The 72,089-nt window shown below is 45.1% G+C and overlaps 1 protein-coding gene across 1 annotated transcript; it reads right to left on the bottom strand.

Annotated features, from left to right (window-relative positions):
• Nucleotides 1–34,714: 34,714 nt before the first annotated feature.
• On the bottom strand, nucleotides 34,715–65,873 carry DCAF12 (DDB1 and CUL4 associated factor 12; the record flags this gene model as incomplete). The annotated part of the gene is made up of 9 exons (XM_080708727.1): nucleotides 34,715–34,873; nucleotides 35,672–35,850; nucleotides 43,105–43,267; nucleotides 45,122–45,187; nucleotides 46,110–46,303; nucleotides 52,373–52,433; nucleotides 53,301–53,507; nucleotides 64,246–64,500; nucleotides 65,796–65,873. 9 exons carry the CDS (start codon nucleotides 65,871–65,873, stop codon nucleotides 34,715–34,717), a joined length of 1,362 nt encoding a protein of 453 aa, XP_080564853.1.
• Nucleotides 65,874–72,089: the final 6,216 nt, after the last annotated feature.

Genomic DNA, 72,089 nt, shown 5'->3' with positions numbered 1-72,089 from the left:
GAATGCTGGGATTACAAGTGTGCACCACCATGTCTGGCTCACTAATTCCTTTTTTGATGGAACCCAGGGACTTGAAATATTTCTAAAAACCTTTTTTTTTTTTTTTTTTTTTTTTTTTTTGCGGTACTGGGGATGGAACCCAGGGACATTCTACCTCCAAGCTATATCCCCAGCCCTAGTTTTTTTTGTTGTTGTTGTTATTTTTTTCTTTTTTGGTGGTACTGGAGATGGAACTTGGGGGCCTTCTATCTCTGGGCTACACTCCCAGACCTATTTTATATTTTTTATTTGGAAACAGGGTCTCTTAAGCCAGCTGAGGTTGGCTTCAAACCTCATGATCCTCCTGTCTCAGCCTCCCAAGTGTGGGGATTACAAGCATGTGCCACCACGCCTGGCTTCCAGCCCTAGTTTTTAGTTCTTTATTTTGAAACAGAGTCTCACTAAGTTGCAAAGGGCTTCACTAAGTAGCTGAGGCTGTCTGCAAACTGTGATGATCCTCCTGTCTCAGCCTCCCAATTACTGGGATTACAAGCATGCATCACTAAGCCCGAATTTATTTATTTTTTTTCTGCATAACTAGGGAATAAACCCAGGGCATTCTACCTCTTAGCTAAGCCTCCAAACCTTTTATGTATATAAGTTTTTCTTTTTCTCTTTTTTTCTTTTCCGTTTTTACAGAACTGGGATGGAACCCAGGGGTATTCTACTTCCAAGCTACAACCCCAGCCCTATTATTTATTCTTTCTTTTGAAACAGAGTCTCACTGAGTTGCAAAGGGCCTCACTAAGTAGCTGAGGCTGTCCATGAACCTTGATCCTCCTGTCTCAGCCTCCAAAATGCTGGGATTACAAGCATGCACCAGGCTTGTTCTTTATTTTGAAACAAGGTCTCACTAAATTTTGCCAGGCTTGTTCTTTATTTTGAAACAAGGTCTCACTAAGTTTCCTGGGCTTCACAAAGCAGCTGAAGCTGGCCATGAACCTCTGATCTTCCTATCTCTCACAAGTACTGGGATTATAAGTGTGTATGTACCACCACACCCAACCATCACACATTGTGTGTGTGTGTGTGTGTGTGTGTGTGTGGTACTGGGGATGGAACCTAGGGGCATTCTACCTCAGAGGTACACTCTCAGCCCTTTTTTTATTATCATTATTATTTATTTTGAAACAGGGTCTCACTGAGTTGCAACCGTGATCCTCCTGTCTCAGCCTCTCTCTTTTTTTTTTTTTTTTTTTTTTTTTTTTTGCTGTTCTGGGGATAGAAACCAGGGGCATTCAACTCTGAGTGACACCCCCAGCCTTATTTTTTACTCTTTATTTTGAAACAGGGTCTCACCGAGTTTCAAAGGGCCTCACTAAGTTGCTGAGGCTGTCCGTGAATAGTGATCCCCCTGTCTCAGCCTCCTAATAATATACACATGATAAGCTGGACCTGGTGGCTCATGCTTGTGATCCCGGTACTTGGGGGGCTGAGACAGGAAGACCGCAGGTTCCCAGCCAGCCTCAGCTACTGAGGCCCTCTGCAACTTAGTAAGACGCTGTTTCAAAATAAAGCATAAAAAATCAGGTTGGTGGTGTAGCTTGGAGGTTGAATGCCCCTGGGTTCCATCCCTAGCACCACACACACAAAAAAAAAGAAAAGAAAAGAAAAGATAAGGGACAGCTTAGGGTGTAGCTCTGCAATAGAGCACAAGAATATCATGTCTGAGACCTTGGGTTCAACCTCCAGTACCAAAAGAAAAAAAAATCTATCCCTCCAAAAAATAAGTAACAAATGGCCACATTTTCTGAGCCTGGTACTCTGTGCTCAGTGCTTTATTTATCACTGACCCAGAAGTCCTATCTAGGACCTAGAATCAGAGAAAATAAGTGCAACAAAGCTTTGAAATCTCATCCATTACAGTTATTTATCACAACATGGATACAACTAAAGTGTCCTCATAGAGTGTTGCCTGAAAAGGGATATATATCACTTTCCTTTTCCCTTTATCCCCCATGCTCACTCTAAAACTAATTTCACATCTTGTAACTGCAACACACATCATCATCCCTTTACAATTTTTTTGTAGTCGTGAGAATTGAACCCAGGGCATTTTACCTGAGCTACACCCCAACCTTTTTTTTTTTTTTTTTGCAGGTCTGGGGATGGAACCCAGGGGCTTTCGACCTCCAAGCTACACCCTCTGCCCTATTTTTATTCTTTATTTTGAAACTAGGGTCTCACTGAATTGCAAAGGGCCTCACTAAGTAGCTGAGTCTGGGAACCACGATCCTCCTCCTATCTCAACCTCCCAAATGCTGGGATAACAAGCGTGAACCACCATGCTGGGGTTCCCATTCCTATTTTTTATTTTTATTTTGAAACATAGTCTCATTAAGTTAAATAACCTTATTAAATTGCTGAGGCTGGTCATGAATCTGAAATCCTCTTGTCTCACCCTTCTGAGTTCTAGGAGTTAATACTGTGGGCCACCATAGCCAGCTCCTTTTACAACTTTTTTATTTACTTAAATAAAATGGACAGAAGCCGGGCGTGGTGGCGCACGCTTGTAATCCCAGCATTCGGGAGGCTGAGACCTGGAGGATCACGGTTCGCGGACAGCCTCAGCTACTTAGCGAGGCCCTCTGCAACTCAGTGAGACCCGGTTTCAAAATAAAGAATAAAAAATAGGGCAGGGGGTGTAGCTCAGAGGTCAAATGCCCCTGGGTTCCATCCCCAGACCCGCAAAAATAAATAAATAAATAAATAAATAAATAAATAAATAAAATGGACAGAAGTGAGAGTGTAATGTAATGGAAAATATACCAGATAAGCCAGATGTGGTAGCGCATCCAATCCCATATTTGGGAGGCTGAGACAGGAGGATCCCGGTTTGCAACAGCCTCAGCAACTTGTGAGGCCTTCTGAAATTTAGTGAGACCCCGTTTCAAAATAAAGAGTAAGAGCCAGGCATGGTGGTGCACACTTGTAATCCCAGCACTTGGGAGGCTGAGACAGGAGGATCACACAGGTTTGAAGCCAGCCGTGGCTACTTAGGCTCTCAGCAACTTAATGAGACCCTGTTTCCAAATAAAGTATAAAAAAAATAGGTCTGGGAGTATAGCCCAGAGGTAGAAAATCCCCTGGTTTCCAGACTCAGTACCACAAATAAATAAAATAAAATAAAATAAATAAAATAAAATAAAATATGTCTGGGAGTGTAGCGCAGAGGTAGAATGCCCCTGGATTCAATCCAAAGTACCACACACACACACACACACACACACACACACACACACACACACGGTAAATTCTCAGGAGCCTGGGTTCTGGAATCCGTACATGTGGAAGGGAATAACATAGTTAAATGGAACCATTCTGAGATGATGCTTATCGTCAGAAACAGCAGGAAAAATGGATAGGGTGGCACAAGCCTGTAATCCTAGTACTTCAGAGGCCAAGACACGTTCAAGGCCATCTTCAGCAATTTAGTGAGACCCTATTTCAAAATAAAAAAATAAAATAGGGCTGGGGATTACCTCGGAGGTCAAATGCCCCTGGGTTCAGTCCTTTGTTCCCCCCACAAAAAGAAAAGAAGGTGGGCATGGTGACACACACCTGTAATCCCAGTATGTGGGAGGCTGAGGCAGAATCCTGGGTTCCAGAACAGCCTCAGCAAGTAGCAAGATTCCCAGCAACCTAAGAGACCTTGTTTTAAAACAAAACTAAGCCGGGCGTGGTGGCGCTTGTAATCCCCGCGCTTGGGAGGCTGAGACAGGAGGCTCGCACAGGTTTGAAGCCAGCCTCAGCTACTGAGTGAGGCTCTCAGCAACTTAGTGAGACCCTGTTTCCAAATAAAATATAAAAAAGTCTGAAATTATAGCCCAAAGGTAGAAAGCCTCTGGGTTCCACCCCCAGTACCACAAAAAAAAAAAAAAAAACACCTTAAAAAAAAAATGGAGGGGGGATCTGGAGATATATCTCAGAAGTAGAATGCCTCTGGGTCCAATACCCATTAACACACACACACCTACTCAGAAAAAGAGGAGAGATATGGTGGTGCACACTTGTAATCCTACTACTTGAGAGGCTGAGACAGGAGGATTGCAGGTTTGAGGCTAGCCTCAGCAGTTTAGTGAGGATCTCAGTAACTTAGTGAAAGCCTGTTTCCAAATAAAATATAAAATAGGTCTGGGGTGTAGCCCAGAATTAGAAGGCCCCTGGGTTCCATCCCCGGTACCACACACACACACACACACAAAAAAAAAAAAAAAAAAAAAAGAAAAGAAAAGAAAAGAAAAGAAAAGAAAAGGAGAGATAGGCTAGGTAAATGTGGGGATTGGAAAATACTCCAGGCAGAGGAAATTGTGTGAACCACAGACAGCGAAGATATAAATTGATTTTGGGTGAAGGAAGGATTCTCTGGGAGTGAATGTAGTAATAAAGTTATAAAGATCAGTAGTCTAATTGTACTACATCTAACATGCCAGGCTAGAGAATTTATTTGTTTCTAATCCCTGCTAAAAGGCTTTATCCACAAGAATTTGAATATCACTAGGAGTCTCTAAAAGCAGAAAATCCTCCTTAAAGACTCCAGGAATTAAGTTTAATGGTGGCTTAACAGGTGCTGGGGTTGATATTTTAGACCAGAAAGCCCCCATCAGATCCCCTGCTACTGATATGGCACCAGTTCTGCCAGCCAGAGGGTGGGCCAGCTGTGCTCACTAAAGACGCACGCTTGTCAGCCCAGCCTCAGCTCCTCAGTGAGGTCCTACGCGACTCAGTGAGACCCTTTTCCAAATAAAGAGTAAAAATAGGGCACGGGGTGTGGCTCGGAGGTCAAATGCCCCTGGGTTCCATCTCCAGACCCGCAAAAAATAAAAATAAATAAAAGAAAGAAAGAATAATGTCCCTGAGCACTCCCTGCAGCCAACTTTATTTATTATTTATGTATTTAATTTATTTGTACTGGGGGTTGAACCCAGAGGCATTCTACCTTTGAGCTACACCCCTCAGTCCTATTTATTTATTTATTTATTTATTATGGTAGTGGGGATTAAACCCAGAGGCATTCTACCTCCTAGCCATAGCCCCCAGCCTTTTTTTGAGGGGGGGGGTACTGGGGATGGAACCCAGGGGCTCTACCTCTAAGCTACACCACCATCCTTATTTTTTATTTTGAAACAGGGTCTCACTAAGTTGCAGAGGGCCTAAGTAGCTAAGGCTGTCTGTCCTCTGAACTGCGATCTTCCTGTCTCAACCGCCTAAGTACTGGGATGACAAGCATGTGCCACCACGCCAGGCTTTTTTATTCTTTATTTTGAAACAGGGTCTCACTAAGTTTCAGAGCCCCTCACTAAGTAGCTGAGGCTGTCCTCAAACCTGCAATCCTCCTGTCCCAGCCTCCCAAGTACTAAGTATACAAGAGTATGTCACCACACCCAGATCGGCATACTACTTATTTACACCCCAAGGCCTATTTTATTTTTATTTTGAAACAGGGTCTTGAAGTGGTGGAGAGCCTTGTTAAGTTACTGAGTCTGGAAATTCTCCTATTACAGCCTCCGAAGTACTGTAATAAAATCCACGGGTATGGTGGCGCACGCTTATAATCCCAGCATTCGGGAGGCTGAGACTGGAGGATCGCAGTTCGCGGACAGCCTCAGTTACTTAGTGAGGCCCTCTGCTACTCAGTGAGACCCTGTTCCAAAATAAAGAATAAAAAATTGGGTAGGGGGTATAGCTCAGAGATCAAATGCCCCTGGGTTCCATCCCCAGACCCGCAAAAAAAAAAAAAAAAAAAAAATCCACGGGTGCCAGGCATGATGACACATGCCTGTAATCCCAGTACTTGGGAGGCTGAGACAAGAGGATCACAGGTTCAAGACCAGCCTCAGGAACTTGCTGAGGCCCTTGGCAATGTAGTGCAACCTTGTTTCAAACTGAAAAATAATAGGGCTGGGGATATAGCTCAGAGGTAGAATGCCCCTGGGTTCAATCCCCAGTACCACAAAGAAAATAAATAAATAAATATAAAATTAGAAAGATGGGTAAGTCATTAGGCGGTGGCACTTTGGAAGTTTAAACCAACAATGTACTGTTAGTAACAAACTACAAAATTATCCTGTGATTCCATTATAAACTTACAGTCCAGTACATTTTTTTGTCCTCATCTGAATATGTCATACCTGAGAGAAAATATGGGGTCTTAAATCAAAGTGGGTATTTTATTTTGCTAAAGATCCTTTTTTTTTTTTTTTTTTTGTGGTGCTGGGGATTGAACACAGGGAGATTCTACTGTCGCGCTACACCCTCAGCCCTATTTTTTTATTCTTTATCTTGAAACAGGGTCTCCCTGAGTTGCGGCTGTCCGGAAACCACAATCCTTCTGTCTCAGCCTCCCAAATGCTAGGATTGCAAGCATGCACCACGCCAGGCTTGAAGATTCTACTTATAATCAAAAAGTTAACCTACATAGGTAAAGAGAGAATTTTATTTTACTTTATGGGTTTTTTTTTTTTTTTTTTTTTTGAGGGTCTAGGGATGGAACCCAGGGGCATTCAACCTCTGAGCTATAGCCACTGCCCTTTTTTTTTTTTTTTTTTTTTTTTTTTGTGGTACTGGGGTTCCTAGAAACCCTTCTACCTCCGGGCTACACCCCCAGACCCATTTTCTATTTTATTTGGAAACAGGGTCTCACTAAGTTGCTGAAAGCCTCACTAAGTAGCTGAGGCTGGCTTCGAACCTACGCGATCCTCCTGTCTCAGCCTCCCAAGCGCGGGGATTACAAGCGTGCACCACCACGCCCAGCTTATTCTTTATTTTTGAACAGGATCTTACTGGATTGTAAAGGGCCTAAGTAGCTGAGGCTGACCTCAAATCACGATCCTCCTTTCTCAGCCTCCCAAATTCTGGGATTATAAACATGTGCCACCATGCTCAGACCCAGCCCTATTTTTTATTCTTTATTTTGGGTCTCACTGAGTTGCAAAGGGCCTCACTAAGTAGCGGAGGCTATCTGTGAACTGTGATCCTTCTCAGCCTCCCAAATGCTGGGATTACAAGCACCCGCCACCATGCCCAGCTTATATTTTTACTTTAAAACAGTCTCATTAAGTTGCTGAGGGTCTCAGTAAGTTGCTGTCACTGGCTTTAAACCTGGGATCTGGACTGCCAGGCATGGTGGTCCACACTTTTAATCCCAGCATTTCAGAGGCTGAAACGGGAGGATCGTGGTTCACAGACAGACTCAGCTACTTAGTAAGACCCTTTGCAACTCAGAGGGACCCTGTTTCAAAATAAAGAATAAAAAAAAAAAGAGCTGGGAGTGTATGTAGCTCAGAGGTAGAATGCCCCAGGGTTCCATCCCCAGTACTGGGGGGGGGGGGGATTGTTAAGTTTAAGAAGCCTTTTCTGAGCCGGGCGTGGTGGCGCACGCTTGTAATCCCCGCGCTTGGGAGGCGGAGACAGGAGGATCGCGCAGTTTCCAAGCCAGTTTCGCTGGTTTAAGAGACCCTGTTTCCAAATAAAAATATAAAAAAATAGAGCTAGGCGTGTGGCGCACGTTTGTAATCCCAGCATTTGGGAGGCAGAGACAGGAGGATCGCGCAGGTTGAAGCCAGCCACGCTGGTTTAAGAGACCCAGTTTCCAAATTTAAAAAAAAAGTATAAAATAGGCCAGGCGTGGTGGCGCACGCTTGTAATCCCCGCGCTTGGGAGGCGGAGACAGGAGAATTGCGCAGGTTCGAAGCCAGCCGCGCGCACTGGCTTAGGAGACCCTGTTTCCAAATAAAAATGTAAAAAAAAATAGGTCTGGGAGTGTAGCCCGGAGGTAGAAGGGCTTCCAGGAACCCCAGTACCACCAAATAAATAAATAAATAAATAATAAAATAAAATAAAAAATAGATGTCCAGGAGTATAGCCTGGAGGTAGAAGGATTTCCAGGAACCCCAGTACCACCAAAAAATAAAAAATAAAAAACTTTTCTGTAAGCAGGGCGTGGTGGCATATGCTTGTAATCCCAGCATTCAGGAAGCTGAGACAGGAGGATTGCGGGTTCATAGCCAGGCTCAGCTACTTAGACCCTCGGCAACTTAGTGAAATCCTGTTTCAAAGTAAAGAATAAAAAAATCAGGCCGGAGGTGTAGCTTGGAGGTAGAATGCCTCTAGGTTCCATCTCCAGCACCACAAAATACATACATACATACATACATACATACATACATACATGATAGTTACCAAGAGGAGTATACTCTGATGAGGACACGTTTAAGTCCCAGCCCAGCTGTGGAAGAACATGCTCCTCTCACAGCACTCTGGGCAGTGAGGCGGGGCTTCAGCCCGGATCTTGAGGACATTCATTCCCCTCAGCAAATTCTCCTAGCAGCTCCGGCCCCATATATGGTCCCCATATAGTTTGGTATAGTCTTTTGCAGGAACAGAATGGTTACATCTATTTTCTTTATAAAGCAAGGCCAAATGTCTTTTGGTTGAAGAATAAATCATAATACACTTCATTTGTCTGACACCAGGCTCTGCTCTAGAAAAAATTGTGAAGGAGGTCATAGATCTGGACATGATTCCTGATCTCATCTCCTGATTTCTGGCAAGAAAAGGAAATTTTTTTTTTATTTTTTTTTTTTTTTTTGGAGGGGGACAACTAGGGATTGAACCCAGGGCTATGATGGTGCCACACCGAAACTGTAGCTGTCTCCCTGTTGGGCGCCAGAACTGTAAGGGTGTGAGATGTAGCCGTGGGTTCTTGTTCTTAGCTATTTTTAGAAAAGAATAGCCATGCTGGGCGTGGTGGTACATACTTGTAATCCCCCTGCTTGGGAGGCTGAGACAGGAGGATCGGATCGCACGGGTTCAAAGCCAGCCTCAGCTGCTCAGTGAGGCTCTCAGCAACTTAGTGAGACCCTGTTTCCAAATAAAATATAAAAAAGGTCTGGGAGGCCGGGCGTGGTGGCGCACGCTTGTAATCCCCGCGCTTGGGAGGCGGAGACAGGAGGATCACGCAGGTTCAAAGCCAACCGCGCGTGCTGGCTTAGGAGACCCTGTTTCCAAATAAAAATGTAAAAATAGGTCTGGGAGTGTAGCCCAGAGGTAGAAGGGCTTCCAGGAACCCCAGTACCACAAAAAAAAAAAAAAAAAAAAAAAAGAAAAGAATAGCCAGAACTGTTTGCTGTGAGCTTAAGCAATTTTTATTACTACAAACGCAGAAAAAAAGGGACAGAAAAGCACTACATCAGAATGACATAGTGGAGTGACTTGAAAATAAGACACTGAGTTTTTGAATACCGAACAGTTTCTATAAAGATTATTACCTCTCATCTTTGCTTAACCAGTAGTCTTCCCGACCCATTCTCCCGCAAGCCTTTTGATATGATTATGAGGATTTACTATATCTCATATCCTGCTTAACCAAAAACTTTCTTCCTGCAAATGTGGGCCCACTCTGGTCCCCCATGCAAGACCAAACTGTGTCACTTGGTTATCAGAGTCAGGGATCTCATTGTGTCTGCCCTCTTTGAAGGCTGTACCATCCTCCGGGTCTTTGGGGAGTTTTAGCCTATCTGCTAGAAGTTATTTACTATGCAAATGTGTCTTTAAAATAAGAAGGGCAGGGCATGGTGGCACATGCTTATAATCCAAGCATTTGGAAGGCTGAGACCTGAGGGTTATGGTTCCCGGCAGCCTCAGCTACTTAGTGAGGCACTTTGCAACTCAGTGAGACCCTGTTTCAAAATAAAGAATAAAAAATAGCCAGGCTTGGTGGTGCACACTTGTAATCCCAGCATTCAGGAAGCTGAGACAGGAGGATCGCAGTTTGCAGACAGCCTCAGCTACTTAGGCCCTCTACAACTTAGGCCCTTTTTTTTTTTTTTTTTTTTTTTTTATTGTGGTACTAGGAATGGAGCCCAGGGGCATTCTACTGGGATTACAAGCATGTGCCACAACGCCTGGCTATAAATATATATGCCATATACTGAGGCATTCACCCTCTGAGCTACACCTCCACCCCTATTTTTTATTCTTTATTTTGAAACAGGGTCTCACTAAGTTACAGAAGGCCTCACTACGTAGCTGAGGTGTCTGCAAACCTACCATCCTCCTGATTTAGCCTCCCAAGTACTACAAATAATTTTTGTTCTCCTTCCAGCTCTAAAATCTTAGGACCAAGCCGGGCATGGTGGCGCATGTTTGTAATCCCAGCATTCAGGAGTCTGAGACAGGAGGATTGCAGTTTGCAGACAGCCTCAGTTACTTAGGATCTTTGCAACTCAGTGAGACCTTATTTCAAAATAAAGAATAGCCAGGCATGGTGGCACATGCTTGTAATCCCTGCATTTGTGACCCTGAGACATGAGAATTGTGGTTCACTGACAGCCTCAGCTACTTCTGAAGCCCTTTGCAATTCAGTAAAACCCTGTTTTGAAATAAAGAATAGCTGGGCGTGGTGGCACATGCGTGTAATCCCAGCATTCAGGAGGCTGAGACCAGGGGATCTCGGTTCGCAGACAGCCTCAGCTACATAATGAGGCACTCCGCAACTTAGTGAGACCCTGTTTCAAAATAAAGAGTAAAAAACAGGGCAGAGGGTGTAGCTCAGAGGTCAAATGTCCCTGGGTTCCATCCTCAAACCCGCAAAAAATAAAATGAGTAAAAGATAGGGCTGGGTGGGGGTGTAGCTCATAGTTAGAATGCCCCTGGATGTAATTCCCAGTTACCCCCACCCCAAGAAAAAAACAAACCCCAAAACTAACTAGGAGCCTTGGCCTCACTCAGTGTGGGAAAACTTCTCTGGGGCCAGAAGTTTCTAGCACATGGGACTCATGGGACTCTTCTCTAACTGACGGCTCCAGGTGCTGGTCAGTTCAGGCTACTTCATTTGCAAGGCTGCCAGATCCTTTGTTGAAGAACATAACTGATTCTGCCCTGCTGAGCGGGCTCTAGGGAGACACTGCATCTCTCTTTGCTTACTTGGTTTTCCTAGAGAGAAAAGAAATAGAAAGAAACAGCAATACACAAAGTAGAGGATGATTAATAAAAAAAAGGACTAAGAAGCCAGGCAAGATGGCACATGCCTGTAATCAATCACAAAGTGACACATACCCGTCATCCCAGTACTCAGGATGCTGAGACAAGAAGATTACGGGTATGAGGCCAACCTCAGCAATTTAGAGAGTCCCTATTTCAATAGAAAAAAACAAGCTGGGTGTGGTCTTGCATGCTTATAATTTGAGTACTTGGGAGGACAAATACTAACAGAGATGAATATAAAATAAAACCTGATTCCTACCTCAACTCTGGAAATTTTTTGGAAAGGGCCAAATTTAAAATTTGTAATCCTAAACCGTGCGTGGTGGCGCATGCTTGTAACCCCAGCGAGAGGCTGAGACAGGAGGATTGCAGTTCACGGACAGCCTCAGCTACTTAGTGAGGCCCTCTGCAACTCTGTGAGACCCGGCTTCAAAATAAAGAATGAAAAATAGGGCAGGGGGTGTAGCCCGGAGATCGAATGCCCCTGGGTTCCATCCCCAGACCCGAAAAAGAAAAAAAATTTATTAGCTGGGCGTGGTGGCACACGCTTGTAATCCCAGTACTTGGGAGGCTGAGACAGGAGGATTGCACAGGTTCGAAGCCAGCCTCGGCTACTTAGTGAGGCTCTCAGCAACTTAGTGAGACCCTGTTTCCAAATAAAATATAAAAAAGGTCTGGGAGTATAGTCAGGAGGTAGAAAGCCTCTGGGTTCCACCCCAGTACCACCATAAATAAATAAATAAATAAATAAATAAATAAATAAATAAATAAGGGTAGAGGTTATAGCTCGAAGGTTGAATGCCCCTCGGTTCCATTCCCAGACCCGTTAAAAAAAAAAGGTCTGGGAGTGTAGCCCCAGAGGTAGAAAAGCCCCTGGGTTCCACCCCCAGTACCACCAAAATAAATAATAAATAAGTAAATATAAAAATAAAAAAGGAATAAAATAGAGCTGAGGATATAGCTCAGAAATACGGTTCTATCCCAGTACCATACACACACACACACACACACACACACACACACACACACACACACATGAGTTGACAGTGGAAAAGGCAAAGCAAGAAATATCTGTGCTATGTTTGTATTTTTTTTAATTAAAAAAAATTTTTTTTGGTACCAGAGATTGAACCCAAGGGCATTCTACCTCTGAGCTACACCTCTAGCACTATTTTTTTTTTTTTTTTTTGGTGGTACTGGGGGTGGAACCCAGAGGCTTTCTACCTCCAGGCTATACTCCCAGACCTATTTTATATTTTATTTGGAAACAGGGTCTCACTAAGGCGCACGTTTGTAATCCCCACGCTTGGGAGGCTGAGACAGGAGGATAATGCAGGTTCAAAGCCAGCCTCAGCTATTTAGTGAGGCTCTCAGCCTCCCAAGCGCAGGGATTACAAGCGTGCGCCACCACGCCCGGCCTTATTCTTTATTTTTGAAATAGGGTCTCACTAAGTTGCGGAGGGCCTAAGTTGCTGAAGCTGTCCATAAGCCATGATCCTCCGGTCTCAGCCTCCCAAATGCTGGGATTACAAACATGCGCTACCACACCCAGCTTCCCAGACCTATTCCATACTTTATTTGAAAACAGGGTCTCACTAAGTTGCTGAGGCTGACTTTGAACCTGTGTGATCCTCCTGTCTCAGCCTCACAAGTGCTAGGATTATGAGCGTGCACCACCACACCCAGCCCTTTTTTATTTATTTGTTTGTTTGTTTGTTTGTTTGTTTTTGCAGCACCAGGGATTGAAGTCAGGAGCATTCTGCCTCTAAACTCCACCCCAGCCTGATTTTTTATTCTTTATTTTGAAATAGGGTCTCACTGAGTTGCGAAGGGCCTCACTAAATAGTTGAGGCTGTCCGGGAACCGTGATCCTCCTGTCTCAGCCTCCTAAATGCTGGGATTACAAACGTGCGCCACCACGCTTGGCTCTTATTATTTATTTTGAAACAGGGTCTCAGTGAGTTGCAAGGGGCCTCACTAAGTAGCTAAGGCTGTCCACTAACTGTGATCCTCCTGTCTCAGCCTCCCAAATGCTGGGATTACAAGCGTGGGCCACCACACCTGGCTTCTTTATATTTATTTATTTATTTATTTATTTATTTATTTTTGTGGTACTCAGAATTGAACCCAAGGACATTCTCCCTCTGCCTCTGAACTGCATCCCCAGTCCTTTTTTTTTTTTTTTTTTTTTTTTTTGTAGTACTGGGGATGGAATGCAGGGGCATTCCACCTCTGAGCTACATCCCCAGCCCTATTTTTTAGCCTTTTTTATTATTTATTTATTATTTATTTATTTATTTTTGGTGGTACTGGGCTCCGGGCTACACTCCCAAACCTATTTTTATACTTTTTTATTTGGAAACAAGGTCTCTTAAGCCAGCACGGCTGGCTTCGAACCTGCGCGATCCTCCTGTCTCTGCCTCCCAAGTGTGGGGATTACAAGCGTGCGCCACTACGCCCAGCAGCCTTTTTTAATTTTTGAAACAGTGTCTCACTGAGTTGCGAAGGGCCTCACTAAATAGCCGAGGCTGTCTGTGAACCACGATTCTCTGGTCTCTGCCTCTCGAATGCTGGGATTACAAGCATGTGCCACCATGCCCCACTATTCTTTATTTTGAAACAGGGTCTTACTAAATTCTGGAGGGTCTCATTAAGTAACTGAGGCTAGCTGCAAACCTGTGATCCTCCTGTCTCAGCCTCCCAAGTACTGGGATTACAAGTGTGCCCTACCATGCCCAGTTTATTTTTCTCCTTCTCCTCCTCCTCCTCCTCCTCCTCCTCCTCCTCCTCCTCCTCCTCCTCTTCCTCCTCCTCCTCCTTCTTCTTCTTCTTCTTCTTCTTCTTCTTATTATTATTATTATTATTATTATTATTATTATTATATATTTGGTGGTACTGGGGTTCCTGGAAACCCTTCTACTTCCGGGGCTACACTCCCAGACCTATTTTATATTTTTATTTGGAAACAGGGACTCTTAAACCAGCGTGACTGGCTTCGAACCTGCGCAATCCTCCTGTCTCCGCCTCCCAAGCGCTAGGATTACAAGTGTGCACCACCACACCCAGCGTTTATTTTTCATTTTGAAACAGGGTTTCGCTAAATTCCAGTGGGGGGGGGCTCAGTAAATTGCTAAGGCTGGCCTTGAATCTGCAATCTTTCCGCAAGCCTTTCAGATACCGGGATTACAGGCCTGCGCCACTGTGCCTGGCTGGTTCTTGTGCTCTCTCACAAAGAATTCAACAGAAGTGTTGGGAACAACACTGTTTGTTGGGGTTCTTGGGGTTTGTTTCTGGAGCTGGAGGAGGCAGTAACTGGTCCAGGAGAGTGCCTCCCATACCCAAAACAGCTCAGCAGGTAGGAATAAGGACTGGCATTTGCTGGGACCTGTGTGGAGACAGTTTGGCATGAGTTCAGGGAATCCTGGGGCACTCTGTATCCTGAAAGTAAAGTCACCTTTTCAGGGACTTTCTGAACTTGACAGATCTCTTTGGTTACATCCGGTCCTCTCTTCAAACTCTTGCACCTCCCTTCCCTGAAGCCAACAGAGTCTGGGGTGGAGTCCAGACTCTCTGAAGCAAGTTTAACCAGTTCCTACAGGCCTGGACACGCCCTGTGGAAGACGCACCTCTGCCAAAAACTCTCCTCCTCTCCTGTAGCCAGGGGTCCAGGAGACGGGAAGAAGAGCTCACTGGAAAACACCTGCTGCAAACATGGGTGCAGTCAACCTGGATCTTGGGTGCTGAGACTTTGCCTGAAAAGCCACGCTAAGGCTCCAGGCACACCTTTTGCTGGCCAGCAGGGCGGACACGTCTGCCTGGACAGGTGCCTCCTGGGAGTCCTGACACCCAGTTCTTGGGGGATCACTGCAACTGTGCCAGCTCAGCTCCTTACAAAGTTCCCAGTGTTCCCTGAGACGCTGCCTCCCAACGACCCAGCAACGACCCAGGGAGCCCAGCTCTCATCTCCCTCCAGCTTGCTCAGGTCCCCTGAGTCCTGGGAAAGGCCGCATGTGGCTTTACTTCCAGGATTGTTCCAACTGGCTGCCCTCTGTATCACTGTGGCTATTTTTTATTTTTTGGTGGTACTGGGGGTGGAACCCAGGGGCTTTTTACCTCCAGGCTATACTCCCAGACCTATTTTGTATTTTATTTGGAAACAGGGTCTCACTAAGTTGCTGAGAGCCTCACTCTGTAGCTGAGGCTGGCTTCAAACCTGTGCGATCCTCCTGTCTCAGCCTCCCAAGCGCGGGAATTACAAGTATGGGCCACCACACCCGGCTTTATTTTCTTATTTTTAGGGACAGAGGATTGAACCCAGAGATGTTCTACTGCTGAACCACACAGCTAGCCTTAGCCTTTTTTTTTTTTTTTTTTTTTTTGGTGGTACTGGGGATGGAACCCTTCTACCTCCGGGCTACATTCCCAGACCTATTATATATATTTTATTTGGAAACAGGGTCTCTTAAGCCAGTAAGGCTGGCTTCGAACCTGTGTGATCCTCCTGTCTCCGCCTCTCAAACACGGGGATTACAAGCGCCATCACGCCCGGCTTTGTGTGTGTGTGTGTGTGTGTGTGTGCTACAGGTAATAGAACCTAGGAGCCTTCTACCCACAGACTACACCCTTAGACCTATTTTTTTATTTGGAAACAGGGTCTCGCTAAGTTGCTGAGAGCTTCACTAAACTGAGGCCAGCTTCAAACCTGTGACCTACTGGTATTAAGCTGGGATTGATTACAAGGGTGTGCCACTATGCTCGGCTTTAACTATTTATTTTTCTTAATTTTTTTTTCAGTACTAGGGATAGAACCCAGGGGCATTCTACCTCTGAGCTACACCCTCAGTCCTATTTTTTATTCTTTATTTTGAAACAGGGTCTCACTGAGTTGCAAAAGACCTCACTAAGTAGCTGAGGCTGTATGAGAATCATGATCCTCCTGTCTCAGCCTCCCAAATGCTGGGATTACAAGCATGTGCCACCACTCCTGGCTTTAACTCTTTATTTTATTTTTATTTTCTTTTATTTTTTGTGGGTCTGGGGATGGAACCCTGAGGCATTCGACCTCCGAGCCACACCCCCTGCCCTATTTTTTATTCTTTATTTTGAAACAAGGTCTCACAAAGTTGCAAAGGCCCTCACTAAGTAGCTGAGGCTGTCCGCAAACCACTATCCTCCAGTCTAACCCCGGCGAGCTCTTGTCCAGTAGCTAGTCCAGTAGGTCTAGTCCAGTAGGTCCAGTCTAACCCCGGCGAGCTCTTGTCCAGTAGCTAGTCCAGTAGGTAGTTCAGGATCACTACCGGAGTGTCACCGGAGCCAAGTGCCCATCAGTTGCAAACTACTTTCTCCCAGAGTCCATGCGATCTGCCAGAAAAGAGGTACAGGTCACCCCTAGGGGCCTAGTCAGCCATGATGTCCAGCAGAGGCCTTCAGGTCACTACTTGAGAGTCACCCGAGCCATGTGCCCTCAGATACACTCTGCCTTCTCTCAGGGCCAACCTGTGAGAGAGAACAGCTCCCCAAAAGGGGAGGGCGTCCCAAGCGGGAAGTCCACTTTTGCCGTCTGACTGGCCGATGCCTGACCGCTTGCAAGTCCGTTTTTGGTTAGGGTGACTCCAAGGAGAATTTGCATAGGATATTTGCAAGTTCTTTGAAGGGTCTCCTTTCAGGAATGCCAGACTTGCTCGGTGGGTTTGTTGATTAGGAAACTCAGGATGGCTTTGTGAAGCTCTGGCCTTCTTATCTCCTGAGCCTTTGGAATTTCAGGCATTTGTCGCCCCTCAGGAAACTCAGGAAATTAGCTTTTTTCTACCAAGGCCTTTTCCCTATCTGCCTATTTCCTTTCTACCTCCTCAATGATAGGCTTCATCCATACAGCAAACACACTAGGCCCAAGTTTCAGTTTCCCAGGAATACAACTAACAGTTAAGTGCCAGTTTTGGCACCTGGGTCAGGATAAAAAAACTCCCAATCAACCCCAGGAGGCACGAACCAAATGGGAGGCACCAAGTATCCAATCCGTTGCTTGTGATAATAGCAGTAAAAATTCCTTTTGGTCTAAAGATAACTCCTTTGTAAATCACAGCCCGAGTGACTGAAATGTATAGAACTGCCTTGGAACAAAGACTCAGGGTCCTTGTCAAGACTCCACTGCGTTGGAGGGACTTGGACCCTCACTCGCGCTAGTTCCCCAATAAACTCCCCCCTTCCTGCCTTTGCATTATTGTGTGTGGTGGTGGTCTCTCTCCCCCAGGGGTCCCAGACTTTGAGTATAACAGCTTAACTCTTTATTTTGAAACAGGATCTCACTAAGTTCTAAGGGCCCCACTAAGTAGCTGAGGTTGTCCGAGAACTACAATCCTCCTATCTCAGCCTCCCAGTGCTGGGATTATAAGCATGTGCCACTGCACCCAGTCCCCGGCCCATTCATTCATTCATTCATTCATTTAGTGGTTCCAGGGATGGAACAACCCAGGGGCACTGTACCTCCATGTTAACTCTAGCCCGTTTTTTTTTTTTTTTTTTTTTTTTTTTTTTTTTGCGGGTCTGGGAATGGAACCCAGGGGCATTCGACCTCCGAGCTACACCCCCTGCCCTATTTTTTTAATTCTTTATTCTGAAACAGGGTCTCACTAAGTTGCAGAGAGCCTCACTAAGTAGCTGAGGCTGTCCATGAACCGCGATCCTCCAGTCTCAGCCTCCCAAATTCTGGGATTACAAGTGTGTGCCACCATGCCTGGCTCCCTATTTTTTTTTTTTTAATATTTATTTTTGTAGTACTATGGCTTATTCCCAGGGGTATTCTACCTCTGAGCTATACCCCGAACTCTTATTTTTTATTTTGAAACAGAGTCTCCCTATGTTTCAAAAGGCCTCACTGAGTATCTGAGGCTGGCTGCAAACCTGTGATTCTCCTAACTCAGCATCCCAAGTACTAGGATTACAGCCACCTGCCACCATGCCTGTTTTTTTTTTTTTTTTTTTTTTTTTCCTTTTTGTGATAGTGTGGACTGAACCCAGGGACATCACCCTCCCCAAGTTATACCCCCAGCTCTTTTTAATTTGAAACAGGGTCCCACTAAATTTCTGAGGCTGGCCTCAAATCCACAATCCTGTTTTAGCCTTGCATGTACTGAGATTACAAGTGTGTGCCACCACACCCAGACTTTTATTTATGTATTTTCTCTTTGGTACTAGGAATTGAACCCAGAGGCATTCTACTTCTGAACTACAGCCTCAATCCTTTTTCACTGTGAAACAGAGTCTCCTTAAGTTGCTAAGGCTGGCCTTTAGCCTGCGATCCTTCTGTCTCAGCCTCCCAAGTACTGGCATTACAGCCCTGGGCCACGACACCTGGCTGCCTATCTATCTCCCTGTGGTTATCCGGGGTAGGTTACAACCAGGAGGAGCCAAGAGGTCTCGCTGGGGGTTGGGCAAACACAGCCCTAGGTTTGAGGGCTTGAAGCTGTGTGTTGAGGGTATTCCAACCAGGCCCTAGGCTCCTGGCTGCTCCAGAGTCACAATTATTTAGGCTGAGTTAAAATAAAGAAATCTGTCCTCTCCCTGGGACTGTGTAATCTCAGCAAATTGGGAGCCCTAAGAATGCCTATTATAGGTGTCCAGAGCACTTTACAATGCATAGTTGCAGAGCACTTTCATACCCCTTAGCAAAGAAGCTCACAATCAGCCCAGAGAGACTTAATTTTTTTGTGATGCTGGGGATTGTTTCTGTTTTTTTGTTTTGTTTTTGTTTTTTTGCGGGTCTGGGGATGGAACCCAGGGGCATTTGACCTCCGAGCTACACTCCCTGCCCTATTTTTTATTCTTTATTTTAAAACCGGTCTCGGCCGGGCATGGTGGCGCAGGCTTGTAATCCCCGCGCTTGGGAGGCAGAGACAAGAGAATCGCGCAGGTTTGAAGCCAGCCAGGCGCACTGGTTTAGGAGACCCTGTTTCCAAATAAAAATGTAAAAATAGGTCTGGGAGTGTAGCCCGGAGGTAGAAGGGCTTCCAGGAACCCCAGTACCACCAAAAAAAAAAAAAAAAAAAAACCGGGTCTCACTGAGTTGCAGAGGGCCTAAGTAGCTGAGGCTGTCCACGAACCGCGATCCTTCAGGTCTCAGCCTCCCGAATGCTGGGAGTACAAGCGTGTGCCACCACGCCCAGCTCCTATTTTTTATTCTTTATTAATTTTTAAATTCTTTTTATCTTATTATTACTTTTATTTATTTATTTTGGTGGTACTGGGGGTAGAACCCAGGGGCTTTTCTATGTCCAGGCTATACTCCCAGACCTATTTTATACTTTATTTAGAAACAGGGTCTCACTGAGTTGCAAAGGGCCTTACTAAGTAACTGAGGCTGTCCTCGAACCTGGATCCTCCTGTCTCAGCCTTCCAAATGCTGGGATTACAAGTATGCACCACCACGCCTGGCTCTGGCTATTTTTTCCTCTTTTTTTTTTTTTTTTTTTTTCTGTGTGTGTGTGGCACTGGGGATGAAACCCAGGAACATTCTACCTCCAGTCTATACTCCCAGACCTATTTTATTTATTTATTTATTTATTATTTTTGCAGGTCTGGGGATGAGACCCAGGGGCATTCATTCAATCTCCAAGCTACACCCCCTGCCCTATTTTTTTTAATTCTTTATTTTGAAACAGGGTCTCACTACGTTGCAGAGGGCCTAAGTAGCTGAGGTTGTCCTCTAACCGCAATCCTCAGGTCTCAGCCTTCCAAATGCTGGGATTACAAGCGTGCACCACCACATCCGGCTTATATTTTATTTAGAAACAGGGTCTCACTAAGTTGCTGAGGGCCTCACTAAGTACCTGAGGTTGGCTTTGAACCTGTGTGATCCTCTTGTCTCAGCCTCCCAAGTACTGGGATTACAAACTCGCATCACCACACCTGGCTTTTGCTATTTTTGTTTGTTTGTTTGTTTGTTTGGTGGTACTCGGGTGGAACACAGAGGCTTTCCACCTCTGAGCTAAACTCCCAGACTTATATTTTATTTTGAAACAGGGTCTCACTAAGTTCTGAGAGCCTCACTAAGTACCTGAGGTTGGCTTCAAACCTGTGCAATCCTCCTCTCAGCCTACCAAGCGCTGGGATTACAAGCGTGCACCACCATGCCCATCTTTGGCTATTTTTTCTAAACAAATTAAGAGCAAGAATCCATGCCAGCATCTCAAACTGTTACAACCGGCCTGATTGATTTTTTTTTTTTTTTTTTGCAGGTCTGGGGATGGCACCCATTTTTTATTCCTTATTTTGAAACAGGGTCTCACTAAGTTGTGGAGGGCCTCACTAAGTAGCTGAGGTTGTCCGCGAACTGTGATCCTCCAGTCTCAGCCTCCCGAATGCTGGGATTACAAGCGTGTGCCACCACATCAGCCCAAATTTTTATTCTTAATTTTCTTTTTTTTTTTTTTTTGTGGTACCAGGGATGGAACCCAGGGACATTCTATCTCTGAGTGATACACCCAACTCCATTTTTTATTTTTTATTTTGAAATAGGGTCTCTCTAAGTTGCAAAGGGCTTCACTAAGTAGGAGCTGAGGCTGTCCCAGAACCAAGATCCTCCTGTCTCAGCCTCCCAAAGGCTGGGATTAAAAGCGTATGCCACCATGCCTGGCCCCATCTGGTTCCTTCCTTCCTTCCTTCCTTCCTTCCTTCCTTCCTTCCTTCCTTCCTTTCTTTCTTTCTTTCTTTCTTTCTTTCTTTCTTTCTTTTGTGGTACTGGGGTTCCTGGAAGCCCTTCTACCTCCGGGCTACACTCCCAGACACCTATTTTTTATATTTTTATTTAGAAACAGGGTCTCTTAAACCAGCACAGCTGGCTTCGAACCTGCGAGATCCTCCTGTCTCCGCCTCCCAAGCGCGGGGATTACAAGCATCCGCCACCATGCCTGGCTGCCCCATCTGTTTTTAAACAATACACACACAGCCAGGAGTGGTGGAGCATGCTTGTAATACCAGTATATGGAAGGCTGAGGCTGGAAGATCATAGGTTTGAGGCCAGTGTCATCAACTTAGTGAGATCCTCAACAATTTAGTGAGACCTTGTCTCCAAATATAAAATAAAAAGGGAGCCAGGTGCCGAGTACTGCCCCATCCCCAGTACCACAAAAACAAACAAAACAAAACAAAACAAAAACAAGGGAGCCAGGCGTGGTGGGGCATGCTGTAATCCCAGTGTTTGGAAGCTGAGACTGGAGGATCACAGTTCCCACAGCCTCAACTACTTAATGAGAGGCTTTGCAATTCAGTGAGACTCTTTCAAAATAAGGAGCAAAAAATGGGGCTGGGGGTATAACTTGGAGGTATTATGTCCTTGGGTTCCATCCCCAAAATAAAAAAAAAGGGTTGGGGATGTAGGCTGGAGGCAAAATGCCCCTGGGTTCAATCTCCAGTGCCAAAACAAAAACAAAAGCAAACACACACACACATATATATTTGTGCACATATGTATTTATAAACCAAATTTACACATAAATGCTTAGGGAAGCCACCTCAATAAATTAGTGAGGTTTTCAGCAACTTAATCCCTGCTTCAAAATAAAGAATAAAAAATAGAGCCGGGCAAAGTGGTGCACGCTTGTAATCCCAACTGGGGAGGCTGAGACAGGAGGATCTCAGTTCATGGAGAGCCTCAGCTACTTAGTGAGGCCCTCCGCAACTCAGTGAGACCCTGTTTCAAAATAAAGAATAAAAAACAGGGCTAGGGGTGTAGCTCAGAGGTAGAATGTACCACAAAAAATAAATTAATAAAAATAAAAAGAAAACAACAACAACAAAACATGCTTTGTGTGTCTTCATTGTCTCTCACTCCCCATGGAGCTTGTTGATGTAGCAGTACCTCCAGTTTGGAAACTAAGCTCTGGCTCCCCCTATTGGGTACATATGATAGATTAATTGACCCTGTTAGAAATAAATTTCCATAGCATTTAAAGAAAAAATATGTTGAAAAATGGCTCAAAAAAGCCGAGCGTGGTGGCGCACGCTTGTAATCCCCGCGCTTGGGAGGCTGAAACAAGAGGATCACACAGGTTCGAAGCCAGCCTCAGCTACTTAGTGAGGCTCTCAGCAACTTAGACCCTGTTTCCAAATAAAATATAAAATAGGTCTGGGAGTGTAGCCCAGAGGTAGAGAAGCCCCTGGGTTCCACCCTAGTACCTCAAAAAAACAAAAACAAGCCGGGCGTGGTGGCACAAGCTTGTAATCCCCGTGCTTGGGAGGCTGAGACAGGAGGATCGCGCAGGTTCGAAGCCAGCCTCAGCTATTTAGTGAGGCTTTCAGCAACTTAGTGAGACCCTGTTTCCAAATAAAATATAAAATAGGTCTGGGAGTATAGCCCGGAGGTAAAAAGCCTCTGGGTTCCACCCCCAGTACCACCAAAAACAAAACAAACAAACAAAAAAAACAAAAACTGGGCTATAGTGATCCTCCTGTCTTAGCCTCCCAAGCATAGGGATTACATACACGTGCCACCATGCCCGGTGAAAAAAATAATTTTAATAAAAAAATATTTTTTTTTGGTGCTGGGGGTGGAACCCAGAAGCATTTGACATTCGAGCTACACCCCAACCCTATTTTTTTTTTTTTTTTTTTTGCGGGGCTGGGGCTGGAACTCAGAGGCATTTGACCTTTGAGCTACACCCCCTACCCAGTTTTTTATTTATTTTTATCATTTTTATTTTTTGCAGGTCTGGGGATGGAACTCGGGGGCATTCGACCTTCAAGCTACACCTCCTGACCTATTTTTTATTTTTTATTTTGAAACCGGGTCTCACTGAGTTGCAGAGGCTGTCCGTGAACCGCGATACTCTGGTCTCAGCCTCCCAAATGCTAGGATTACAAGCATTCTCTGCCACGCCTGTCTTCTATTTTTTTATTTTGAAACAGGGTCTCACTATTTTGCAAAGGGCCTCACTAAGTTGCTGAGGCTAGCCATGAATGTGTGATCCTCCTGTCTCAGCCTCCCAAATGTTGGGATTACAAGCGTATACAACCATGCCGGGCTCCTATTTTTTTTTTTTTTTTTTTTTTGCAGTACAGAGGATTGAATCCAGAGGCATTCTACTTCTGAGCTATACCCCCAGCCCTATTTTTTATTTTTTATATTTTTGCTGTACTGGGGATGTAAACAAGGGGCATTCTACCTCTGAGTGACACTCCCAGCCCTACTTTCTATTCTTTATTTTGAAACAGGGTCTCACTGAGTTGCAAAGGGCCTAAGTAGCTGAGGCTGGCTTCGAACATGTGCAATCCTCCTGTCTCAGCCTCCCAAATGCTGGGATTACAAGTGTGCGCCACCACACCCTGCTTTTATTCTTTATTATGAAACAGGGTCTCACTAAATTGCAGAGGGTCTCACTAAGTAGCTGAGGCTGGCCTGGAAACTTCAATCCTCCTGTCTCTGCCTTCTGAGTACTGGGATTACAAGTATGTGTATGCTACCACACCCGTCTCTAAGAGTCCTCGTCCCTGTCATCTTGTCCTCGTCTTCTTCTTCCTCCTCCTTCTTCTTCTTTTTTTGGTGGTACTGGGGACTGAACCCAGGGGCATTCCTCCAAGCTACATCCTCAGCCTTATTTTTTATTTTGAAACAGGGTCTTACTAAATTGCGGAGGGCCTCACAAGTTGCTGAGGTTGGCTGTGAACCTGTGATTCTGGGTTCAATCCCCAGTACCACAAAAAACAAAATAAAAATAAATAAAAATAAAATAAGCACATGGCACATGCTAGTAATGCTAGTAATCCCAGCATGTAGGATGCTGAGAGAGGAGGACCATGGTTCTTGGACAGCCTCAGCTACTTAGTGATGGATGCCCTTTGCAAATTAGTGAAACCATGTTTTTTTTTTTATTTTTGATGGTACTGGGGTGGAACCCAGGGGCTTTTTACCCCCGGGCTATACTCCCAGACCTATTTTATATTTTATTTGGAAACAGGGTCTCACTAAGTTGCTGAGAGCCTCACTCAGTAGCTGAGGCTGGCTTCGAACTTGCGCAATCCTGTCTCAGCCTCCCAAGCACGGGGATTACAAGCGTATGCCACCATGCCTGGCTACCATGTTTTATTTTATTTTACTTTATTTTTTGGTGGTACTGGGGGTGGAACCCAGAGGCTTTCTATCTTTGGGCTATACTCCCAGACCTGCTTTATGTTTTATTTGAAAACAGGGTCTCACTAAGTTGCTGAGAGCATAAGTAGCTAAGGCTAGCTTCGAACCTGTGCAATCCTCCTGTCTCAGCCTTCCAAGTGCTGGGATTACAAACGTCACACCCGGCTGAAACTGCGTTTATTTATTTAGGTGGTACCGGGGTTCCTGGAACCCTTCTACCTCCGGGGCTACACTCCCAGACCTATTTTTATATTTTTATTTGGAAACAGGGTTCTCTTAAACCAGCGTGGCTGGCTTTGAACCTGCGCAATCCTGTCTCTGCCTCCCAAATGCGGGGATTACAAGTGTGCGCCACCACACTCAGTGTGAAACCCTGTTTTTCTTTTTTTTGGTGGTACTCGGGGTGGAACCCAGAGGTTTTCTACCTCCGGGCTATACTCCCAGACCTTTTTTTATATTTTATTTGGAAACAGGGTCTCACTAAGTCCCTGAGAGCCTCACTAAGTAGCTGAGGCTGGCTTCAAACCTGTGTGATCCTTCCGTCTCAGCCTCCCAAGCACTGGGATTACAAGCGTGCGCCACCACGCCCGGCTCTCTTTGGTCTTTTATAACCAAGATCAGGATATAGAGGAAAAGAATAAGGAAGAAGGAATGGTGGCACAACAACTGTCTGCTCTAAAGATCTAACAAAGCCAGGTGTGATGGCGGATGTTTGAAATGCCTCTGGGTTCATATCCCAGTAACGCAAAAAAAAAAAAAAAAAAAAAAAAAGTCTAACAGCCAACTCCAGGTTAATCCCCTAGGATATCCTGGTCCAAGGATGCTGCCAGCCACTGTGAAAAGGTAAGTAGCTGAGGCTGTCCTCTAACCACGATCCTCCTATCTCAGCCACCCAAATGCTGTGATTACAAGCGTACGCCACCACGCCAGGCTTGTAAGGGACTCTTTAAAGCTTATCAGACATGCCAGGTTTGTGCCCCCGCAAATCCACACTCTTCCTGGAAGCCCCAATCATCAGGCAAAGTAAAAAGAGCCAATCATACATATATTTTTTGAAGTACTGGGGATAAAACCCAGGAGCATTCTGTCTCCCAACTATAACCCCAGCCCTATTTTTTATTCTTCATTTTGAAACAGGGTCTCACAGAGTTGTGGAAGGCCTCATTAAATAGCTGAGGTTTGCTGTGAATTTCTGATCCTTCTGTCTCAGCTTCCCAAATACTGGGATTACAAGCATGGGCCCCCATACCCGACTCAATTATATCTTAAACTATACTTCAGAAAGCTCTATCAGGAAATAGCTATAGCATGGAAAAGGTAGTTCCTCTGCCCCTTTGTACACAGCTAACCCATTTGGGAAAGGACCCTTTCCTGTTCTGTTCATTCCTATATCCATCAAGGTATCTGGACTTGCCAGCTGGATACATCACTCCAGGGTCAAGCCATGTGCTACACTGGATAAAGTTCTTTTGTGTGTGTGTGTGTGTGGTACTAGGGATAGAGCCCAGGGACATTCTACCTCCAAGATATACCCACACCTCTCACTGAGTTGCAAAGGGCCTAAGTAGCTAAAGCTGTCCAGGAACCATGATCCTCCTGTGTCAGAGTCCCGAATGCTGGGATTACAAGTGTGTACCACCACTCTCGGCTAATAAAGTTCTTCTGAAACAGGGTCTAAGTTCCAGAAGGCCTCACGAGGTTGCTGAGGCTGGCCACAAACCTGTGATCTTCCTGTCTCAGCCTCCCAAGTACTGGGATTACAAGTATAGGCTACCACTCTTGCCCCCCCCCCCCAGTACTGGGGATTGAACCCAGTAGCATTCTACATCCAAGCTACACCTCCAGCCCTATTTTTCATTCTTTATTTTGAAACAGGGTCTAAGTTCCGGAAGGCCTCACTAAGTAACTTGAGGCTGTCCCCAAACCCAGATCCTCCTGTCTCAGCCTCCCAAATGCTGGTAATACAAATGTGCACCACCAAGCCCTTGCTCCTATTTTTTATTTTGAAACAGAGTCTCACTGAGTTGCAGAGGGCCTTACTAAGTAGCTGAGGCTGTCCATGAACTTCAATCCTGTCTCAGCCTCCCAAATGCTGGGATTACAAGCATGTGCCACCATGCCTGGCTTTTAAAAAAATTTTGGAACAGTGCCTTTGCTGACGTTGACTTTGAATCTGTGATCCTCCAGTTCATTATCTTTTTTTTTTTTTTTCAGTACTGGGAATGGAACCCAGGGGCATTCTACCTCTGAGCTATACCTCCAGCCCTATTTTTTATTCTTTACATTATTATTATTATTATTTATTATTATTATTATTATTATTATTATTATTTATTTTTGGTGGAATTGGGGTTCCTGGAAGCCCTTCTACCTCTGGGCTACACTCCTAGACCTATTTTTACATTTTTACTTGGAAACAGGGTCTCCTAAACCAGCATGCACAGCTGGCTTCGAACCTGTGCGATCCTCCTGTCTCTGCCTCCCAAGCGCTGGGATTACAAGCGTGCGCCACCACGCCTGGCTCGGCTTATTCTTTATTTTGAAACAGGGTCTCACTGAGTTGCAAAGAGCCTCACTAAGTAGCTGAGGCTGTCTGCGAACCGTAATCCTCCTGTCTCAGCCTCCCAAATGTTGGGATTACAAGTGTGTACCACCACGCCCGGCTTTAGTTCATTATCTTTATACACCACTCCACACCTGAAAAAATATATAATGGTGGAACTCTAAGCATGAAAATTGTAGCAGTAATTCTGTATTCTTAGTATAAGCCTAGTGGACCTGAAAGGCTGGTATAAAATATGAGAGATGTAGCGTGGCATGGTGGCACATGCCTATAATCCCAGTACTTGGGAGGCTGAGACAAAAGGATCACAGGTTCAAAACCAACCTCAGGCCAGGCATGGTGACACATGCTTGTAATCCTAGTACTTGGGAAGCTGAGATAGGAGGATCACAGGTTCATGACCAGGCTTAGATACTTAATGAGGCCCTCATAAACTTAGTGAGATCTTGTTTGAAAATAAAGAATAAACAACAGGGCTGGGAGTACAACTCAGAGGAAGAATGGCCTTGCCCTGAGTTCATTCTCTAGAAAATACACACACACACACACACACGTTTGTCTTGACTCATGGTTTAAGAGAGCTCTGTGCATGCACGCATGCGCGTCATTGGGGATTACACCCAGGGGCATTACACCTCTGAGCTACACCCCTATCCCTATTTTATTTTTATTTGAAAACAGGGTCTTGCTAGCTTTAATAAGAGTCTATTTGCTGAGGCTGTTCTTGAACCTGGAATCCTCCTGTCTCAGCCTCCCAAGTACTAGGATTACAAGCATGTGCCAACACTCCTGACTCAGTTTCAGAGGCATCATCCATCCATGGTCAGCTTCTTTGGGGCTTAAGGCTAGGCAGAACCTCAGGGCAGGAAGTACCACTGTGGAGCTGAGCTACTTACTTCCTGTTGGCCAATGTCTCTTCAAGAGCAAGTACCTACAATCCAATTTCCTTCCACTAGGCACAACTCTTAAAAGATTTTACCAGCTTCTCAAAGCACCAGCGGCTGGGAGCGAAGCCTTCAACACGTAAGCCTTATGACTTTTTAGTTTTCTGTTTATGCTGGCACAGATAAGAAAATATAGCCACAAGCAAGGGAAGTTTATTTTCTTTAAGGCAGTAGTTGATCATTTGTTTTCTTCCTGTCCATAACACCAGGGATGTTAATTATAGCTCTGAGTACAGTTAACAAGAAGCACAGTAAACATGCGACTCTGAACTCATTTAATGAGTATTATTATCCTTTAACAATTCTGACTTTGGCAATTACTCATTAATCAAGGGGAGTGCTCCTCAGATGTGAGGCCCAGCCCAGGGGAATCTGAGAGGCTAGCTCACTTGACTTGCAGGGCTGAATCATAAGAGCTCAAGTGCCCCATCCTGAGTTTAGTTCAAACCTTTATTTCTGGTAGTGAAATTATTATTTTTTAATTATGTGATGCTGAGGATTGAACCTAGGGTCATTCTACCTCTGAGCTACATCTACAACAAATTGCTAAGGGCCACACTAAGTTGCTGAGGCTAGCTTTGGGCCAGCTGTCCTCATGTCTCAGTCTCCCAGGTACTGGAATTGCAGATGTGTAACACCATGCCCAGCTACCCCAGCCCTTTTGTGTGTGTGTATGTGGTACTGGGGATTGAACCCAGAGGCAGTCTGTCTACCTTTGATCTACACCCCCAACCCAATTTTATTTATTTTTCTTTGGGGGGTATTGAGGATGGAACCCAGGGGCATTCTAGCTCTGAGCCCTCCAGTCTATTCTTTGTTCCATATTTTGAGACAGGGTCTCACTGAGTTGCGGAGGGCCTCACTAAGCTGAGGCTGTCTTTGAATCTGTGATCTTCCTGCCTCAGACTTCCAAATATTGGGATTACAAGCATGCACTACCAAGCTTGGCTGATTTTCTTATTTGGAAACGGGGTTTCACTGGTTGATTCAAGTCTCACTACTTGCTGAGGCTGTCCTGGAAATTGCAATCCTCTTGTCTTAGCCTCCCAAGAACAGGGATTACAAGTGTGCACCACCACACCTGGCTTTACCCCTAGCCCTTTTGTAAATTTACTTTTTTGGTACTGAGGATTGAACCCAGGGGCTCTACCTCTAGAACCCAGAGGTTCCACTTTTTTTTTTTTCCCCCCAGTACTGGGGATGAAACCCAGGGGCATTCTACTGCTGAGCTACACCTCCTGCCCTATTTTTTTTTTTTTTTTTTTTTTGGTGGTACTGGGGTTCCTGAAAGCCCTTCTACCTCCGGGCTACACTCCCAGACCTATTTTTTACATTTTTTTATTTGGAAACAGGGTCTCCTAAGCCAGCGCACGCGTCTAGCTTCGAACTCGAACCTGCGCGATCCTCCTGTCTCTGCCTCCCAAGCGCGGGGATTACAAGCGTGCGCCACCACGCCCGGCCTGCCCTATTTTTTATTCTTTATTTGAAACCGGGTCTCACTCAATTGCAGAGGGTCTCACTAAGTAGCTGAGGCCGTCCGCGAACCGCGATCCTCCGGTCTCAGCCTCCCGAATGCTGGGATTACAATTGTGCGCCACCACGCCCAGCTTCATTCTACTTTCAAGCTATACCCCAAGTGCTATTTTTTATTCTTTATTTTGAAACAGGGTCTACTAAGTTGCAGAGGGCCTAAGTAGCTGGGGCTGGCCGCAAACTTTTGATCCTCCTGTTTCAGCCTCCCGCATGCTGGGATTACAAGCATGCGCCACCACGCCTGGTTTCCTAGCCCTATTAATTATTATTATTATTATCATTATTATTTACTTTTGAGGTACTGGGGATGGAACCCAGGGGCATTCTACCTCCGAGCTACACTCTCAGCCCTATTTTTTATTCTCTTTATTTTGAAACAGGGTTTCACTGAGTTGCAAAGGGCCTAAGTAGTAGCTGAGGCTGTCTATGAAACTACCATCCTCCTGTCTCAGCCTCCCAAATGTTGGGATTACAGGCATGCACCACCATGCCCGGCTCTGGCTCATATTTTTTATTTATTTTTGTGGGACTGGAAATGGAATTCAGGGGCATTCTACTTTTGAGCTATACCCCCAGCCTGATTCTTTTTTTCTTTATTTTGAAACAGGGTCACACTAAGTGGCAGAGGGCCTCACTAAGTAGCTGAGGCTGTCCGAGAACCTGCGATCCTCCTGTCTCAGCATCCCATGTCCTGGTATTACAAGTGTGAGCCACCATACCCGGGTCTCCTGGCATTTTTAAGAGATGTTTATCAATGGGGCGTGGTGGTGTATACCTATAATCCCAGTACTTGGGAGGCTGAGACAAGAGGATCACAGATTCAAGGCAATTAGTGAGCAAATTTAGTGAGGCCCTCAGCAACCTCGCAAGGCTGTTTCATGATAACACAATAGAGGTTGGGGGCTGAGGGTTGTACCTCAGAGGTTGGATGCACTGGGGTGCAGTTCCCAGTACAAAAAAATATTCCAGTCAATAACACACACACACACACACACACACACACACACACACACACACACACACAGTGCCAGGGAGCTGGGCATGGTGGTGCATGCCTGTAGTTCTAGCCATTTTGGAGGCTGAGGCAGGTGACCACTTTATGGGCAACAATGAGATCTCATCAGAAGGAAAAAAATAAACAATAAAAGGGGTATCAGGGGACCCAATCCACACGGGCATAAATACGACTTGAAGGACTAGGAACTCACTTCAGCCCCACCCAAAGCCTTCTACAAAAGGACCCAAAATTGAAGGGAGGAGCCAGCTGACCACTGGGAATGAGGCATGAAGCAAGTGGCCTGGGAGAGAGAACAAGGAAGCTCTTTCAGGGCCTAGAAGAAGGGACTGCTGGCAGGGAGGAGACATGGAAGTCCACAAAGCCCTTCTGTGGGACACACTGCCAGGAAAGCTGGCTGGAAAATGGGAGCATGGCCAAGATTCCATGGAGGCCAGAGGCCCACGCCAGGCCCACGCCACACCCCCTAGGTCACTTTTATCTGAGCATGTTCCATGGCATATTAATTGCATATAACATACCAAAATCCTGAGAGGAAAGGTGGTGTTTTTGTTTGAATCTTCGTTTCCCTCAAATGATGGAACGCTACACAAACACCAATATTGTTTAGGATATTATTTATTATTATTATTATTATTATTATTATTATTATTATTGTGTTACTGGGGTTCCTGGAAACCCTTCTACCTCCGGGCTACACTCCCAGATCTATTTTATATTTTTATTTGGAAACAGGATCTCTTAAGCCAGTGCGGCTGGCTTCGAACCTGCACGATACTCCTGTCTCTGCCGCTCAAGCATGGGGATTACAAGTGTGCGCCACCACGCCCGGCTAGGATCTGTTATTCTTAACTCATTTTAGGAAGGGATAGTTCCAGTCCCTGTCTAAATGTATCTCTTTTCCTTTATGAAGACCTCTCATCGATTCAACTCAGCTGGACATGGTGGGACACACCAGTAATCCCAGTACTTGAGAGAATGAGAAGAGAGACCTCGGGTTTGAGGGCAACCTCAGCAACTTAGTGACACCCTGTTTCAAAATAAAAAATAGGAGCGAGGAGTGTAGCTGAGGCAGATCATCCCTGGGTTCAATCTTTAGTACAACAAACAAACGCATGCCAGGCAATGCGGCACACACCTGTAAACCCAGGATTTGGGAGGCTAAGACAGGAAGACTTCAGGTTTGAGCACAGCCTCAGCAAGTACTGACAAAAATAAGGGCCAGGTGTTCTGGCGCACGCTTGTAATTCCAGCATTCGGGAGGCTGAGACAGGAGGATTGCAGTTCAAGGACAGCCTTAGCTACTTAGTGAGGTCCTTTGCAAGTCAGTAAGACCCTATTTCAAAATAAAGAATAAAACATTGGGCTGAGGGTGTAGCTCACAAGTAGAATGCCCCTGGGCTCCATCCCTTGTACAGCAAAAATAAATAAGTAAATAAATAAATAAAAATAAAACTGGACTGGGGGTGTGTGGCTCAGTAGAATGCTCCTGGGTTCAAGCCCTAGCACTTCCCCACACAAACTGCTTCAACTTACTCAGACCCTCTTCTGGTCTTGAAGCCTTTGACCAGAGGTCCTGTGTGAGTCAGTCTCTAAGGCAGGAGCAGAGCAGCTGTAGTCAGCTTGCTCTGGAAAAGAACGAATGCCATGTGGCAGAGGAATAGGCATTGCCTTCCTGGCTCAGCGACCCAGCCTGGCGGGCCTTCTGGAGATGGCAAGGTGAGGAGGATGGTATGATTCAGGCAGCCTGCCTTTCTCTCAGCTACGCCCCCAAACAGGTTCTGGGAAGAGCATCACTCACTGGTCTGTTTCTTTCCTTACAGAGGACAGCAAGAATCTGTGGGTCCAACTGCAAAAGAATGTCAACCTCTTCCCAGGGCACTGCGCAGTCACCTTCACAGTCTTCTCAGACAGCCATCTCTCTACAGATAGGACCTATCACGCATCCTGATTGGGTGTGAGGAGTGGGTCATCTTGCTTGAATGCAGTCACAGCAGGGACTAGCACCCTCCTCCCCATCTTCAGCCAGTGTTTTTCCAGGTATCACACTACTTCCTCTGGGGCAGAGCCACCCTTGACTGGACCCAGAGCAACTGATCTGGAGCCACAGCCCGGGGTCAGGAGCAAACAGGTCTTAGTATGTATATCCTTGCCTCAAACCAAAAGTGAATTCTTGTATTTCCCTGTTCTCCCAAAAGCAATTTCAGCAAATCTTCCAACCAATCTCTTAGGATCTTTTCCCTGCAGTCTTTGACCTATATATACTCACTCAAACCACACTGCACTGGAATAATATTTATTTTTTCCTTGGCAAAAAGTACTACATTTTTAAAAACAGAAAATTTCAAACGATCAAATGCATTACCCATCACAAGAGAGGGTCTGGCAACAGTACAAAACATCCTACTTAAGATTTTTTTTAAATATACAAGTCAGTTTAAAATGATAGAAGTTCTGTGAGAACTAAGAAACCTACAGCCTGTAGTTTGATAGAAAAAAATTAAGACAAAAGATTTATAGCATCCAGCATTTTGCTTAATTCCTTGTTTATAGCACCTATTTCTCTATGTTAGAAGATGAGAACCCCAGGCCCTGAGGTGCATACCACCAAGTCAGAGTGGACTTCCCTGTCCTTCCTCCCAGCAGCTTCTGCCACGATGAGGAGGGCACTCTTCCAATCTCCCCACGTATACCCAGAAAAGAGGGGGTAACTGGAGCACGACTAAGGAACTGGGGTACAGGAATAAATAAGACTTTTCCTTTCCCCATGATAAGATACTGACAGAGAAGCACTGTCGGCTTAGAGGAGGAATCTGTGGGAGGAAGCTGTTACCTTCGACATGATGCGTAAAGAGCAGGGAGCAACGGGACAGCAGTCAGTTGCCTGCAAGTGTAAGAACTTGAGACTAGACAGACAGTTCAAAGGAGGAACAGACAAGCACTAATCACATCAATGCTGTTACATGCACAACTATGCAGCCATGGGCCATCCCGTCACCACCCCAGGCCGTGCCAACAGGTAAGGGAGGTGGCTACAACCCTAGGCCCACTCAACTGAGACACAGATATTCCACACATGAAGCACTCACTGCACTCAGATCCAACCACTGCTGACCCCTGCCCGCCTGGACTGAACCCAATTTAGAAAACAGCAGTGAAATCCACCGGGAGACTGGCAGGGTGGCAAAGGAGAAGTTTCTTCTCAAAGCCAAGGGGACTATGGGAATCTTAGCAGACTTGAGACCCCGAGCTTCAGGTCCCTAAAATGCCAGATGAAGTTTTGTTTGAGGGAAGGGAAGTGGCTGGAATGGGGATTCTCTCTTTTAATTTGTGGTACTGGAGATTAAACTCAGAAGGTGTGCTACCACTACCACTGAGCTACATCAGGATAGGGATTCTTTTTTTTTTTTTGCGGGTTTGGGGATGGAACCCAGGGGCATTTGACCTCCGAGCTACACCCCCTGCCCTATTTTTTATTCTTTATTTTGAAACAGGGTCTCACTGAGTTGCAGAGGGTCTCACTAAGTAGCTGAGGCTGTCTGTGAACAGTGATCCTCTGGTCTCAGCCTCCCGAATGCTGGGATTACAAGCGTGCGCCACCACGCCCGGCTAGGATAGGGATTCTTTTTACCAAGTCCTGTGAAGCATTCTGCAGCCTCCAGAGCTGCATCCGATGCTTTTGGGAAGTGCCCTCTGGCCAAGCAGATGGGAAGTGTTCTCATTTGGGGACACACAGGTTTGAAGACAGGTAGGCTCGGTCACTGTAGTCTGGCATGGAAGGCCCCAGGCTGCCTAAAATCTAGCTCAAAGGGTGTTCCCAGTGGTGATTAATCTTTCTGTTTTTACTTCCTACAATTACGTTGTTATACTTTAAAAAACAAGATACAGACTAGTCCCAAAGCTGAGCTCTGAATAAAGTTGTTTCTTTTATAAATATTTTAATTATAAGTAATCCTTACTCCAGGTAATTTCAGTGACACACAGTACATACAGGCACACAAGTTCACACACGCGCGCACACATACGGCTCCCAAACTTTCACAGAAAGTCTGACAGCTACCACATAATTATAAAGGTGCCCTACCTCTGAAGAGTGAAGGGTGAGAATGACCACGTCATTTCAGCCTGAAGAAGCCAGAGGGGAGAGTGTGTGTCACGTAAAGAAAAAATGCAAATAGGAATTTACAACAACGTTTGGTTGAGAAGCCAGGAAAAAAAAAAAAAAAGATAATAAAATCTGATTAAAAACCCACTAAAAACAAAACAAAAAATAAAAATAAAAAAAACCCCAAAACCAAACCAAACCAAACCAAAAAATAACCCTAAAACACCCTTTGTATTTTGGATTTCTGTAGAGCTTCTTCCTATGAAGTGCCAAAGCCATGGGCAAACTCTGGTGTTCCCACTAAAATAGGACAGCCTCACACAATCGGGGGAAAATCAAAAGAAGAAACAAGGAAACTGAAGGTGGAAGTTAGTGTAAATCTGCATTTTGGGAGAGTTAGTTTTCGTTAACTCCAGAGCCCAGCATAGTTCCCATGGAGCCCTGAAGGGAGGGGACCTCCTGCCACAAAGAGTTTCGTTCCCGACGAGTCGTAGCAGTGGGTGTAAACAGCATTGGGGAAGAAATCAATGTCCGAAAAGTAATTCCTCCATGTTTCATCATGATTCTGTGGACAGAGAAAGAGACTGTTAGTACAGCTAGGCCACAGTGCAGAGAAAGGGGAAGGGAGGCAGAGGGGTGCTTTCTGGTCTAAGAGGAAGGATCTTCTACCTATAATCTCACATCCTGAGATTAGTACTCATGGGAATTGGGCTTCTTTTTTCTTTTTCCATCCAAATATTATAGAGAAACTGAGCAGGCTAAAGAATTTTACATAAAACTCAAGTCTTCTCAGAAGAGTTGGAACCAAATTGCACAATTCACTGGCAGTGACTGCAGGCAGCACCTGATCCTTTCTGCTGTTTCCACTTGGATAAATCCTAGGTCAACCAGAATGATTTGAGCTATACCTCCAGCCCTACTTTTTTTTTTGTTTTCTATTTTTTATTTTTTGTGGTACTGGTGATGGAACCCAGGGGCATTCTACCTCCAAGCTATACCTCCAAATTTATTTTATTTTTTATTTGGAAACAGGGTCTCACTAAGTCGAGGAGGGCCTAAGTTGCTGAGGCTGGCTTCAAACCTGTGATCCTCCTGTCTCAGCCTCCCAAGTACTGGGATTACAAGTGTATACCTCCACTCTTGGCCTCAACCAGAATGTTTTACTGGGCCTCTGTTTTCCCACAGGCAATGTGCAGATACAAAAACAGAATCAGGGGAAAGTGCCTTTTACTGTATCAAGGAGTGGCTCTTTCAGTAAAAGAACATGAGCAGGTGGTATGGTGGTATGTGAGCAGGGGTGGGGGTGAGGGAAGCACACGTGGTGTTGCTCTCCAGCAACTCTCTCAGGTAGGGGCTTACTTACCAGCCAGCCTTTGCCAGTAGTTAGTTTCAGATTTTCCCCTGCTAGCCTAGGCTTGGACCCATAACAAGCTGACAGCCTCTCTTCCAGAAATCTCTGAGCTCGGATGTCATAGAACAGCAGGGAGCCCTGCCCTGTGCCCACAGTGATGATGTGCTCATAGAAGCTAACTGACCGGATCCCTGAGAGAGAGAAGTAAATGGCAATGAGGAGAGGGTCCTTGCTTCACAGCCCATCATTCCAAATATCTTTAATATCAAGTTTGCATCACATTCCCAAGTATCATTCAACACTATTACCATGGTAAATACAGCCTTTTTTTTTTTTTGCGGGTCATGGGTCTGGGGATGGAACCCAGGGGCATTTGACCTCTGAGCTATACTCCCTGCCGTATTTTTTATTCTTTATTTTGAAACCGGGTCTTACTGAGTTGCAGAGGGCCTCACTAAGTAGCTGAGGCTGTCCACAAACCACGATCCTCCTGTCTCAGCCTCCCGAATGCTGGGATTACAAGTGTGCGCCACACGCCCAGCTTTAAATACAGCTGATATTCACTAAGAGGAACCCTGATAAGCCAGATACCTGATGACACCTAAGATGCTTTTGGCCAAAGAACATGTTTCCAGAATTTCCTTGCTCAAGTGAATCATAACTTTTTTTCATAACTTTTTTTCCATTGTATATCTAACTTTCTGCAACTCAGATAATTTGCCTATTTATAAATCATTACATCAATAAGAACTTGTTAGCCGCGTGTGGTGGTACATGCTTGCAATCTCAGCATTTGGGAGGCTAAGACAGGAGGATCACAGTTAGAGGACAGTCTCAGCTACTACTTGTTGAGGCCCTTTGCAACTCAGTGAGACCTTGTTTCAAAATAAAGAATAAAAGCCGGGCATGGTGGCGCACGCTTGTAATCCCCGCGCTTGGGAGGCTGAGACAGGAGAATCGTGCAGGTTCGAAGCCAGCCTCATACACTGGTTTAGGAGACCCTGTTTCCAAATATAAAATGTAAAAATAGGTCTGGGAGTGTAGCCCGGAGGTAGAAGGGCTTCCAGGAACCCCAGTACCACCAAAAAAAAAAAAAAAAAAAAAAAAAAAAAGAATAAAAATAGGGAGGCCGGGTGTGGTGGTGCACGCTTGTAATCCCAGCGCATGGGAGGCTGAGATAGGAGGATCACACCGGTTCGAAGCAATTTCAGCTATTTAGTGAGGCTCTCAGGAACTTAGTGAGACCCTGTTTCCAAATAAAATAGAAAATAGGTCTGGGAGTATAGTCCGGAGGCAGAAAAGCCCCCAGGTTCCATCCCCAGTACCACAAAAAAAAAAAAAAAAAAAAAAAAAACTAGGGCTGGGGTGTAGCTCGGAGGTAGAATGTCCCTGGGTTCAATCCCCAATACTTAAAAAAAAAAAAAAAAAAAAAGAAAAAAAGAAAAAAAAAAAGAACTTTTTGTTTGTGGCTATATGTATGTATGTCTATGCAAGTGAAGGATCCTAGGGCTTTTTTTTTTTTTTTTTTTTTTGGTACTAGAGATTGAACTCAGGGGAATTCGACCCCTGAGCTATACCCCCAGCTCTTTTTATGCTAAGACTGACTTTGAACCTGTGATCTTGTCTCAGTCTCCCAAGTAGTGGGACTGATTACAGGTATGCACCATCATGCCAGCCACACTTTTTTTTTTTTTGCAGTACTGGGATTGAACCCAGAGGCATTTTACCTCTGAGCTACACCCTCATCCCTATGTTTTATTCTTTTTCTTTAAACAGAGTCTCACTAAGTTGCGAAGGACCTCAGTAAGTAGCTGAGGCTGGCCATGAACCTGTGATCCTTCTGTCTCAGCTTCCCAAATACTAAGATTAAAGCGTGTGCCACCACACCTGGCTTCCCAGCCACTCTTTTTTATTTTTAAAATTTTGGGTACTGGAGGTAATGCAGGGGCATTATAATCTGAGTGATACCCCCAGTAGTTTTTACTTTTTGTTCTGAAAAAAGGTCTTACTACGCTGCTGAGAGTTTTGATATTTTGCTGAGGCTGTCCTAGAATGTGCACCACCATGCCTGGTTTATTTTTATTTTGTTTGTTTTTTGGTACTGGGGATGGAACCCAGAGGCATTCTATCTCCAAGTTATACTCCCAACCAGATTTATTTCCTTCCTTCTTCCTTCTCCTTCTCCCTCTCCCTCCCTCTCTCTCTCTCTCTCTCTCTCTCTCTCTCTCTCTCTCTCTCTCTCTCTCTCTGGTACTGGGGATGGAACTCAGGGGCATTCTACCTCCGAGCTACATACACCCCCTGCCCTATTTTTTTTATTCTTTTTTTTTTTGTGGTACTGGGGTTCCTGGAAACCCTTCTACCTCCGAGCTACACTCCCAGACCTATTTTATATTTTTATTTGGAAACAGGGTCTCCTAAGCCAGCGAGACTGGCTTCGAACCTGTGCGATCCTCCTGTCTCCACCTCCCAAGCGCGGGGATTACAAGCGTGCGCCACCACACCCAGATTTAGTACTAGGGATTGAACCCAGGGGCATTCTTCTACTCTGAGCTACACCCCCAGTCCTATTGTGTGTGTGTGTGTGGTACTGGGGTTCCTGGAAGCCCTTCTACCTCCGGGCTACACTCCCAGACTTATTTTTACATTTTTATTTGGAAACGAGGATCTCCTAAGCCAGCGCACACGGCTGGCTTCGAACCTGCGCGATCCTCCTGTCTCTGCCTCCCAAGCGCGGGGATTACAAGTGTGCGCCACCACGCCCGGCCCCAGTCCTATTTTTTATTCTTTATTTTGAAACAGGGTCTCACTAAGTGGCAGAAGGCCTCACTAAGTAGCTGATGCTGGCGGTGAACCTTCAATCCTCCTGTCTCAGCCTCCCAAGTACTGGGATTACAAGTGTGTGGCACCATACCTGGCTTTATTTTTATTTCAAACATGATCTGAGCTGGGTGTGGTGGTGCACGCTTGTAATCCCAGCATTCGGAAGGCTGAGACCAGAGGATCGCAGTTTGCCCTCTGCAACTTAGTGAGACCCTGTTTCAAAATAAAGAATAAAAAATAGGGCAGGGGGTATAGCTCGGAGATCTAATGCCCCTGGGTTCCATCTTCAGACCTGCAAAGAAAAAACAAACAAACAAAACCCATGATCTGGCTACATTTCTGAGGGTCTAAGTTGCTGAGGTTGGCCTTAAACCCATGATTCTCCTATTTGAGCTCCAAGTACTGGAATTACAGGCCTGTGCCACTACACCTGGCCTAGTGCATAAGATATAAAGATGTTTCTTGTCACATATAAGGAGATCAATAGTATTTATGAAACTAGTATTCCTATATTAGGTATGAAAGCTGTCCCCATTAACAGTAAACAAACCGGGCATGGTGGCGCACGCTTGTAATTCCAGCGCTCGGGAGGCTGAGACAGGAGGATCACGCAGGTTCAAAGCCAGCCTCAGCTACTTAGTGAGGCTCTCAGCAACTTAGTGAGACCCTGTTTCCAAATAAAATATAAAATAGGTCTGGGAGTGTAGCTGAAGATAGAAAGCCTCTGGGGCCCATCCCCAGTACCACAAAAAAAAAAAAAAACGAAAACAAAAAAACAAAAACAAAACAGTAAATAAAATCTCTTAAAACTTTTCACTGGAAGCTGGCATTTGTGGTACAAACTTGTAATCCAAGCATTTGAATGCCCCTGGATTCCATCCTCAGTATTGCAAAAGAAAAACAAAACAAAACTTTTCACTGGCTGGTATGGTGGGGCATGCCTGTAATCCTAGTACTTGGGAGGTTGAGACATGAGGATCACATGTAGTGAGGCTCTCAGCAACCTAGCAAGACCCTCTGGAAAACATGTTATGTGAGATCACCCAAGCACAGAAAGAAAAGGGACATAGGTTTTCTCTAATATGCCCAAACTAGGGAGTATTGGGGATACCAGAGGGACTCCAGATAATGAAGGGGAAACCTCAGTAAAGCTAGAATGGAAGGGTAGGAGAGGGAGAAGGCTGAGGTTGATTAATGGAGGAGCTACATCTGAATATGTGTAAAAGTATGAACAAAGCATGGTTTACCTGGACACTCATTATTGGGGGGAGGGAACCGGGAGAGGGAAAAGGGCAGCAAGCACAGTTTAAACGTACGCTATTCTCAATGAAATTTAAAAAATAAAATAAAATAGGTCTGGGGTGTTAAATATATGCATATATACATATTTTGCAGTACTGCGGATTGAACCCAGGGTCATTCTATCTCTGGGCCACACCACCAGCCCACTTATTTATTTTTGGTGGGTCTGTCTGGGGATGGAGCCCAGGGGTATTCGATCTCCAAGCTACACCCCCTGCCATATTTTTTATTCTTTACTTTGTAACAGGGTCTCACTAAGTTGTGAAAGGCCTCACTAAGTAGCTGATGCTGGCTGCAAGCCTGCGATCCTCCTGTCTCCGCCTCCCAAGTACTGGGATTATAGGTCTACGCTACCACACCCAGCTCAAAAGGCACTTTTGCAGTATCTGCATAGGGATAAATGCTACTCAAAATAAAGAGGCTAACCTGTAATCTATATTATGCTTTATAGGACTTTTAGTCCCAGCTGTTCTCCTATCAAGCTGTGTGATGCTGGGAATTAACTATTTTACCTGGGCTCTGATGGCACACATCTGTAATCCCAGTACTTGGAATGCTGAGACAAGAAGATGGCAGGTTCAAGGCCAGGTTCAGCAAATTCTGTTGGTTTTATATTTTTTGTTTTTGTGGTACTTGGGATTGAACCCAGGGACATTCTACTCTGAGCTATACTCCCAAACCTATTTCACTTTTATTTTGAAACGGTCTCAATAGGTTGTTGATACTACTTGATTAGGCTGTCCTTGAACCTGTGAGCTTCTGTCTCAGCCTCCCAAGTACTGGGATTATAAGCCTGTCTTGCTAACTTCTGTTTAAATAATTAAAAATAAATAAATAAATAAAAAGGACTAGGGTGTAGCTCAGAGGTGAGTACCCCTGGGTTCAATCCCCAGTACACCCCCCAAATTACTTATTTACTTATTTATTTATTTTTGTGGTACTCAGGATGGAACCCAGGGGCATTCTACCTCCAAGCTATACCTCCAGCCCTATTTTTTATTCTTTATTTTGAAATAGGGTCTCACTGAGTTGCAAAGGGCCTCACTAAGTAGCTGAGGCAGGCCACAAACCCGTGATCCTCCTGTCTCAGCTTCCCAAATGCTGGGATTACAAGCGTGCGCCACCCCGCCCAGCTTACTTTATTGTTTTGAGGTACTGGGGATTGAACCCAGTGCCTCACATGTGCTAGGCAGTGCGCTATCACTGACCTACACCCAACTCCTTTTTTAGTTTGGTTTTGTTTTTGAGACAGGGTCTTATTGAATTCCTGGGCTCACGTGATCATCTCACCTCAGCCTCCAATATAGCTAAAACTAGGTGTGTACCACCACATGCAGCTGGGGCAAGTTACTTAACCATTCTAGATTTTTCTCACCTGTACAATGGGGTTAACGCTATCTTTTCTTATCTGCTTTCCATGGGATTCTTGGTAGGATGAAATAAGATGTGAGAAAAAGGTATTCTGAAATCAGGCATGGTGGCACATGCTGGCAATCCCAGTATTTGGCAGGCTGAGACAGGAGGATCATAGGCTTGCAGCCAGCCTTAGCCACTTAGTGAGGCCCTCTGCAACTGAGTGAGACCCTGTTTCAAAATAAGCCAGGCAAGGTGGCGCACGCTTGTAATCCCAGCATTTGGGAAGCTGAGACAGGAGGATCGCGGGGTCTTACCCAGAGGCAGTCTTACCTCTGAGCTACACCCCTAGCTCAATTTTTTTTTTTTTTTTTTTGGTAGTACTGGGGGTGGAACTCTTCTACCTTCGGGCTATACTCCCAGACCTATTTTATATTTTTTATTTGGAAATAGGGTCTCTTAAGCCAGTGAGGCTGACTTTGAACCTGTGCAATCCTCCTGTCTCTGTCTCCAAAGCGTGGGGATTACAAGTGTGAGCCACCATGCCCGGCCCCCTAGCTCAATTTTATTTCTTACTTTGAAATAGTGTCTCACTAGGTTGATAAGTTTTACTATTGGCTGATGCTATCCCTCAAACATGTAATCCTCCTGTCTCAGCCTATCAAACATAGGGATTAAAGGTGTGTGTCACCAGGCCTGGCTTACTTTTTGTTTTGAAACAGGGTCTGGCTAGGTTGTTGAGAGTCTTGCTAAATTGTTGAGGCTGGTCTTGAACCTGCAATCCTCCTTTCTCAGCCTTCCAAGTACTGGGATTATAAAGATCCTGTTCTTCTTATTTTTCTGTGTGTACTAGGGATTGAACCCAGGGGCATTCTAACTGATCTATACCTCCAGCCCTATTTTTTCTTTTCTTTTTTTTTTTTTTGCGGGTCTGGGGATGGAACCCAAGGGCATTCACCTCTGAGCTACACCCCCTGCCCTGTTTTTTTGTTTTGTTTTGTTTTTGCAGGTCTGGATGGAACCCAGAGGCATTCAATCTTCAAGCTACACCCCCTGCCCTATTTTATAATTCTTTATTTTGAAACCGAGTCTCAATGAGTTGCAGAGGGCCTCATTAAAGAGCTGAGGCTGTCCACAAACCATGATCCTCCTGTCTCAGCCTCCCAAATGCTGGGGTTACAAGCGTGCGCCACCATTCCCGGCTCTATTTTTTCTTTTTCTTTTTTTGTGGTATGAATGGTGGAACCCAGGGGCTTTTCTACCTCTGGGCTATACTCCCAGACCTATTTTATACTTTATTTGGAAACAGGGTCTCACTAAGTTGCTAAGAGTCTAAGTAGCTGATGCTGGGTTTGAACCTGTGTGATCCTCCTGTTTCAGCCTCCCAAGCACTGGGATTACAAGCGTGCGCCACCATGCCCAGCTTCCAGCCCTATTTTTTATTCTTTATTTTGAAACAGGGTCTCACTGAGTTGCAAAGGGCCTCACTAAGTAGTAGCTGAGGCTGTCCACGAACCACAACCCTCCTGTCTCAGCCTTCCAAATGCTGTGATTACAAGCGTGCGCCATCATGCCTGGATTCCAAGTTTATTTCTTATTTGGAAACAAGGTCTCTCTCTCTCTCTCTCTCTCTCTCTCTCTCTCTCTCTCTCTCTCTCTCTCTCTCTCTCTCTCTCTTTTTTGGGTGGTACTGGGTATGGAGCCCTGGGGCCTTCTACCTCTGGGCTACACTCCCAGACCTATTTTATATTTTATTTGGAAACAGGGTCTCTTTAGCCAGCTGAGGCTGGCTTTGAACCTGCTCAATCCTCCTGTCTCAGCCTCCCACAAATACTGGGATTACAAGCGTGCACCACCACACCTGACTACATACACATCATTATACTTGTTTGAAAACCAAGACAGAAAGTGAAGATCAGAACTCATTTGCAACGTAAATGTAAATCTAAAGGCATTCCAGGTCTTACCACTGCCTCGCTCCCTTGAACAGACAGACTTGACATTGTAGGATGGCTGTCGAGGATCTAAGAAGGAGACATGAGCTTGGGAGCCCACCGCATACACTGACCATTCACTACCATAGGCCAGGCACACATTCTCACGGCAGTATGGCAGTTTAGTGGACAGGAGCTGAAAAGACAGGAAAGATGCAGCCATGGCATCACCACACAACACAGAAGGCAGGGTATCATTCTTGGACTCCCACCTCTCTGGGCTTCCCTCATACACAAACCACATATTAATAAGTTGTAATTTGCATACATTTTTTTTTTTTCGGTACTGGGGATGGAACCCAGGGGCATTCTACCTCCAAGCTACACTCCCAGCCCAATTTTTTTAATTTATTTTGAAACAGGGTCTCACTGACTTGAATAGGGCCTCACTAAGTAGCTGAGGCTGTCCGCGAACCATGATGCTCAGGTCTCAGCCTCCCTAATGCTGGGATTACAAGCGTGCATCACCACGCCCGACTTAGTCTTTTTATTTTTGAAACAGGGTCTCACTGAGTTGCAAGGGGCCTTGCTAAGTAGCTGAGACTGTCCATGAACTGCGATCCTTGGTCTCAGCCTCCTGAATGCTAAGATTACAAGTGTGAGTCACCACGTTCAGCTTGGAAACAGGGTCTTGCTAGGTTGCTGACGATCTTACTACATTGCTCAGGTTATCCCTGAAACTGCAATTCTCCTGTCTGAGCCTCCCATGTACTGGGATTATAAGCATGCTCCTCCATGTCCAGTTCTTATTCTTATTTATTTTTTGTTTTTGCGTTACTGAGGATTGAATTCAGGGGCATTCTACCTTCAAGCTATACCCCCAGCCCTATTTTTTATTCTTTATTTTGAAACAGGGTCTCACTGAGTTGCAAAGGACCTCATTAAGTAGCTGAGGCTATCCATGGCTCTTATTCTTATTTTGAAATGGTCTTGCTAGGTTGATGAGAGCCTCTTTGCTGAGGATGTCCTCAAACCTGTGATCCTTCTGTCTCAGCCTTCCAAGCACTGGGATTATCAGCATGCATAACCATGTCTAGCTCAAAATGGTGTTTTATAAGCTGGGCGTGGTGGCGCACGCTTGTAATCCCGCACTTGGGAGGCGAAGACAGGAGGATCGCACAGGTTCGAAGCCAGCCGTGCTGGTTTAAGAGACCCTGTTTCCAAATAAAAATATTTTTAAAAAATAGGTCTAGGAGTGTAGCCCAGAGGTAGAGGGGCTTCTAGGAACCCTAGTACTACCAAAAAAAAAAAAAAAAAAAGTGTTTTATAAAGAATGAAAGGGCTCAGGGTCAATTATTATTTTGCAGTGCTGAAGCTAAAAACAAGAGTATCAAGTATGTTAGACAAGGGACTGAGCCCAAGGCATTCTACCTCTGAGCTACTACACCCCAACCCTTCTTCTTTCTTTCTTTTTGGTGGTAGCACTGAGAATTGAACACAGGGGCATTCTACCTTTGAGCTACACCTCCAGTCCTATTTTTACTTTGAAACAGGGTCTCATTAGGTTACTGAGAGTCTCACTGCTTGCTGAGGCTGTCCTCTAAACTTTGGTACTCCTGTCTCAGCCTTCCAAGTACTAGGATTACAGGTATATACCATCATGCCTGGCTTTTTGTGTATGTTACTGCAGATGGAATGCAGGGGCACACTCTCTCCAAGCTACACCCCGTTTTATTCTTTTCTTATTATATAGATACATATAAAATATATTTATTTTGTGGTCCTGGGGATTGAACCCAGAGGCATTATACTTTTGAGCTACACTCCCAGCCCAATTTTACTTCTTATTTTCTTATTTTGAAACAGGGTCTTACTAGATTGTGGAGGGCCTTACTAAGTTGCTGAGGCTGGCCACGGAACCTGTGATCCTTCCATCTCAGCCTCCCAAGTACCAAGATTACAGGCGTGTACCACCATACCCACCAACATTGGAGTATCTTAACCATAAGGTCAATTATTAGGAAAAAATACTAAGTCATGCTTATCACACCTTAGATAATGTATTTTCAGCCTTCCATAGATGAAAGTAGCCATCCAAAGACACTGCTCCCAGTTCCTATAAGAGCAATGGAAAACAAGTTGTAGCCCAATCTGTAGCAATGGAGTACAATGGTAAGCAGGGGAAGACACTGAAGGGTGGGTTCTTGTTCTTTACTTGTATCCCATGTTGATACAAGCAGCTGTACCAGTAATTATCACCCATCACCTCATCCTATGGACTGCAGCTGGACAGCATATTAAACTGCAAGAAGTGTGTCCAAGGTCTAGCAAGCACAAAGGGATCTGTGGTTCAAAACATCCCTGCTATGCCAACACTCCCCTAACACTCTTCTGGATTGTTAGAGCAGAGCACACAAGTGAAGGACAGTCCCAAAGCTCGGTGTGAGCACTAGAATGGAGGATGTACTCTAGTAAGGAGTGATCTCTAGGCCAGAAGTACGGACGGGGGATAGGAAGCTAAGGGGGATAGGAAGCTAAGGGCACTGTACTTTGAACTATGGCCTGGTTCAGAGTCTATAGGAGTTCTTCTGACTCTGGGTCTACTTTTCAATGTCTACTTAAGTTACCAATGTCAAGAGATTTGATGCGATGATAGGTTAAGACTTGGTGGCAGTGTAAAGGAAAAAGAGAGAGTGAAGAAGAAAGAACTGAATAACAGAGAAAAAGAGTTGTTTCTTTTAGAGGCAAATATGAAAATCATGGACAAAACAGAACACCTGCAAAGGCATGTGCAAATGAGGGAGAGTCAAATCAAGAGTGCCCTGGGGAAACTCTATGAGGCCCACAATATAGCTATCCTGAGACAACCACAGATCAAAGAAGGGTGAGTTTCACAATCTCAAGTTAAATCTTCTCACTAGCATTCCTAAGCATTTAAGACGTGCTCTGTGGGCTCAGAACCACAGGGAAGGGGGATGCAGCTCCCCAGACATAGGCCCACAGGAACAGGTATCAAGGAGCCCTTAGTGAATCCATACCTTGTTCTTGTTGTTGAAGGCCAGAGCCCGGACCTTGCAGTTGTCAGGATTTGTGTCTTCCTTGGGGATGTCTTTTAAGGCCTTGTGAGTAATGTGAGCATACACAGGGACCCGTGACATATTGTGCCTCGCATCACTTTTGGTCAGCACATCATCTGTCACTTCCCAAAGTCCCATGGAACCATCACGTGAGCCTGTAGGGCAGAGAACACAGCGATCAGATATGCTCACTCTTCAATGAACGATTCCACAGAGGTGAAGATGGCCTTTCTTAGTTCTTAGCTACATACTGCAGCTTGGCCTCAAACAGCATTTTTTTTTTTTTTTTTTTGGTGGTAGCGGGGATGAAACCCAGGGACATTCTACCTCTGAGCTACATGCCCAGCCTGATTTTATTTTGAAATAGCATCTCACTAAGTTGCAGAGGGCCTCACTAAGTTGCTGAGGCTAACCTCATACCTGGGATTCTCGTGTCTCAGCCTCTCAAGTACTGGGATTACAGCAAGGGCGACCATACTGGTAACAATAGGCATTTCATTCATTCATTCATTCATTCATTCATTCATTCATTCATTGCAGTATGGGGATGGAATCCAGGGGCATTCTACCTCTCAGCTATGCCCCCAGCCCCATTTTTATTATTTTGTACTCCTAATTCTTTAGTTAAAATTATTTTTTTGTGTGTGTATGGTGCTAGGGATGGAACCCAGGGACTTTCTACCTCTGGGCTACACTGCCAGACCTATTTTACATATATATTTTTAATTGGGAAACTGGGTCTCATTAGGTTGCTGAGAGCCTCACTAAGTAGTCGAGGCTGGCTTTGAATCTGCGCGATCCTCCTTTCACTGCCTTCCAAGTGCGGGGATTACAAGCGTATGCCACCACGCCTGGCCTTTATTTAACTTTTTAATTTTTTTTTGTGGTACTGAGGTGGAACACAGGGGCTTTTCTACCTCCGGCTATAATTTGGAAACAGGGTGTCACTAAGTTGCTGAAAGCCTCACTAAGTAGCTGAGGCTGGCTTCGAACTTGTGCGATCCTCCTGTCTTAGCCTCCCAAGCGCAAGGATTACAAGCGTGCCCCACCATGCCCAGCTAGGGACCAGAATTTAAATTCAAGTTTCCAGGATAGTGATGTGGGTGGTACAGTGCTTGTTTAGGATGCAGAGGCAATGGGTTCGATCCCTAGACCCTAAAAGAGAAAAAAATTAGGTATCTGATAACAAAGCTAATGTTTTAAACTCCTCTATACAGCCAGGAGTGATGGCACATGCCTGTAATCCTAGTACTTGGAAAGTGAGACATGAGGATTATAGGTTTAAAGCCAGCCTTAGCAAGGCCTTCAGCAACTTAGAAAGACCTTGTTTCAAAATTTAAATAAATAATAGGCTTAGAGGTAGAATACCCCAGTTTCAATTCCTAGTAACACACACACACACACACACACACACACACACACACACACACACACACCCTCTAAAACTTTCCTCTGTACTGTTTGGGAAATGTAGATGAGGAAGCTATCAGCCTGAAAACATAAGATACTGGCAGAGAGAGTATCTGACAAAAGAGATAGGAGGCTCCAAAAACAAAACTAAGCCTTGGCTTCCAACAACCAAATTTGGTGCAATCACTAGGATTGGGCAGCCTCATAGAAGGATGATATGAGGGCCTCAGGCTTAAAGCTTGCTTGTAATCCTGGTGCTTGGGATGATGAGACAAGAGGATGGCAGGTTTGTAGCCAGCCTCAGCAACTTACTGAGGCCATCCACAACTTAGTGAGACCCTGTTTCAAAATAAAGACTAAAACGTGGGTAGGGTTGGAGCTCAAAGGTAGAATGTCCATAGGTTCAAACCCCAACACCAAAAAAATCCCCCAAACAAAAAACAAACAAAAAACAAAAGGAACCCAGAATCTCCTAAACTCATCTCTGGGTTATTTTTACCTTTGACTATTTCTTTTTTTTATTAGATTATTTTCCCTTCTAGATGCTTCCACTTGCCTACTAAGGACCCAAAAAAAGAAACATTTAGAGCTGGGCGTGGTGGCGCACGCTTGTAATCTAAGCACTTGGGAGTCTGAGACAAGAGGATTGCACAGGTTCAAAGCCAGCTTCAGCTACTGAGTGAGGCTCTCAGCAACTTAGTGAGACCCTGTTTCCAAATAAAGTATAAAATAGATTGGGGAGTATAGCCCGGAGGTAGAAAAGGCCCTGGGTTCCACCCCCAGTACTACCAAAAAGTAATAATAATTTATGTTCCCCCAGCTTTGTAATTAGTAGTTCTAAGCAAGGGCTTTTGTTTCTGTTGTTCTTTTTTTGCCGTATTGTGGGTTGAGCCCAGGGGTGCGCTATTTATTTATTTATTTATTTAGTGGTACTGGGCTTCCTGGAAGCCCTTCTACCTCCGGGCTACACTCCCACACCAATTTTATATTTTTATTTGGAAACATGGTCTCCTAAGCCAGCGCGCACGGCTGGCTTCGAACCTGTGCAATCCTCCCGTCTCTGCCTCCCAAGCGCGGGGATCACAATTGTGCGCCACCACGCCCGGCATTAGGGATGCGCTATTACTGAGTTTATTTTTAGTTTTTTTTGTACAGGGGATTAAACCCAGAGGCAATCTACCTTTGAGCTATAACCCCAGCCCTACTTTATTGATTGATTGTGGTGCTGGGGGTGGAACCCAGGCGCTTTTCTACTTCCGGGCTATACTCCAGACCTATTTTTTTATAATTTGTAAACAGGGCCTCACTAAGTTGCTGTGAGCCTCACTAAGTAGCTGAGGCTGGCTTTGAACCTGTGTGATCTTCCTGTCTCAGCCTCCTAAGCGCTGGGATTACAAGCGTGTGCCACCATGTCTGGCTTACTTTATTTATTTTGAAACAAGGTCTCTCTAAGTTGCTGAGAGCCTTGTTAAAAGGAGTCTTGAGCCGGGCGTGGTGGTGCACGTTTATAATCCCATCATTCGGGAGGCTGAGACTGGAGGATCCCGGTTCATGGATAGCCTCAGCTACTTAGTGAGACCCTGTTTCAAAATAAAGAATAAAAAATAGGGCAGAGGGTGTAGCTCAGAGGTCAAATGCCTCTGAGTCTGTGATCCTCCTGTCTCAGATTCCCAAGTACTGGCATTATATAGGCATGTGCCACAACACCTGGCTTAATTTTACTTTTTTTGTGTGTGCTGTTGGGGATTGAACCCAGGGGCATTCTACCTCCAAGTCATATCCCCAGCTCGATATTTTATTATTATTATTATTATTATTATTATTATTAATTATTTTGGTGGTACTGGGGTTGCTGGAAACCCTTCTACCTCGGGGCTACCCTCCCAGACCTATTTTATACTTTTTATTTGGAAATAGGGTCTCTTAAGCCATCGTGGCTGGCTTCAAACCTGTGCGATCCTCCTGTCTCTGCCTCCCAAGTGCAGGGATTACAAGCGTGCGCCACCATGCCCGGCTCTTTATTATTATTATTATTGTGTGTGTGGGGGGGGTCTGGGAATGGAACCCAGGGGCATTCTACCTCCAAGCTACACCCCCTGCCCTATTTTTTATTCTTTATTTTGAAACGGGTCTCACCGAGTTGCAGAGGACCTCACTAAGTAGCTGAGGCTGTCCGCCAACTGCGTTCCTGCAGGTCTCAGCCTCCCGAATGCTGGGATTACAAGCGTTCGCCACCATGCCTGGAGGCTCTTTATTATTTTTTAATTTTTCTTTTTGTGTGTGTGGGTCTGGGGATGGAACCCAGGGGCATTCTTTTTCTTTTTCTTTTTTTTTTTTTTTTTTGGTGGTACTGGGGGTGGAACCCAGAGGCTTTACCTCCGGGCTATACTCCCAGACCTATTTTACACTTTATTTGGAAACAGGATCTCACTAAGTTGCTGAGAGCCTCACTAAGTAGCTGAGGCTGGCTTTGAACCTGTGCAATCCTCCTGTCTCAGCCTCGCAAGTGTGGGGATTACAAGCATACGCCACACCTGGCTGGAACCCAGGGACATTCTACCTCCGAGTTACACCCTCTGCCCTATTTTTTTAATTCTTTATCTTGAAACAGGGTCTCACTAAGTTGTGGAGGGCCTAAGTAGCTGAGGCTGTCTGCAAACCGCGATCCTCTGGTCTCAGTCTCCCAAATGCTGGGATTACAAGTATGTGCCACCATGCCCGGCTTATTCTTTTTTTGTTTTGGTGGTACTGGTGATGGAACCCAGGGGCCTTCTACATCTGGGCTACACTCCCAGACCTATTTTATATTTTATTTGGAAACAGGGTCTCTTAGGCCAGCTGAGGCTGGCTTCGAACCTGCCCAATACTCCTGTCTCAGCCTCCCAAGTGTGGGGATTACAAGCATGCACCACCATGTCCAGCTTACTCTTTTTTTGTGTGTGGTCCTGGAAGCCCTTCTACCTCCAGGCTACACTCCCAGAACTATTTTTACATTTTTATTTGGAAACAGGGTCTCCTAAGCCAATGCGCGCAGCTGGCTTCAAACCTGCGCGATCTTCCCAAGCGCGGGGATTACAAGCGTGCGCCACCACGCCCGGCCCAGCTTATTCTTTATTTTGAAACATGGTCTCACTACATTTTCAAGGCTGGCCTGGAAACTATAATCCTACTACTTCAGTCTCCCAATTAGTTGAGATTACAGGTGTATGCCACTGTACCCAGCTCCTATACAGCTTTTATCAACATGAAACTTAATGGTATAATGTATAAAGAAAATGATAACTGACTGGGCATGGTAGACACACCTGTAACTCCAGATACTCTGTTAGCTGAGAAAGAAGGATCCCAAGTTTGAGGCCAGCCTAGACAATTTAGTAAGCCCCTGTAGAAAAATTTAAAAAGGGTTAAGGGTATAGCTTAATGGCAACGCATTTGCCTAGCATATGTGAGGACCCAGGGGCATTCTACCTCCAAGCTACACCCCTAGGCCTATTTTTTATTCTTTATTTTGTTTTTAGGGGTTTTTTTTGGTGGTACTAGGGTTCCTGGAAGCCCTTCTACCTCCGGGCTACACTCCCAGACCTGTTTTCACATTTTTATTTGGAAACAGGGTCTCCTAAGCCAGCGCGCACGGCTGGCTTCGAACCTGTGCAATCCTCCTCTCTGCCTCCCAAACGCAGGGATTACAAGCATGTGCCACCACACCTGGCCTTATTCTTTATTTTGAAACAGAGTCTCACTGAGTTCCAAAGTGCCTCACGAAGTAGCTGAGGCTGTTTGCGAATCACGATCCTCCTGTCTCAGCCTTCTAAATGCTGGGATTACAAGTTTGTGCCACCATACCCAGCTTAATATCCAATACTGAGTATAGAAAAAGTAAACTTTGTGTTTGTGTATGTGGGGCGGGTACTAGGAATTGAACCCAAGGGTACTGTACCTCCGAACTACATCCTCAGAGTATTTTTTATTCTTTTATTTATTTTATTTTTTTGTGTGTGTGGTACTGAGGGTGGAACCCAGGGGCTTTTCTACCTCCGGGCTATACTTCTAGACCTATTTTATACTTTATTTGGAAACTAACTCACTAAGGTGGCTTTGAACCCATGCGAACCTCCTGTCTCAGCTTCCCAAGCGCTGGGATTACAAGCGTGCAGAACCATGCCCAGCTTTATTCTTTATTTTGAAATAGGGTCTCACTAAGTTGTGGAGGGCCTCACTAAGTAGCTGAGACTGGCCACGAACCCCGATGCTTCTGTCTTAGCCTTCCATATACTGGGATTACGAGTTTGCACCACTACATCTGGCAGAAAACTGCTTCTAATACTTTGGAGAGCACATCAACATTTCCAAAACACTTTCACAACAATTTCAATGAAGCCCCACAAAAATAAAAAATGTTATGGCTACCATGCTACCGCACATGATTTTTGGAAGAAGGCTAAGTATGAATAACAGATGAATATGCCAGCACTTCCACTTTACAGTTCAGGAAGCTAAGATATGAGAAAAATGACTTATCCAAAGTTACACAGTAAGTTGAGAAAGAGGCAATATTGAAAACAAGATCTCCTGGCCAAGTCATGCACAGTGGCCCACATCTATGTTACCAACTATTCAGGAGGCTGAGACAGGAGGGTCACAAGTTTGAGGCCAGCCTGTGATCCTATCTCTAGAAAGAAAAAAAACATCTCCTGGCCTCCTGGCCAATGGTGTTTCTACTTATTGTGTTATTTCCTACCACACTAGTATAACTTTTCAATCTCTAGCCCCATTTCTGCCACACCAAAAGCTCCTTAAAAAAAGAGGAAATTTACCAGATACTGCCATAGTATCGCTGATCCATGCAATGGAGAAGATCCAGTCCTTGTGTCCATCCTTGCAAAGGACAGAGTGGCAGGTACAGGGAGGAAAATAAAGAGGAAATTAGTCAAATAAGGATTTTAATGAACTCTCCTGAAAAACAAAGTCTGACTGAAACCATCTTTGTAAAAATGACAACGTGCAAGATTCTGCAATCTTTATTGAGGATCAAAGTTGGGAATAAAATTGGCACTGCTACGGGTAATCGGCAGGCCAGAGGAAGTGAGGCCCTGGTGTTCCACCCCTGGGTGTTTCATCTGGGAGTCCTCTCTTCTGTCTGGAACAGCCACGTGGCTTGTGCCTCATCTCCTCTAAGTCTCCCACTCCAATGTCCCCAGGACCCTCTGAAGTAGCACCTGCCCTCACTCCGCCCTGTGGCTGCTGCTGTTCATCTTCTCTATGCCACATACCGTACTCTGACATGGAACTGGCAAAAGCTCTTGGTTTATATCATTACATGCTGGTTTACATGTCACCTTTCACCACAATGCAGGCTTCGAGAGGGGAAGGGGCTTTACCTGTCTCATTCACTGTCGTGGCCCTGTAGTCTAAAACAAGACCTGGCCACAGGAACTTCAGCAGTTGCTAAATGAATGATTTAATAAACATGCTATCTGGCTCTGGGCAGTAAAATATATGTGGACACTGAGGCTTCAAACAGCAATCCAATGCTGTTGGCCCCTGAAGCATGCGGCTCTCCCTTTACCAACATACCTGACATGCCCGATGGGAGTCCAGTCCCCATTGTCTATCACCACCCCACACCTCACCACCAGGCCCCTGGAGTCAGCAGAAATCCAGAGAAACCGCACCGACTGAGGTGGGCAGAGGGTCCACATCACCTACTGGGCCGAGTCCCCTATGCCTACTGAAAAAACTTACATCTCCCACACACACGGGATCTAGTGTAGGCAGCCGATAGATGGCAAGACTATTGGGGTTGTCTCCTCCAGTGGCTAACAGGGTTCTTGAAGGATTCAGCTCAATGGCATGGATACCACAGCCTTGCTGGGTTACACCTCCTGGCTCCCGGTCTTTCAAAATGGGGATCTTAGTGATCTGGCTCGTCTGGACATCCACTACAAACAGCTAAAAGAGAAAAGGGATACATAAGTTGAACATAGCTTCAATTCTAGACAACACTCTACCACTGAACTATACCCCAAACATTTTTAAAGTTATTACATGCCAAACCCTGGGAACTATTTTGTGTGTGTGTGTGTGTGTGGTAATAGGATTGAATCCAGGGGCATTCTACCTCCAAGCAACACCCACAGCCCTATTTATTTATTTTTTGGTACTGAGAATTGAACCAAGAAGTATTCTACCTCGAAGCTCCACTCGATTTTATATCTTTGATTTGTATTGCTTTTGCAGTACTGGGGATGGAACCTAGGGGTTTTCTACCTCTGGGCTATACTCCCAGAACTATTTTATAATTTATTTGAAAACAGGGTCTCACTAATTTGCTGAGAGCCTCACTAAGTAACTGAGACTGGCTTCATACCTATGCAATTCTCCTGTCTCGACCTCCCAAGTACTGGGATTATAAGCATGTGCCACCATACCTGGCTTCTATTTCTTTATATGAAAATAGGGTCTCACTAGCTTTGAACCTTTGATTCTCCTGTCTTAGCCTGTCAAGTCCTGGCCTGGTATTACAGTCATGTGCCACCATACCTGGCTGACCCTGGGAACTATTAAAGGCATGGTCAAGGACACTATCCAAATCTAAAATGAAAATTAGTATAATAAAATGTTAAGCTGGGTGTGGTGGTACATGCTTGTAAGGTTTGTGGTCAGCCTCAGCAACTTGTGAGGCCTGCTGCAACTGTGAGACCCTTTTTCAAAATAAAGAATAAAGCTGGGCGTGGTGGCGCATGCTATAATCCCAGTGCTTGGGAGGCTGAGACAGGAGGATCGCACAGGTTCGAAGCCAGCCTAAGCTACTTAGAGAGGCTCTCAGCAATTTAGTGAGACCCTGTTACCAAATAAAAAAGTAAAAAATACGTCCAGAAATATAGCCCAGAGGTAGAAAAGCCCCTGTTCCAAACCTCAGTACCACAAAAAAAAGAAAGAAAGAAAGAAAGGGAAAAGAAAAGAAAAGAAAAGAAAGAGGAAAAAAGAAAGAAAGAATAAAAAAACAGGGCTGGGAGCCAGGTGTGGTGGCACACGCTTGTAATCCCATCATTCGGGAGGCTGAGACCAGAAAATTATGGTTCACCGACATCCTCAGCTACTTAGTGAGGCCCTCCACAACTTAGTGAGACCCTGTTTCAAAATAAATAATAAAGAATAGGGCAGGGGGTAGTATAGCTCAGAGGTCGAATGCCCGCCCTGCAAAAAAAAAAGGGCTGGGGGTGTAGCTCAGAGGTAGAATGACCCCAGGTTCCATTCCCAATACCGCACACACAAAAAAGAATAAGCTGGGCATGGTGGAACATGCTTGTAATCCCAGCATTTGGGAGGCTGAGACAGGAGGAACATGGTTTGCAATCTTTATTTGATTTGTAGAATGCCCCTGGGTTCCATCCCAAGTATTGGGGGGGGGAGGGTTAGGTGTAACATACTACATAAATGTAGATTAGGAATCAGTAAATTTTGCCCAAGATTCACAGAAAGTTTCAAATAGGGTTTGCATTAGGTAGTAGAAAAAAAAAAAAATTAGACCAAGAGAGTTTTCTACCAGCGTGGGCATTTTTTTTAATGGTAGTAGGGATTGTGTGTGTGTGTGTTTTATTGGGCATTATACCCTCAAGATATACCCCCAGCCCTATTTTATTTTCAAAGTCTCCTTAAGTTGATTAAAGACTACTTGCCGAGGCTGTCCTTGAATCTGTGAACCTCCGGTATCACCCTCCCAAGTACTGGGGTTATAGGCAAGTGCCACAATTCCAGGCTAGCATGGACATAATTTATATCTAATTTTCACATGCACAAAAACTTGTAAACAAAATATAATTCCCAGGACACCTCACAGCCACTATTTATTTATTTACTTATTTTTTGTATGTACTGAGGATTGAACTCAGAGGCATTCTACATCCAAGCTATACCTCCAGCCTAATTTTTTAATTCTTTTTTATTTTATTTTGCGGGTCTGGGACGGAACCCAGGGGCATTCAACCTCCAAGCTACACCCCTCCAAGCTACACCCCCTGCCCTATTTTGTATTATTTATTTATTTTTTTTAATTTTTATTTTTGGTGGTACTGGGGTTCCTGGAAGCCCTTCTACGTCCGGGCTACACTCCCAGACCTATTTTTATAATTTTGTTTGGAAACAGGGTCTCTTAAGTCAGCGAGGCTGGCTCCAAACCAGTGCGATCCTCCTGTCTCCGCCTCCCAAGCGTGCGCCACCACACTCGGCTTATTCTTTATTTTTGAAACAGGGTCTCACTATGTAGCTGAGGCTGCCGCGAACAGTGCTCTTTCAGTGTCAGCCTCCGGAATGCTAGGATTACAAGTGTGTGCCACCACTCCCTGCTTTTATTCTTTGTTTTGAAATAGGGTGTCACTAAGTTGCAGAGGGCCTCACTAAGTAGCTGAGGCTGGATGCAAATCTGGGTCCTACTGTCTCAGCCTCCCAAGTACCGGGATTACATGTGTGTTTCACCATGCCCGGTTTACAACCACTATTAAAACATATTATGAACAGAAAAAAATAATCTCTACTGTCATATATTGTACAGCCTAGGAGGATGAATTAAAATCCTGTGAGTGAGCCAGGCATGGTGGCGCACACTTGTAATCCCCACGCTTAGGAGGTAGAAGGGCTTCCAGGAACCCCAGTATCACATACACAAAAAAAAAAATCCTGTGAGTGCTGGGTACAGTAGCATGTGCCTGTGACCCCAGCTACTCAGAAGGATTACAATAGCAAACTGATATCATAAATATAAATATATATCATAAATGTGTGTGTGTGTGTGTGTGTGTGTGTGTGTGTGTGTTACTGGGGGTGGAACCCAGGGGCTTTTCTACCTCCAGGCTATATTCCCAGACCTATTTTATATTTTTATTTGGAAACAAGGTCTCACTAAGTTGCTGGGAGCCTCACTAAGTAGCTGAGGCTGGCTTCAAAGCTGTGCGTCCTCCTGTCTCACCCTCCCAAGAGCTGGGATTACAAGCATGTGCCACCACACCCAGCTACAACACTGATTTATTTATTTAATTTTTGTGTGTGTGGTACTGGGGGTAAAACCCAGGGGCTTTCTACCTCCAGGCTATACTCCCAGACCTATTTTATATTTTATGTGGAAACAGGGTCTCACTAAATTGCTGAGAGCCTCCCAAGTACTGAGATTACAAGTGTGCGCCACCACACTCAGCTTGAAATAAATAATTAAAAAAAAAAAGTAGTTGGGCATGGTGACACACACTTGTAATCCCAGTATTTGGGAGGCTGAGAGAGGAGGATTGCAGATTTGCAGCCAGCTCCAATTACCTAGTGAGGCCCTTTGCAACTCAGTGAGACCCTTTTTCAAAATAAAGAATAAAGCTGGGCGTGGTAGCACATGTTGTAATCCCAGTGCTTGGGAGGCTGAGACAGGAGGATCGCACAGGTTCTAAGCCAACCTCAGCTACTTAGTGAGGCTCTCAATAACTTAGTGAGACCCTGTTTCCAAATAAAGTATATAAAAAATAGGTCTGGCAGTATAGCCCAGAGGTAGAAAAGCCCCTGGGTTCCACCCCGAGTACCCCACACACACACACACACAACAAAAACAAAACAAAACAAAACAAAAAACTATTCACTTGTCTGCTTTCCTATTAAGCTAATGACTCTTTCCCAATTCTAAGAACAGCAGGCATATATATTTGGCTCTACAACCTTACCCTATAATGCAATAAATAAATAAATAAATAAATAAATATATATATATATACACACACACACATATACACATATATACATATATATATACATACACACACACACACACATATATATACATATACATATATACATATATATATATACTATTTATTTATTCTTTACTTTGAAACAAGGTCTCACTAAGTTGTAGAGGGCTTTACTAAGTAGCTGAGCCGGGCTGCTAACCTGGGATCTTCCTTTCTCAGCCTCCATCTTCCTGTCTCAGCCTCCCAAGTACTGGGATCACAAGTATGCACCACCACACCGGCTCCAAGCTATTTAGTAAAGGCTTCTACAGTGGATGAAAACTACTTGATACAAAGCAAGAGAAATACTGAGAACATTTTGTTCTGTGGAGGGCTTAGGAAAGCACAGTTTATCCTCACCTCACCCTTGCAGAGCAAGGATCAAGTAGCATGTGAAGGATACAACCTTCTCAAGTCTTCAAGGGAAGGGCCGGAGACGGGGATGAACTGGTGAATTGCTACACAATCCCTTTCCACACTGTGACAAGGGGCCAAGATTTCATGGGCTACTTCACATTAACCTACTGGGATCACTGCCAGAAACTGGAAGCCTGTCTAGGTAAGCTGAGGCTCAGGCTCCCTGCAGCTGACATTCTAGGACTGAGGGATAAAAAGCAATCAAAGACCACTGCTCTGGAAGATGTGAGACTAGTCCTACCAGAGTCACCAAATACTCTGACAACATAAAACAGAGGTTTAGGTATCTTAATCACCTAAATGAACATCAGATAAAGTGCAATTTCACATTGCCTGTAAAGTCAGAAACAATTTAGTGCTCATTTTACATGATTACAAATCCTCCAATCTATTTCCAAGTGATACCATCCAATCAACAAAACAAAACAAAAAAAAAAGCTGGCCACATGTGGTGGTACACACCTGTAATCTCAGCACTTGGGAGGTTGAGACAGGAGGACAGCAGGTACCAGACAATCCTTAGCAATCTAGTGAGGCCCTCCACAACTTAGTAAGAATCTGTTTCAAAATAAAAATAAAATAGGGTTGGGCTGTAGCTCAGAGGTAGAATGCCCCCTGGGTTCGATCCCTAATATTTAATACACACACACACACACACACACACACACACACACGACTGGGGGTGCTGGCATGTTGGTGCATGCCAGTAATCTTGTACTTGGGAGGCTGAGAGAGAAGGATCACAGGTTTGAGGATAGCCTCAGTATATAATGAGACTCCCAACAATCTAGGGAGACCCTGTTTAAAAAAAAAAAAAAAAAAAAAAAAACTAAATAGTAGAACGCCCCTGGGTTCAATCCCTAAAGCCACACAAAAAAGAATTAACAGGAAAACTTATGGACAGGGGTGTGGCTCTATGGTAGTGCTTGCTTATTAGCACAAAGTCCTAGATTTCATCCTTAGTACTGCACATAAATAATTAATTAAAAGGGGAACTTTATTTCTATTTACAAACTACTAAAGAGCAAAGATTAAAATTGCATGTTATTTACATATCTGAAATATTGAGATTATAAGCTTTTAATAATAATGACATTAAAACAATAATAGTCAGCTGGGCGTGGTGGCGCACGCTTGTAATCCCAGCTCTTGGGAGGCTGAGACAGGAGGATCGCATGGGTTCAAAGCCAGCCTCAGCTACTTAGTGAGGCTCTCAGCAACTTAGTGAGACCCTGTTTCCAAATAAAATATAGAAAAGGTCTGGGAGTATAGCCCGGAGGTAGAAAGCCTCTGGATCCCACCCCCAGTACTACCAAAAAAAAAAAAAACCACAAAAAACAATAATAGTCTTCCTCCACACCTGGGTGGAGGCAGTGCATGTCTGCAATCCCAAGAACACAGGGAGTGGAAGCAGGATTTCAGGTCTGAGGCTAATGTGGGCAACTTGGTGAAACTGTCTCAAAATAAAATTTACATATGTGTGTGTGTCTATGTGCATGCATTTATAAAGCAAGGTATGGTGATGCACACTTGCAATCCCAGTACTTGGGGGACCGAGATAGGAGGATCATAGGTTCAAAGGCAGCCTCAGCAAGTAGTGAGACTCTCATCAACCTAGTAAGACTGTTTCCAAATAAAACATAAAATAGGTCTGGGAATATTGACCAGGGGTAGAATGCCCCTGATCCCCAGAAACACACACACTTACACACAATTATGTTCATTTACTGTGGTATTGGGGACTGACCCCAGAAGCATTTTACCTCTCAGCACCTCCCAGCCCTATTTTTTATATTTTTTTGTGTGGCAATGGGGAATGAACCCAGGGAGGTCTACCTCTGAGCTACACCCCCAGACCTATTTTATTTTTATTTGAAAACAGGGTCACCCTAGGTTGATAAGAATCTCACTACTTGCTGAGGCTGTTTTTGCTTCCGTCTCCCAAGTACTGGATTTACAAGCATGCTCCACCACACCCAGACAGACTCCCTTTTTTAAGATACCTCAAGTATTTGTAATATAGGTAGTTCATGAATAAAGATTGGAAACCAAAGACTTAAGAGTTTGGAAATAAAGTATTCATTGATTTAAAAGGCAGATTAACAAAAGAAGCCATGCTTAGCTTATAGAACCTTTTTCTTCCTTGATAGGCAGTCATTCAAAGTAATCAGACCTGGAGAGGTATGGTAGGATAGGAGCTCAAAAAAATAAAAAAATAATAAAAAAAAACTGGAACCAACTTAATTATCTAGACTGTCTTATTAGTTTTTCCTAGGTTGGACGAGTGGCACAACTCAGTGGTAGAGAGTTTGCCTAAGCTATGTAAGGTGATAGGTTTGATCCAGCACAACAAATACACACACACAAATGCCTTTCCCCACACAGACGTCCTGCAAAGTTCTGCTCAGCAAAGCTTTGCTCAGAAAAGCACTACTCTCAGCAACCCAGTTACCCATCCCCCAAGGCTTAGGGCTGCAGAAAGACTACTCTTAATACAGCAAGCACTTTGCTGTCAAGCAAGTAGCTCTAATTTTCCACGAGAAAGGTGATTAACAGGATTATTCATTAATAAAGGCTAGATTAGCCAGGCGTGGTGGTGCACACTTATAATCCTAGCATTCGGGAGGCCGAGACCAGAGGATCGCAGTTTGCAGCCAGCCTCAGCTACTTAGTGAGACCCTGTTTCAAAATAAAGAATAAAAAATAGGTCAGGGGGTGTAGCTTGGAGGTCAAATGCCCTTGGGTTCCATCCCCAAACCCCCCCCCCAAAAAAAAATAATAATGATAAAGGCTAGATGTATCTGGTATGTTGGTGCATGGCTGAGATAGGAGGATGACAGTGTTGAGGCTAGCCTCAGAAACCTACTGAGAGGCTGGGTGTGGTGGCGCACGCTTGTAATCCCAGCACTTAGGAAGCCAAAACAGGAGGACTGCACAGGTTCGAAGCCAGCCTCAGCTACTTAGTTAGGCTCTTAGCAACTTAGTGAGACCCTGTTTCCAAATAAATTATATATTAAAATAAAAAGTGCTGGGGGTATAGCCTAGAGGTAGAAAGACCCTGAGTTCCACCCCCCAGTACCACGAAAAAGAAACCTACTGAGACTCAGATATGTAGTGAGACTCTGTTACAAAACAAAAAGATAAAAAGGGCAGGGGGTGTAGCTCGGAGGTCGAACGCCCCTGGGTTCCATCCCCAGACCCACAAAAAAAAAAAAAAAAAAAAAGAGCAGAGGTCTGGTTTGTGAAATATCTACCCACAATGCCATCAATATCCTTGTTGAGAAAGTTGCCCTTAATAAAATCCCAAATCAACCTTCTGTTAGGGCTGCTTAGGCCCTAACATTCTGGACCAAGAGTCTCCTCACATAAAGTAACACTCAGTTTGCAAAGCATTACCCTAAACAGAATTCATGGGTTCACAGCAGTGCTAATCCAAGCAATGCCCTATCCATGAGAAAGAGAAGCAGCAGAAAACCAATGACATACACCTGTAATCCCAGCTACTGAGGAGGCTGAGGCAAGAGGATCCCATGTTCAAAGCCAGCCTGGGTAACCTAGACCTGGTCTCTAAGTAAAAAATAAAAAGAGCTGGAGATTAGCTCAGTGGTGGAGCAGCCTTGGGTTCAATCCCCAGCACCTCCGCATCTCCCCAAAACAACCCTCTAGTACCATCACAAATAAGAGGCATAAACTCTATTCTTTTTTTGGTACTGGGGATTGAACATAGGGGCAGTTTACCTCTGAGCAACACCACCAGCCCTCTTTTACTTTTTTCTTTTGAACAGGGTCTAAGTTGCTGAAGGTCTCCTTGAACCTGCAATCCTCTCATGGTATACCATAGCACTAGCTTTCTGTTACCACTCTCTCTACAGCTTTATCCCAACCATGAATCCCTGCTGAAAATCCAAGGACCAGTTTCTCCCTAGTCCCCTCAAAGTAAAATCTTAGCTAGCTATTCAAGGTCTTCTATGATCTGATCAGTTCCAATTCTTTTAGACATCTAAAGTTTGTCATACTGGAATCTCACCATCCCTCATATAAGGCTGATATCTTTCACTAGATATATTAGCTAATACTACTATTGGTTTACATATACAAAGGCAAAAATAAAGGAATCATTTGTCAAATGCCACAAATCTGAGAGAAAATCAGTGTTTCTGGTTCTGGAAATTAAGCAAAGAGAAATACTAACTATAAAAAGAAAACAGCCTCCTTTGCTCGCAAACACTATAGGTCACAAGGACAAAGGAAAACAGAAGAGGTATGTATTAAGAGTAAGTTAAAGCTGGGTGTGGTGGCACACACTTATAATCCTACTACTTGAAAGGCCAAAACAGAAAGAATTGAGAACAGCCTCAGCAATTTAGCAAGGCCCTCAGCAACTCAGTAAGACTGTTTTAAAATAAAAAATTACAATAAGGCTGGGAATGTAGCTCCCAGATATAGAGCACTATTGGGTTCAACTGGGTTCAATACCCAGTATCACAAAAATAAGTAAATAAATAAATAAATAAAAGAGTAAATTAAAGCTGGGACTGGTGGCGCACACTTGTAATCCCAGTATCTGGGAGGCTGAGACTGAAGGATGGGGGTTTGAAGACAGTCTCAACTACTTAGTGACACTCTGTAACTTAGCAAGACCTTGTTTCAAAATACAGAATACACCAGGCATGGTGGTGCACGCTTGTAAGCCTAGTATTTGGGAGGCTGAGACAGAAGGATTGTGGTTCTTGGACAGCCTCAGCTACTGAGGCCCTTTGCAACTCAGATAAATGCTGTTTCAAAATAAAGAATGAAAGGGAAAAAAATAGGACTGGGGTGTAGCTCAGAGATAGAATGCCTCTGGGTTCCATCTCCAGTACCACAACATGAAATAAAATAAAAATAAAGAATAGAAGCTGTATGTGGTGGAGCACGCTTGTAATCCCAGAATTTGGGAGGCTGAGACAGGAGGATCATGGTTTGCAGACAGTTCAGCTACTTGTGAGGCCTTCTGCAATTTAGTGAGACCTTGTTTCAAAATAAAGAATAAGAAATAGAGCTGGGGGTGTAGCTTGGAGGTAGAATGCCCCTGGGTTTCATCCCCAGTATCGAAAATAAATAAATAATAGGGCTGGGGGTGTAGGTTGGAGGTATAATGCTCCTGGGTTCAATCCCCAGTGCCAAAACAAAACACCACAAGTGAGCAGGCTGAGGGACTAAGAAAAGGAAGTTTTGGGGAGAACTGTCTCCACTATTTAGTGTTGAAATACCTCTGTATAAAACAAGCAACCTTCAACAGAAGAGGAAATGAAAACCTGGCCCTAACCACCGTGATATTATTTCCTTCCTCAAAACGGTTTAAATTTTTTGCCTATGTACTTTATTTTGTGCTTCTGGGGATGAAAGCTAGGGGCCTCCTACCTCTAGGCTACACCTCCTGCCCTATTTTATTTATAATTTGGAAACAGGGTCTCACTAAGTTACTGAGAGTCTAAGTTGCTGAGGCTGGCTTCAAACCTGTTCAATCCTCCTGTCTCAGTCTCCCATCCTATTTTATTTTTATTTTGAAACAGTGTCTCACTAGTTGGGCGTGCTAGTGCATGCTTGTAATCCCAGGACCCTAAGAATCTGAGACAAGATAATCACAGGTTCGTGGCCAGCATCAGCAACTTGTGAGGCCCTCTGCAACTTAGTGAGAGGAGGTAGCTTAGAGGTAGAATGCCCCTAGGTTCAATACCCAGTACTACAAACAAATATTTTTGTTTTGAAACAGGCTCTCACTAGGTTGCTGAGAATCTTGCTACATACACTGCTGAAGCTGTCCCCACACCGGTGACTCTCCTGTCTCAGCCTCCCAAATACAAAGAATTACTGGCATGTACCACCATGACTGGCTTGAGTTCTCTTATTTAAGAGTCAACATGAAAGCTGGGCATGATGGTGCATGCTTCTAATCCCAGTACTTGGGAGGCTGAGACAGGAGGATCCGGGTTACAGGATAGCCTCAGCTACTTAGTGAGGCCTTCTGCAATTTAGTGAGACCTTGTTTCAAAATGAAGAATAAAAAGTAGGGCTCAACCACAGCACTGGGGGAAAAAAAAAAAAAAAAAAAAAAAAAGATGAAAATGTGTAAGTTTTGAGAAAAGGGGGCAGAACAAGAGGAAGAGATAATTAACAGAAGAAATAGAAGAGTATTATAATTCCTTCCCAAAAGAAACTTAATTTGCTAGCCAGGCCTGCTAGCAAATGCCTGTAACCCTAATACTTGGGATGCTGAAACAGGAGAATAACAGTTAGAGGCCAGCTTTAGCAACTTAGCAAGGAAGGGTCTCAGCAACCTAGTGAGACCCTGCTTCAAAATAAAGTGTGGCTGGGAGTGTAGGTTGGAGGTAGAATGCCCCGGGGTTCAACCTCCAGTGAGAGAGAGAGAGTGTAAAACTGAGCAGTGAGATGTCAGATGTTCTAGAGCATGTAGAGCCATATATCCAAGACCTAGAGGAAAATTCTTCAACCCCGATACTTACTGTGTTGCACTTCGTGCCACACACGACTTGCCTATGATTCAGCCATTGAGATGCAAACACTTTATTCAGGGTCCCAAGGTGAAACTCTCTCTCCTTCAGGAGACTGGGAAGCTGCTGTGCTGCGTAACCATGCAACACTCTAGAATAGTTGGTTTCATTCTGTAGCCTGACTTCCCGGTTCTTCAGGTAGTACACTAGGGATCTCTTCACTGGGGGGAGTCTTTTCCTTTTGTGAAGAGAGTGATCCCAACCAAACTGTAGAAAGCAACATCAGAAATCAGAAACCAGGGATTTGGCTACATTTCTTCAGAACAAGAAATCCTACTGTATTAGAGAAACAACCAAGAACTCATCCTGCAGGATTATGTACAACAGAAACACAACAGAACAAGAATCTCAATCCAGAAAGTCCAGTTTAACTTTTACAGTATTGAAATGATGTCGCTCATAGTTAACCCTACAAAGAAAATGGAAGCAAGCCAGGCCTGGTGGCACACGCTTGTAATCCTAGTACTTGGGAGGCTGAGACAGGAGGACTGCGGTTTTCCAACAGCCTCAGCTACTTGGTGAGGCCCTCTACAACTTACTGAGACCCTGTTTCAAAATAAAGAATAAAAAATCGGGCTGGGGATGTAGCTCAGAGGTAGAATGCCCATGGGTTCCATACCCAGCACTGCAACAACAATAAATAAATATATAAATAAGAAAAGAAAATGGAAGCAGAAAAAAACACTGTCAAAGGTTTACTAGACCTCTGAGGAGGGGTTTAGATATTTTTTACCCATCCTTGATGGGTAAAGGAATGAGAAGTTCAGTGATTCCCACACCCACCTGGGCTACATCTCTACTCAGCCCCTTCTCCCTCTCTACCAATACTCCCCATAGGACATCGCAGGTGTAGCTCAAGGAGCCAGAGTGGGGTCCCAGGTCTCTCAGAGATGTACTATCAATGGCCGCTCCTCTGTCATTACGCCCGCACTGTAAGCAGTTGTCGAATTGGAAAACTCAAAATGCCAACGAGGTGGGAGGCACGGGTAATCCAAGCCCAAGAAGGCCTTCCCTTCTAAAGGGATGACACCTGGTAATTGCCATTTCTTCTAGCGGTCCAAGCGCAAAAAGGACTAGCTCGGACGCAGATCTCCATTGAGACACCCATTCCTCGGTGAAGGACGGAGTCAGCCCCACTCCTGGGGCTTCTTGGAAGGCGGACTTCCCTCTCCCTATTAACCTCTGGGAGGTTAGTTTTGTTCCTGGTTCCCCTTGACTTTGGCTTCCTCTTCCTCCATAGCCATGATTCTGGTTTCTCCTCAAGCCCTATTCCTGGCCACAGACTTTCTGAGGAAGGCCCCATTTCTGAGTTACCCTTTGGCTCCTGACCCCTCCGGCCTATTTGCTTTCCAGTGAACTCCAGAGAAACTAGCCCGGACTCTACAGCTCCAGGCCCGGGTCCTGCCCCGCCTCTCACCACCGACCTTGGACCCTGATCCCAGATCCTGGATCTGCAGACCCTAACCCCTTTTGGTACCTCCCTCTCATCACCCAGCCCTCACCTGCGGGCCCTGAGCGTCGCTCCCAGCTCCTGGCGAGGCAGGCGCTTTCCGCTTCCTGCTAACTGCTTTCCGGGCCATAGTGGGCAGCGCCGCCGCGGCCCCGCAGCCACATCGGGCGGGGGGAGCGAGGGGTGGCAGGGCAGAGGGTCATATACCCGCCCCGGGGCCGCGCGCGTCTGTGCGTCCGGCCCGGAAAATGACCCGGACCCGGGACGGCAGGAGAAAAAAGGGAGGCGGACAGAAGGGAAGGAGGGAGGGAGGGAGGGAGACTCGGGGCTGGGAAGGGGAATAGGAAGGGGAAGGGGAGGTAGGAATCGGCAGCTTTCCGACGACCGCGTCTGGAAAGGACGGCGAGCCGAGAGAACCAAAACACCCCTCCCCCTCGCCCGCGCTCCGTCACCCGCGCGCAGCCGCACTTCGCAGCGCGTCGCCAAGGAGACGCCGCCGGGAGGAGAGGGGCGGGAGCTGGGGCTGGAAGGCGAATTCGTGGCTGTTGGTTAGCCACCGCCCGCTCCTTCGCAACGGTCGTTGGGAGACCGCTGGTGGTGGACGAGCTGGGGCCAAAGGACTCCGGCTCCTGGCCGCCGACCTCCGACCCCAGCGCGCACGCACGCACGCACGCACGCACCCGGAAGTGGGCAGGCCCCGCCCCCGGGAGGGATCCCGCCCCGCCCCGCCCCGCCCCGCCCCGCCCCTGGTGCGGCTCAGCTCCCCCAGCCAGCTTCCCAGGCTCTGTCCCGGCGCCCAGGATTGGACTCGGTGGAGGAGGCATACATCCCCAAACTCCTGCCTCCAGGTGGGATCTGGCTCGGAAGCCACAGTCGCTTGACCAGACTTTCCCACCGCTGAGAACCTGCCGGTCACTGCCAGCCCAGACCTACCCGCGAGCCTCAGGCTGCCCTCTCCCCTCCCTGGGGAACCCGCAAGCTCCATTCTCCACTCAGTCCCTCTATCCCTTTACCTGTGACCTCAACCCCCTGTAGATTCCCATGACCTGCCATTCGAAGCACATTGTCTTTTGTGCTTTTTCAAACAGACCTCACGCTATAATATATGTCACTGCCTGCTTCTCTCTTGGAAAGGTTCCGTCTCAAAATTGGATGAAATTCTGAGCCACAGGAAAGAAAGAGTAGCTTTTTTTGTTCTTTCCTTTTTTTCTTTCTTTTTCCTTTTCCTTTTCCTTTTTTTTTTTTTTTTTTTTTTTTTTTTTTTTTTGTACTAGGGATAGAGCCCAGAGGCGCTTTACCACTAAGGTACATCCCCAGCCCTTATTTTGAGACAGGGTCTGCTAAATTGCTGGGATTGGCCTCGAGCTTGTGATTCTCCTGCCTCAGGCTCACCGGCAGCTGGAATTACAGGTATAAGCTGCCTCGCCCAGCTAGATAGTGACCATTTTGGCCAGTCAGCCCAGTTCTGGCTGGAAGTGGTCGCTAAACACGGGTGTTTCAGCCCCCTTCCCCTCATGCTGGGGATGGATTCCAGGACCCGGTTCATGCTAGGCAAGTGCTCTAGCATTGAGCTACACCCCAGCTACACCCTCCGGGTCCCATAAAAGGGATTTCTCAGGATCACCCTTGCCTCCATTTTCTGAAGATCCTGAAGGAATTTGAGTGCCAGCCTCCACTTTCCTCAGGCAAAGAAACCTTTGGAGGAATCAGGATGCTCTTGCTTGAGACTGACTGGTCTCTGGCTGAGGTGCCCAGTTACCTGCTGATCCCTTCAGGCTTCAGGCCTCCTACCTCCAGGGAGCTCTGTTGGCCCATCTGAAGTTCTGTCTACAAGGATGTTTGGATTTGTTTTTCAAGCTGAGCCAAAGACCAAATTGAGACAGGATCCTCCGCCATCCCAAGTTGGCACTGCCGTTATCTAATGCCGCCTTGGGAAAGGCAGCTTCACCTTTCTTGGTCAGGCCTGTCCCTTGAGAGGCATGTGCACAGTGAGGTCAGGAGTGTGTGGGTTTCCTTTTGAGTCTGTTGTTCTATCTGTGTCTTGCCTCACAATGCTTTGGATGACCCAGGATCCCATTGGACAAGAGCCTGGAATCCTTTGGGACTCTTTAGGCCCAAGCTGGGTTGGGCTGGGCTCCTTGTCTCTTCCACCCATGTCAGAAAGGCACACCAGACCTGTTGCAGGCTCATTCTTGAAGTTGTTGTATTTTATCTTGACTTCCCAGGAACCATCCCCAAATGTACCTCACAGCAGACCTCACCATTTCAGTGGAAATAAAAGCAGAATGTAAATAAAAGCCTGTTAGGAAACTTAAAAGCTCATGACTGTGTTGTTGTTCTTGACAGTGCTGGGGATTTTAACCCAGGGCCTAGTGGTGCTGTGGATTGAACCCAGGGGCATTCTAATTCTGAGCCACACTCCCTGCCCTTTTTTAAAATTAACTTTTTTTTTTGGTGGTGGTACTGGAGTTCCTGGAAACTCTTCTACCTCCGGGCTACACTCCCAGAACTATTTTATATTTTTATTTTGAAACAGGGTCTCTTAAGCCAGCGAGACTGGCTTCGAACCAGCACATGCTTGTCATCCCAGCGCTTGGAAGGCTAAGACGGAGGATTGCAGGTTTGAAATCAACCTCAGCTACTTAGTGAGGCTCTCAGGAACTTAGTGAGACCCTGTTTCCAAATAAAATATTAAAAAAATAGGTCTGGGAGTGTACCCCGGAGTTAGAAACCCCTTAGGTTCCATCCCCAGTACCACAAATAAATAAATAAGTAAATAAATAAATACAGGGTTTTGCTAAATTGCTGAGAGTCTCACTAAATTTCTTTTTTTTTTTTTTTTTTGGTGGTACTGGGGGTAGAACCCAGAGGCTTTCTACTTCCAGGCTATACTCTCGGACCTTTTTTATATTTTATTTGGAAACAGGGTCTCAATAGGTTGCTGAGAGCCTCACTAAGTAGCTGAGGCTGGCTTCGAACCTGTGCGATCCTCCTGTCTCAGCCTCCCAAGCATGGGGATTACAAGCGTGCGCCACCACGCCCGGCAAGTCTCACTAAATTTCTGAAGCTGGTCTCTAACCAGTGATCCTCCTGTCTCAACTTCCCAAATACTGTGGTAACGAGAGAGAGAGAGAGAGGATGAGAATGTGTGTATGATACTTGGAATTGAATTCAGGCCCTTGTGTGTGCTAGGCAAACACTCTACCACTGAGCTATGATTGTGTTTATATGTAAGTGTGAGTGTGTGTGGGGGTACTGTGAATTGAACCACAATTCTCAGGACATTCTACCTCTGAGCTATATTCCCAGCCCTTTTTACTTTTTGTTTTGAAACAGGGTCTTACTAGGTCTCCCTATATACATTGTTGAGTCTGTCCTCAAATCCTCAATCCTCCTGTCTCAGCTTTCCAAGGACTGAGATTATAGGCATATGCTAGCATGCCTGGCCTCTCATGATTATTTTTGAAAAGACTGATAAGTGGCCCCCACCTGTAATCCCAGTATTTGGGAGGCTGAGACAGGAGAATTACAGGCTCAAGGACAGCCTTAACAACTAAGTAAGACCCTATTTCAAAATTAAAAAAAAAAAATAAGCCAGGTGTGGTGGCACACACTTGTAATCTCAGTGCCTGGGAGGCTGAGACAGGAGGATTGCCCAGGTTCGAAGCTCTCAGCAATTTAGTGAGACCCTGTTTCTGAATAAAGTATAAAATAGGGCTGGGGGTGTAGCCTGTAGGTAGAAAGTCCCTGGGTTTTACTCCCCAGTACCACAAAAAAATTTTTTAAGTAATAAAAATAGAACTGAGTGTGGTGGTGCACACTTGTAATCCCAGTACTTGAGAAGATGAGACAGGAGCATTTCAGGTTTGTAGCTAGCCTCGGTAACTTAGTGAGGCTCCGTTTCTAACTAAAAAAGTAATAAAATGGGGCTGGAGATGTAGCTCAGAAGTAGAATATCCCTGAGTTCAACCCACAGTACTACAAAATAAGTAGATAAAATTAGGATCTGGGAATGGTGGCACATATTGTAATCTCACTAGGATTACAGGTTCGTGGCCAGCTATTTCCTGATGCTTTCAGCAACTTAATGAGACCCTGTTTCAAAATTTAAAAAAAAAATAGGGTTGGGATATAGCTTGGAGGTAGAATGCCTCTGAGTTTAATTAAATAAGGTAAAATGCCTCTAGGCTCAAGGTTCAGTTAAAAAAAAAAAAGTAGCTGGGCATGGTGGCACCCAGGCTTGTAATCTTAGTACTTGGGAGGCTGAGATAGGAGGATGCAGGTTAAAGGACAGCCTCAGCAAGTAGTGAGACTCTTCACCTACCGAGACCCTGTTTCCAATTAAAACTAAAATAGAGTCAGGCATGGTGGTGCACACTTGAAATCCCAGCATTTGGGAGGCTGAGACCAGAGGATCACGGTTCATGAACAGCCTCAGCTACTGAGTGAGGCCCTTTGCAACTCAGTGAGACCCTGTTTCTAAATAAGTAATAAAAGATAGGGCAGGGGGTATAGCTCAGAGGTTGAATACACCTGGGTTCCATCCCCAGACTTGCAAAAAGAAAACCAAAACTAAAATAGGTCTGAGGTTTGGGAGTGTAACTGGGAGGTAGAATGCCTTTGGGTTTAATTCTCAGTAACACACACACACACACACACACACACACACACACACACACACACACACAACTGATAATACCAAGGATTGGTGAAGAGGTAGAATGATTGGAACTTTCCTACTTTGCAAGTAGGTATGTAATTTAATCCACCAATTTGAAAAAATCAAGCGTGCGCCACCACACCCGGCTTGAGACCCTGTTTCAAAATAAAAATAAAGCTTGTAATTCCAGTACTTGTGAGGCTGAGACAGTAGGATCCCAGGTTCAAGGACAGCCTTACCAAGAAGTGAGACTCTCAAGAACAAACGGAGAGCTGTTTCAAAAAATACAAATAGCCAGGCATGGTGGCGCACGCTTGTAATCCCAGCATTTGGGAGGATGAGACTGGAGGATCGCAGTTTGCGGACAGCCTCAGCTACTTAGTGAGGCCCTGTCTCAAAATAAAGAATAAAAATAGAGCAGGTGGTGTAGCTCGGAGGTTGAATGCCCCGGGGTTCCATCCCCAGGCCCACAAAAAATAAATAAATAAAAATCAAGAATAAAAAATCAGGCTAAGGGTGGAGCTCAGAGGTAGAATGCCCCAGGTTTAATTCACAGTACCACAAAAATAAATAAATAAATAAATAAATAAATAAATAAATAAGAATTACTTCATTAGGAAAGTGTTCCCTGGTCTCTCTATTTTTAATTCCTCTCTTTAATTATGTTTTATAGCATTATATGTTTCTCTTTCATAGCACTTAACACAGTTAAAAATTTACATTTATTTGTATGATTTGATTAACATCTGTCTTGCCCACTATAGTGTAAGCTCTTTCAGAGCAGAAAGGATGGCTGTTTTTGCTGCCAGTGCGTCTCTAGTGCACATGCTTGCACACAACAGAGTTTTGTCAAATAAGTGAATAAATAGGTCTTATTAGCCGGGCGTGGTGGCGCATGCTTGTCATCCCAGCATTCGGGAGGCTGAGACCTGAGGATCTCGGTTCATGGACAGCCTCAGCTACTTAGTGAGGCCCTCGGCAACTCAGTGAGACCCTGTTTCAAAATAAAGAATAAAAAATAGATCAGGGGGTGTAGCTCAGAGGTCAACTGCCCCTGGATCCCATCCTGAAACCCCCCCCCCAAAATATATATATAGTTTTATTTATTTATTTATTTATTTATTTATTTATTTATTACTTTTGCAGTACTTGAAATAGAACCCAGGGTAGTTCTACCTCTGAGCCACACCCCCAGCCCCTATATATATATTTTTTTCTTCATTTTGAAACTGCGTCTCACTGAGTTGCAAAGGGCCTCACTAAGTAGCTGAGGCTGGCCGTGAACTCGGATCCTTCTGTCTCAGCCTCTCAAATGCTGGGATTACAGGCATGCGCCACCACGCCTGGCTCCTAATTTAATTATTATTATTATTTTTTAACATTTCAGCTTCTGGTGAGTATTGGCTCCTCTCTCGCTTTAGCAGGGCACTTGACCGTTGGCTATATTCTCTCTTTTAATGAGCTATGACTACATTCTGGTTAGAGGATATGAATAGAAAAGATGTTAGCAATTCTCAAGTCATTCCCTTAATAGGAAGTTTCTGGCCCTTTGCTTCCTCCCATTGGAATGCATCAGAGGTGAGTCAGCGCTGACCCCATGGGCAGGTGTAACGCCCAGGGGATGGTGGAGCAGCAACGCGGAAGAGAAGAAATGAGTCCCGGGAGGACCTTCGGGAGGGCCTATGA

Source organism: Muscardinus avellanarius (genome assembly GCF_963383645.1).
Source record: "Muscardinus avellanarius genome assembly, chromosome: 13".
In the NCBI taxonomy this organism is placed as follows: Eukaryota; Metazoa; Chordata; class Mammalia; order Rodentia; family Gliridae; genus Muscardinus; species Muscardinus avellanarius.
Note: the sequence above shows the minus strand (reverse complement) of the source record. Positions and strands in the feature narration are given on the sequence as shown.